General features: G+C 44.2%; 8 protein-coding genes across 9 annotated transcripts; 3 read left to right on the top strand and 5 right to left on the bottom strand.

Annotated features, from left to right (window-relative positions):
* The first annotated feature begins 28,050 nt into the window (after window positions 1-28,050).
* Window positions 28,051-31,789, top strand: PIP (proline iminopeptidase). The gene is made up of 11 exons (XM_048689764.2): window positions 28,051-28,202; window positions 28,292-28,530; window positions 28,648-28,746; window positions 28,842-28,952; window positions 29,045-29,107; window positions 29,299-29,392; window positions 29,661-29,758; window positions 29,918-30,019; window positions 30,396-30,509; window positions 31,031-31,105; window positions 31,529-31,789. The coding sequence occupies exons 1-11, from the start codon at window positions 28,106-28,108 to the stop codon at window positions 31,622-31,624; spliced, it is 1,188 nt and encodes a 395-aa protein (XP_048545721.2). The 5' UTR covers window positions 28,051-28,105; the 3' UTR covers window positions 31,625-31,789.
* Window positions 31,790-31,918: 129 nt separating this feature from the next.
* Window positions 31,919-35,506, top strand: LOC147992148 (uncharacterized). The gene is made up of 2 exons (XM_087538945.1): window positions 31,919-34,326; window positions 34,416-35,506. Exons 1-2 carry the CDS (start codon window positions 34,239-34,241, stop codon window positions 35,504-35,506), a joined length of 1,179 nt encoding a protein of 392 aa, XP_087395071.1. The 5' UTR covers window positions 31,919-34,238.
* A 322-nt stretch (window positions 35,507-35,828) lies between these two features.
* ROP9 (RHO-related protein from plants 9) lies at window positions 35,829-37,915 on the bottom strand. The gene is made up of 8 exons (XM_048700521.2): window positions 37,612-37,915; window positions 37,428-37,515; window positions 37,215-37,324; window positions 37,006-37,069; window positions 36,828-36,892; window positions 36,666-36,731; window positions 36,414-36,526; window positions 35,829-36,109 (listed from the first exon to the last, which is right to left on the bottom strand). Exons 1-8 carry the CDS (start codon window positions 37,708-37,710, stop codon window positions 36,076-36,078), a joined length of 639 nt encoding a protein of 212 aa, XP_048556478.1. The 5' UTR covers window positions 37,711-37,915; the 3' UTR covers window positions 35,829-36,075.
* A 5,435-nt stretch (window positions 37,916-43,350) lies between these two features.
* LOC125524710 (Nucleotide-diphospho-sugar transferase family protein) lies at window positions 43,351-46,255 on the top strand. The gene is made up of 4 exons (XM_048689754.2): window positions 43,351-44,101; window positions 44,212-44,952; window positions 45,060-45,306; window positions 45,523-46,255. The coding sequence occupies exons 1-4, from the start codon at window positions 43,364-43,366 to the stop codon at window positions 46,002-46,004; spliced, it is 2,208 nt and encodes a 735-aa protein (XP_048545711.2). The 5' UTR covers window positions 43,351-43,363; the 3' UTR covers window positions 46,005-46,255.
* Window positions 46,256-46,389: 134 nt separating this feature from the next.
* On the bottom strand, window positions 46,390-46,854 carry LOC125524703 (uncharacterized). The gene has a single exon (XM_048689741.2). The coding sequence runs from the start codon at window positions 46,808-46,810 to the stop codon at window positions 46,637-46,639; it is 174 nt and encodes a 57-aa protein (XP_048545698.1). The 5' UTR covers window positions 46,811-46,854; the 3' UTR covers window positions 46,390-46,636.
* A 2,364-nt stretch (window positions 46,855-49,218) lies between these two features.
* LOC125524686 (putative magnesium transporter NIPA6) lies at window positions 49,219-52,762 on the bottom strand. 2 transcript variants are annotated; one of them, XM_048689732.2, is made up of 9 exons: window positions 52,281-52,762; window positions 52,124-52,180; window positions 51,943-52,033; window positions 51,678-51,838; window positions 51,464-51,591; window positions 51,213-51,350; window positions 50,317-50,409; window positions 49,877-49,997; window positions 49,219-49,781 (listed from the first exon to the last, which is right to left on the bottom strand). In XM_048689732.2, the coding sequence occupies exons 1-9, from the start codon at window positions 52,453-52,455 to the stop codon at window positions 49,654-49,656; spliced, it is 1,092 nt and encodes a 363-aa protein (XP_048545689.1). In that variant the 5' UTR covers window positions 52,456-52,762; the 3' UTR covers window positions 49,219-49,653. The 2 variants fall into 2 exon arrangements, with proteins under 2 accessions (XP_048545689.1, XP_048545682.1); XM_048689725.2 differs by having other exon boundaries at window positions 49,219-49,784; window positions 52,281-52,761.
* A 2,330-nt stretch (window positions 52,763-55,092) lies between these two features.
* ESP1 (hydroxyproline-rich glycoprotein family protein) lies at window positions 55,093-58,903 on the bottom strand. The gene is made up of 7 exons (XM_048689714.2): window positions 58,643-58,903; window positions 58,492-58,569; window positions 57,773-57,811; window positions 57,172-57,681; window positions 56,985-57,089; window positions 55,705-55,887; window positions 55,093-55,601 (listed from the first exon to the last, which is right to left on the bottom strand). The coding sequence occupies exons 1-7, from the start codon at window positions 58,901-58,903 to the stop codon at window positions 55,476-55,478; spliced, it is 1,302 nt and encodes a 433-aa protein (XP_048545671.2). The 3' UTR covers window positions 55,093-55,475.
* A 1,259-nt stretch (window positions 58,904-60,162) lies between these two features.
* On the bottom strand, window positions 60,163-65,292 carry LOC125524668 (mitochondrial import inner membrane translocase subunit TIM50). Its single transcript, XM_048689705.2, has 10 exons — window positions 64,855-65,292; window positions 64,633-64,727; window positions 64,246-64,282; window positions 63,282-63,343; window positions 63,078-63,191; window positions 62,271-62,375; window positions 62,101-62,196; window positions 61,541-61,697; window positions 61,289-61,391; window positions 60,163-60,570 (listed from the first exon to the last, which is right to left on the bottom strand). Exons 1-10 carry the CDS (start codon window positions 65,180-65,182, stop codon window positions 60,528-60,530), a joined length of 1,140 nt encoding a protein of 379 aa, XP_048545662.1. The 5' UTR covers window positions 65,183-65,292; the 3' UTR covers window positions 60,163-60,527.
* Window positions 65,293-69,202: the final 3,910 nt, after the last annotated feature.

Below are 69,202 nucleotides of genomic sequence, written 5' to 3'. Positions count from 1 at the left end.
ACGGCCACTTCAAGTCTCCTGGATCACGTTTGTTGAGAAAATCACGTTCCCGAAGGTTTCATTCCGTTTGGACTCTGTTTGATATTCCTTTTCTTTGAAACCCTAAAATAGGCAAAAAAACAACAATTTGGGTTGGGCCTCCGGTTAGTAGGTTAGTCCCAAAAATGATATAAAAGTGTAAAATAAAGCCCATTAACATCCAAAATAGATAATATAATAGCATGGAGCAATCAAAAATTATAGATACGTTGGAGATGTATCAATAACCAATAGCGGAACCTGGATGCTCATATTGGCTCCTACATATTCTACAAAGATCTTTATCGGTCAAACCGCATAACAACATACGTTGTTCCCTTTGTCATTGGTATGTTACATGTCCGAGATTCGATCGTCGGTATCATCATACCTAGTTCAATCTCGTTACCGGCAAGTCTCTTTACTCGTTCCGTAATGCATCATCCCGCAACTAACTCATTAGTCACATTGCTTGCAAGGCTCATAGTGATGTATATTACCGAGAGGGCCCAGAGATACCTCTCCGATAGATGGAGTGACAAATCCTAATCTCGATCTATGCCAACTCAACAAACACCATCGGAGACACCTGTAGAGCATCTTTATAATCACCCAGTTACGTTGTGACGTTTGATAGCACACAAGGTGTTCCTCCGGTATTCGGTAGTTGCACTCATAGTCAGAGGAACATGTATAAGTCATGAAGAAAGCAGTAGAAATAAAACTGAACGATCATTATGCTAAGCTAAACGGATGGGTCTTGTCCATCACATCATTCTCTAATGATGTCATCCCGCAACTAACTCATTAGTCACATTGCTTGCAAGGCTTATAGTGATGTGCATTATCGAGAGGGCCCAGAGATACCTCTCCGACAATCGGAGTGACAAATCCTAATCTCGATCTATGCCAACTCAACAAACACCATCGGAGACACCTGTAGAGCACCTTTATAATCACCCAATTACGTTGTGATGTTTGGTAGCACATAAAGTGTTCCTCCGGTATTTAGGAGTTGCATGATCTCATAGTCATAGGAACATGTATAAGTTATGGAGAAAGCAATAGCAACAAACTAAACGATCATCGTGCTAAGCTAACGGAATGGGTCAAGTCAATCACATCATTCTCTAATGATGTGATCCTGTTAATCAAATGATAACTCATGTCTATGGCTAGGAAACTTAACCATCTTTGATTAACGAGCTAGTCAAGTAGAGGCATACTAGGGACACTCTGTTTGTCTATGTATCCACACATGTACTAAGTTCTCGGTTTATACAATTCTAGCATGAATAATAAACATTTATCATGATATAAGGAAATATAAATAACAACTTTATTATTGCCTCTAGGGCATATTTCCTTCAGTCTCCTACTTGCACTAGAGTCAATAATCTAGTTCACATCGTCATGTGATTTAACACCAATAGTTCACATCTTTATGTGATTAGTTCACATCTCCATGTGACTAACACCCAAAGGTTTTACTAGAGTCAATAATCTAGTTCACATCGCTATGTGATTAACACCCAAAGAGTGATCATGTTTTGCTTGTGAGAGAAATTTAGTCAACGGGTCTGCCACATTCAGAGTCGTATGTATTTTGCAAATGTTCTATGTCTACAATGCTTTGCACGGAGCTACTCTAGCTAATTGCTCCCACTTCCAATATGTATCTAGATCGAGACTTAGAGTCATCTAGATTGGTGTCAAAGCTTGCATCGACGTAACCATTTACGACGAACTCTTTGTCACCTCCATAACTGAGAAACATTTCCTTATTCACTAAGGATATTTTTGACCGCTATTCAGTGATCCACTCCTGGATCACTATTGTACCCTCTTGCCAGCTTATGGTGAGGTACACAATAGGTCTGGTACACAGCATAGCATACTTTATAGAACCTATGACTGAGGCATAGGGAATGACTTTTCATTCTCTTTCTATTTGCTGCCGTGGTCGGTTTTTGAGTCTTTACTCAACTTCACATCTTGCAACACAGGCAAGAACTCCTTTGACTGTTCCATTTTGATCTACTTCAAAATCTTGTCAAGGTATGTACTCATTGAAAATATATCAAGCGTCTTGATCTATCTCTATAGATCTTGATGCTCAATATGTAAGTAGCTTCACTGAGGTGTTTCTTTGAAAAACTCCTTTAAAACACTCCTTTATGCTTTTTAGAAAATTCTACATTATTTCCGATCAACAATATGTCATTGATAACCCACAAGTATAGGGGATCAATTGTAGCCTCTTTCGATAAGTAAGAGTGTTGAACCCAAAGAGGAGCTAAAGGTAGAACAAATATTCCCTCAAGTTCTATCGACCACCGATACAACTCTACGCACGCTTAACGTTCGCTTTACCTAGAACAAGTATGAAGCTAGAAGTACTTTGTAGGTGTTGTTGAATAGGTTTGCAATAATATAAAGAGCACGTAAATAAAAACTAGGGGCTGTTTATATAAAGACACAATAAAGTTAGTATAGCGAGTGTGGAAAAGTGGTGGTAGGATTTGCGAAATTGTTCCTAAGCAATTGACTACTTTACTAGACCGATATCAAGTTTTATGTGGGAGAGGCCACTGCTAGCATGTCATCCCTGACTTGGAATTCTATGCACTTGAGATTGGAACTATTAGCAAGCATCCACAACTACTAACGTTCATTAAGGTAAAACCCAACCATAGCATTAAGATATATTGGTCTCCCTTCAATCCCGTATGCATCAATTTATATGCTAGGTTGAAGCTTCTGTCACTCTTGCCCTCCAATACATAGTCCTATCAACATACAACTAGCCCTATGGTGTGATCCATGCGCTTGCTCATATGATGGGCACCAAAGGACAGCAACATAACCACAAGCAAATTAAACCAATCATAACAATTCACCAATTACCGATAGGACAACGAAAATCTACTCAGACATCATAGGATGGCGACACATCATTGGATAATAATATGAAGCATAAACACCATGTTCAAGTAGAGGGTACAGCGGGTTGCGGGAGAGTGGACCGCTGTAGATAGATGGGGGAAGGTGATGAAGATGTTGGTGAAGATGACGGAGGTGTTGGTGTAGATCGCCGTCACACGATGATGGCCCCGACGGTGTTCCAGCGCCACTAGGTGAGAGGGGGAGAGGGCCCCCTTCTTCTTCTTCTTCTTCCTTGACCTTCTCCCTAGATGGGACAAGGGTCTCCCCTCTGGTCCTTGGCTTCCATGGCGGCGGAGGGGCGAGAGCCCCTCCGAGATTGGATCTGTCTCTCTATCTCTCTTTGTTTCTGTGTTCCCTGATTCTGCCGTTTCACCGTTTCTTATATTCCTGGGGATCTGTAACTCCGATTGGGCTGAAATTTTAACACGGTTTCTATCCAGATATTGGCTTGCTTGCGGCGAAAGAAGGGCACCAACCGCCTTACAGGGTGGCCACGAGGGTCTGGGGTGCGCCCCCCTGCCTCGTGGCCCCCTCGGGCATCGTCTCGCGTTGATTCTTCTTCCCAAAAATCACATATATTCCAAAAAATCTCCGTAAGTTTTTAGCCCATTTGGACTCCGTTTGATATGGATTTTCTGCGAAACAAAAAACATGCAACAAACAGGAACTGACACTGGGCACTGGATCAATATGTTAGTCCCAAAGTTAGAATAAAAAGTTGCCAAAAGTATATGAAAGTTGTATAATATTGGCATGGAACAATCAAAAATTATAGATACGACGGAGACGTATCAGCATCCCCAAGCTTACTTCCTGCTCATCCTCGAGTAGGTAAATGATAAAAAAGATAATTTTTGATGTGTAATGCTACCTAGCATAATCTTGATCATGTAATCTATATTAAGACACGAGTGATTCAAAGCAATAGTCTATCATTTGACATTAAGACAATAATACTTCAAGCATACTAATAAAGCAATCATGTCTTTTCAAAATAACATGGCCAAAGAAAGTTATATCTACAAAATCATATGGTCTGGCTATGCTCCATCTTCACCACAAAAAGTATTCAAATCATGCACAACCCCGATGACAAGCCAAGCAATTGTTTCATACTTTTGATGTTCTCAAACCTTTTCAACTTTCATGCAATACATGAGCGTGAGCCATGGATATAGTACTATAGGTGGAATAGAATATGATGATGGAGGTGGTGTGGAGAAGACAAAAAGGGAGAAAGTCTCACATCGACGCGGCTAATCAACAGGCTATGGAGATGCCCATCAATTGTTGTCAATGTGAGGAGTAGGGATTTCCATGCAACGGATGCACTAAGAGCTATAAGTGTATGAAAGCTCAAACTGAAACTAAGTGGGTGTGCATCCAACTTGCTTGCTCATGAAGACCTAGGGCATTTGAGGAAGCCCATCGTTGGAATATACAAGCCAAGTTCTATAATGAAAATTCCCACTAGTATATGAAAGTGATAACTCAAGAGACTCTCTATATGAAGAACATGGTGCTACTCTGGAGCACAAGTGTGGTAAAAGGATAGTAACATTGCCCCTTCTCTATTTTTCTCTCATTTTTTTTGTTTTTTTGTTTTTTGTTTTTTTGGGCCTTCTGTTTTTTTCCCTTTTTTTCTCTTTTTTCGTCCGGAGTCTCATCCCGACTTGTGGGGGAATCATAGTCTCCATCATCCTTTCCTCACTGGGGCAATGCTCTAATAATGATGATCATCACACTTTTATTTACTTACAACTCAATATTACAACTCGGTGTCTAGAACAAAGTATGACTCTATATGAGTGCCTCCGGCGGTGTACCGGGATGTGCAATGATCTAGCGTAGCAAAGATATCAAAAAACGGACAAGCCATGAAAATATCATGCTAGCTATCTTACGATCATGCAAAGCAATATGATAATGAATGCTCAAGTCATGTATATGATGATGATGGAAGTTGCATGGCAATATATCTCGGAATGGCTATGGAAATGCCATGGTAGGTAGGTATGGTGGCTATTTTGAGGAAGATATAACGAGGCTTACGTGTGATAGAGCGTATCATATCACGGGGTTTGGATGCACCGGCGAAGTTTGCAGCAACTGTCAAGGTGAGAAAGGGCAATGCACGGTACCGAAAAGGCTAGCAATGATGGAAGGGTGAGAGTGCGTATAATCCATGGACTCAACATTACTCATAAAGAACTCACATACTTATTGCAAAAATCTATTAGTCATAGAAACAAAGTACTACGCGCATGCTCCTAGGCGGATAGATTGGTAGGAAAAGACCATCACTCGTCCTCGACCGCCACTCATAAGGAAGACAATCAATAAATACCTCATGCTTCAACTTCGTTACATAACGGTTCACCATACGTGCATGCTACGGGAATCACAAACTTCAACACAAGTATTTCTACAATCCACAACTACCCACTATCATGAATCTAATATCACCATCTTTATATCGCAAAACTATTGCAAGGAATCAAACATATCATATTTAGTGATCTACAAGTTTTATGTAGGATTTTATGACTACCCATGTGAATGACCAATTCCTATCAACTCTCTAAATAGATATAAGTGAATCAAGAGAGTTTAATTCTTTCTACAAAAGATATGCCCATGCTCTAACAAATATAAGTGAATCAAAAGAGCATTCTACAAATGGCGGTTTTCTATGTGAAGGGAAACAGGCAATCCAAACTTCAAATGATATAAATGAAGCACATGAAGCATTCTATAAAGCCATACTCAAAAGATATAAGTGAAGTGCAAACAGAATTAAATAAATAAACCATGGACTATCTCATACCAGCATGGTGCATCAAAGAAAAGTGAAAACTAAATGCAAAAGACGCTCCAAGAGTTGCACATATCACATGAACGAAACGAAACCGAGAACATGCCGATACTTGTTGAAGAAAGATGTGATGCCTTCCAGGGCATCCCCAAGCTTAGACGCTTGAGTCTCCTTGAATATTTACTTGGGGTGCCTTGGGCATCCCCAATCTTGAGCTCTTGCCTCTCCTCCTTCTCCTAATATCAAGACCTCCTCGATCTTTGATCACTTCATCCACACAAAACTCAACAGAAAACTCGGTAAGATCCGTTAGTATAATAAAGCAAATCACTACTCTAAGTACTGTTGAAAACCAATTCATATTTTGTTTTGCATTGTAGCTACTGTAATATAACTTTTCCATGGCTTAATCTACTGATAGAAATCGATAGTTTCATCAAAACTAGCAAACTATGCATCAAAAACAGAATCTGTCTTAAACAGGACAGTCTGTAGTAATCTGAGCATTCACCATACTTCTGGTACTCCAAAAATTATGAAAAAATTATGAAAAATAAAAAATTTGTATAGAAATACAGTGCAAAACGTTTCAGAACTGTTTGACGTTCCAGTAAAAAATATAAAATCGCGCACTACAGCCAAAGTTTCTGTTCTGCACCGCACAAACCAACAAGCAATGTAAACATCCTAAAGGCAAATCTTGGCACATTATTTTTATTTTTAAACTTTATAAAATCACACAACAGAAATAAATGACTCTCTAAAACTTCCGGGTTGTCTCCCTGGTAGCGCTTTCTTTAAAGCCATTAAGCTAGGCATATAGTGCTCAAGTAATGGATCCACCCGGATCCCAAGGTATATCAAAGCCAATTTCAATTAACAAGGATTTGTGATTTAGTAGTGAGCACAAAGTAACATATATCATGAAACAATGAAGTCTAACTCTCTTCCTATGCATTGGCATGTCATAAAAGAACAATTCATGCACACATAGTAAAGGCCAATGCATAGTATAAATAGTTTCTTGCAATTTTATCATATTGGAAACATGGAGAGGCGGAGATGTAGTTCTTCTCTCATAATAATTACAACTAGGAGCAGCAAGCACATGCATATTATATTCATCAAAATTACCATGTGCAACGGTAAAATGCAACCCATCAATATAATCCTTAATAAGGGCAAACTTCTCCGATATAGTGTAGTCGGGATAATTCAAAAATATAATAGGACTATCATGCGTGGGTGCAATAGCAACAATTTCATGTTTAACATAAGGAAATATAGCAAGTTCATATCCATAAGCATAATTCATATTGGCATCTTGGCCACAATCATAGCAAGCATCATCAAAAAGGGATATTTCAAAAAAATCAATGGGATCATAACAATCATCATAGCAATCATCCTTCGGTAAGAACGAAGGGAAATTAAACAATGTATGAGTTCAAGAGTTACTCTCATTATAAGGTGGGCACGGGTAGCTAATCCGCTCTTCCTCATTTTGTTCTTCGCTCTCCTCATCATCTTTTTCATCCAATGAGCCCACGGTTTCATCAATTCCTTCTTCCATAGACTCCTGCAAAATATTAGGCTCTTCTTGGACAGCGGAGGAGTCCTCAATATATGGTTTAACATGGGCATTAGAAGCATAATTATCATAACAATATTTAAGTATGCAAAAACATTCGGATCTGTAAAGAGTAGCATCGTACTTTCCAATCAAAGAAGCAATTTCATAAGCACCCTTAAAAGCAACAAATTCTTCAATTTGTTGAACATCATAGTAATTATAAACACCCTTAGCATACGAATATATGATTCCATTATCACTAAACTCATATTTGTAGGGAAGGTGTTTATTAGGGTCTTCAGAACAACAAGTAAAATCATATATTTCACATAAATTCCAAGCATAGCATTGCAAACAATGAATTTGATCCAGTAAAAATTTCCCTTTTTGAGATAAGCGGTGTCGCACATAACAAGCATGCTCATCTAAAGATTTGCCCTCCACTAAGCTAGTTGGGGTTTCAGCACGAGCACAAAGGGATCGAAGATGATCCAAGTAAAAAGCTTCAGGAGTGTGATAGATTTTGAGTGGTTCTTCAACCATTGGTTCAGTAGGTACCGCTAATTTTTTTGGGTATTTTGCGTTTCCTACCCATAACTAAAGATACAAAACAAGAGCACAAAATGAAATGTACTTAGTGATAAAGCAAACAAGCACACACGAGAATATTCACCCCACGCTATAACTCCCCGGCAACGGCGCCAGAAAAAGTTCTTGATAACCCACAAGTATAGGGGATCAATTGTAGCCTCTTTCGATAAGTAAGAGTGTCGAACCCAACGAGGATCTAAAGGTAGAACAAATATTCCCTCAAGTTCTATCGACCACCGATACAACTCTACCCACGCTTAACGTTCGCTTTACCTAGAACAAGTATGAAGCTAGAAGTACTTTGTAGGTGTTGTTGGATAGGTTTGCAAGAATATAAAGAGCACGTAAATAAAAACTAGGGGTTGTTTAGATAAAGACACAATAAAGTTAGTATAGCGAGTGTGGAAAAGTGGTGGTAGGAGTTGCGAAATTGTCCCTAAGCAATTGACTACTTTACTAGACCGATAGCAAGTTTTATGTGGGAGAGGCCACTGCTAGCATGTCATCCCTGAGTTGGAATTCTATGCACTTAAGATTGTAACTATTAGCAAGCATCCGCAACTACTAACATTAATTAAGGTAAAACCCAACCATAGCATTAAGATATATTGGTCCCCCTTCAATCCCGTATGCATCAATTTCTATGCTAGGTTGAAGCTTCTGTCACTCTTGCCCTCCAATACATAATCATATCAACATACAACTAACCCTATGGTGTGATCCACGCGCGTGCTCATATGATGGGCACCAAAGGACAACAACATAACCACAAGCAAATTAAACCAATCATAGCAATTCACCAATTACCGATAGGACAACGAAAATCTACTCAGACATCATAGGATGGCAACACATCATTGGATAATAATATGAAGCATAAAGCACCATGTTCAAGTAGAGGGTACAGCGGGTTGCGGGAGAGTGGACCGCTGTAGATAGATGGGGAAGGTGATGAAGATGTTGGTGAAGATTACAGAGGTGTTGGTGTAGATCATTGTCACGCGATGATGGCCCCGGCGGCGTTCCGGCGCCACCGGGAGAGAGGGGGAGAGGGCCCCCTTCTTCTTCTTGTTCCTTGACCTTCTCCCTAGATGGGAGAAGGGTCTCACCTCTGGTCCTTGGCTTCCATGGTGGCGGAGGGGCGAGAGCCCCTCCGAGATTGGATCTGTCTCTCTATCTCTCTCTGTTTCTGTGTTCCCTGATTCTGCCCTTTCACAGTTTCTTATATTTCCGGAGATCCGTAACTCCGATTGGGCTGAAATTTTAACACGATTTCTATCCGGATATTGGATTTCTTGCGGCGAAAGAAGGGCACCAACCACCTTATGGGGTGGCCACGAGGGTCAAGGGCGCGCCCACCCCCCTAGGGCGTGCCCCCTGCCTCGTGCCCCCCTCGGGCATCGTCTTGCGTTGATTCTTCTTCCCAAAAATCACATATATTCCAAAAAAATCTCCGTAAGTTTTTATCCCGTTTGGACTCCGTTTGATATGGATTTTCTGCGAAACAAAAAACATGCAACAAACAAGAACTGGCACTGGGCACTGGATCAATATGTTAGTCCGAAAAATAGAATAAAAAGTTGCCAAAAGTATATGAAAGTTGTATAATATTGGCATGGAACAATCAAAAATTATAGATACGATGGAGACGTATCAGTCATTCACATATACTTATCAGAAATGTTGTAGTGCTCCCACTCACTTTCTTGTAAATACAAGCTTCACCACAAGTCTGTATAAAACCATATGCTTTGATCACTTTATTAAAGCATATATTCCAACTCTGAGATGCTTGCACCAGTCCATTGATGGTTCGCTGGAGCTTGCTCACTTTGTTAGCACCTTTAGGATCGACAAAACCTTCTGGTTGCATCATATACAACTCTTCTTTAAGAAATCCATTAAGGAATGCAGTTTTGACATCCATTTGCCAGATTTCATAAAATGCGGCAACTGCTAACATGATTCGGACAGACTTTTAAGCATCGATACGAGTGAGAAAATCTCATCATAGTCAACACCTTGAACTTGTCGAAAACATTTTGCGACAATTCGAGCTTTGTAGATAGTAACACTACTATCAGCATCCGTCTTCCTCTTGAAGATCCATTTATACTCAATGACTCACCGATCATCGGGCAAGTCAATCAAAGTCCATACATTGTTCTCATACATGGATCCCATCTCAAATTTCATGGCCTCGAGCCATTTTGCGGAATCTGGGCTCATCATCACTTCCTCATAGTTCGTAGGTTCGTCATGGTCTAGTAACATGACTTCCAGAACAGGATTACCGTACTCTGGTTGACCTATGAGGTTTGGTAGTAACTTGATCTGAAGTTTCATGATCATCATCATTAGCTTCCTCACTAATTGGTGTAGGAATCACTAGAACTGATTACTGCGTTGAACTACTTTCCAATTCGGGAGAAGGTACAATTACCTCATCAAGTTCTACTTTCCTCCCACTCACTTCTTTCGAGAGAAACTCCTTCTCTAGAAAGGGTCCATTCTTAGCAACAAAATATCTTGCCTTCGGATCTGTGATAGATGGTGTACCCACCAGTTTTTTGGGGTATCCTATGAAGACGCACTACTCCGATTTGCTTATCAGTTTAAAACGTTTTTACATAAGCATCACAACCCCAAACTTTAAGAAACGACAGCTTTGGTTTCTTGCCAAACCATAGTTCATACATTGTCATCTCAACGGATTTATATGGTACCCTATTTAACGTGAATGCAGCTGTCTCTAATGCATAACCACAGAACGATAGTGGTAAGTCGGTAAGAGACATCATAGATCACACCATATCTTAATAAAGTGCGGTTACGACGTTCGGACACACCATTACACTGTGGTGTTCCAGGTGGCGTGAGCTGCGAAACTATTCCACATTGTTTCAAATGAAGACCAAACTCATAACTCAAATATTCACTTCCACGATCAGATCGTAGAAACTTTATTTTCTTGTTACGATGATTTTCTACTTCACTCTGAAATTCTTTGAACTTTTCAAATGTTTCATACTTATGTTTGATTTAGTAGATATACCTATATCTGCTCAAATCATCTGTGAAGGTCAGAAAATAATGATACCCGCCGCGAGCCTCAACACTCATCGGACCGCATACATCAGTATGTATTATTTCCAATAAGTCAGTTGCTCGCTCCATTGTTCCGGAGAATGGAGTCTTAGTCATCTTGCCCATGAGGCATGGTTCGCAAGCATCAAGTGATTCATAATCAAGTGATTTCAAAAGCCCATCAGCATGGAGTTTCTTCATGCGCTTTACACCAATATAACCTAAACGGTAGTGCCACAAATATGTTGCACTATCATTATCAACTTTGCATCTTTTGGCATCAATATTATGAATATGTGTATCATTACGATCGAGATTCAATAAACCATTTATATTAAGTGTATGACCATAGAAGGTTTTATTCATGTGGAACAACAATTATTCTTTGACTTAAATGAATAACTGTATTGCAAAAACATGATCCAATCATATTCATGCTCAACGCAAACACCAAATAACATTTGTTTTGGTCCAACACTAATCTTGAAGGTAGAGGGAGTGTGCGATGGTGATCTTATCAACCTTGGAATCATTTCCAACACACATCGTCACTTTGCCCATAACTAGTCTGTGTTCATTCTACAACTCCTGTTTTTAGTTACTACTCTTAGCAACTAAACCATTATCAAATACTGAGGGGTTGCTATAAACACTAGTAAAGTACACATCAATAACATGTATATCAAATATACTTTTGTTCACTTTGCCATCCTTCTTATCCTCCAAGTATCTAGGGTAGTTCCACTTCCAGTGACCATTTCCTTTGTAGTAGAAGCACTCAGTTTCAGGCTTGGGTCTAGCTTGGGGCTTCTTCATGGGAGTGGCAACTTGCTTGCTATTCTTCTTGAAGTTCCCTTTCTTTCCCTTGCCCTTTTACTTGAAACTAGTGGTCTTGTCAACCATCAACATTTGATGCTTTTCTTGATTTCTACCTTCGTCGATTTCAGCATCACGAAGATCTCGGGAATCGTTTTCGTCATCCCTTGCATTTTATAGTTCATCACGAAGTTCCAGTAACTTGGTGATAGTGACTAGAGAACTCTGTCAATCACTATCTTATCTAGAAGATTAACTTCCACTTGATTCAAGTGATTGTAGTACTCAGACATTCTGAGCACATGCTCACTAGCTGAGTTATTCTCCTCCATCTTGTAGGCAAAGTACTTTGTCAGAGGTCTCATACCTCTTAACATGGGCATGAGTCTGAAATACGAATTTCAACTCTTGGAACATCTCATATGCTCCATGGAGTTCAATTTTTTTTTGAAGTCCTGGTTCTAAGCCATAAAGCATGGCGCACTAAACTATCAAGTAGTTATCATACCGAGCTTGCCAAACGTTCATAACGTCTGCATCTGCTCCTGCAATAGGTCCGTCACCTAGCGATGCATCAATGACATAATTCTTCTGTGCAGCAATGAGGATAATCCTCAGATCATGGACCTAGTCCGCATCATTGCTACTATCATATTTCAACATAGTTTTTCTCTAGGAACATATCAAAAATAAACGGGGAGCTACATCACGAGCTATTGATCTACAACATAGTTATGCAAATACTATCAGGACTAAGTTCATGATAAATTAAAGTTCAATTAATCATATTACTGAAGAACTCCCACTTAGATAGACATCCCTCTAATCATCTAAGTGATCACGTGATCCATATCAACTAAACCATGTCTGGTCATCACATGAGATGAGTAGTTTTCAATGGTGAACATCACTATGTTGATCATATCTACTATATGATTCACGCTCGACCTTTCGGTCTCAGTGTTCCGAGGCCGTATCTGCATATGCTAGGCTCGTCAAGTTTAACCCGAGTATTCTGCGCGTGCAAAACTGGCTTGCACCCGTTGTATGTGAACATAGAGCTTATCACACCCGATCATCACGTGGTGTCTTGGCATGACGAACTGTAGCAACGGTGCATACTCAGGGAGAACACTTATACCTTGAAATTCAGTGAGAGATCATCTTATAATGCTACCGCCGAACTAAGCAAAATAAGATGCATAAAGTATAAATATCACATGCAATCAATATAAGTGATATGATATGGCCATCATCATCTTGTGCCTTTGATCTCCATCTCCAAACCACTGTCCTGATCACCACCGTCACCGGCTTGACACCTTGATCTCCATGAAGCATCGTTGTCGTCTCGCCAACTATTGCTGCTACGACTATCGCTGCCGCTAGTGATAAAGTAAAGCAATAACATGGCGATTGCATTTCATACAATAAATCGACAACCATATGGCTCCTGCCAGTTGCCGATAACTATGTTACAAAACATGATCATCTCATACAATAAAATTTAGCATCATGTCTTGACCATATCACATCACAACATGCCCTGCAAAAACAAGTTAGACGTCCTCTACTTTGTTGTTGCAAGTTTTACGTGGCTGCTACGGCTGAGCAAGAACCGTTCTTACCTACGCATCAAAAACCACAACGCGGTATATTGATTGCTTTTTGATCTTCAGAAAGAACCCTGTTCATTGAATCCGATTCAACTAAAGTTGGAGAAACTAACACCCACCAGTCACACGTGTGCGAAGCACGTCGATAAAACCGGTCTTGCGTAAGCGTACGCGTAATGTCGGTCTAAGCCGCTTCATCCAACAATACCGTTGAATCAAGAATCAACTAGTGACGGCAAGCAATATGTATATACCCACGCCCACAACTCCTTTGTGTTCTACTCATTCATATAACATCTACGCATAGACCTAGCTTGGATGCCACTGTTGGGGAACGCAGTAATTTCAAAAAAATTCCTACGCACACGCAAGATCTATCATGGTGATGCATCGCAACGAGAGGGAAGAGTATTGTCCACGTACCCTCGTAGACCGTAAGCGGAAGAGTTATGACAATGCGGTTGATGTAGTCGTACATCTTCACGATCCGACCGATCCTAGTAGTGAAAGTACGGCACCTCCGCGATCTGCACACGTTCAGCTCGGTGACGTCCCATGAACTCTCGATCCAGCTAAGTGTCAAGGGAGAGCTTCGTCAGCACGACGGCGTGATGACGGTGATGATGAAGCTACTGACGCAGGGCTTCGCCTAAGCACTACGACGATATGACCGAGGTGGATTATGGTGGAGGGGGCACCGCACACAGCTAAGATAATGATCAACTTGTGTGTCTATGGGGTGCCCCCTCCCCCGTATATAAAGGAGTGGAGGAGGGGGGCGGCCCTCTCTATGGCATGCCCTGGGGAGTCCTACTCCCACCGGGAGTAGCATTCCCCCTTTCCAAGTAGTAGGAGTAGGAGAGAAGGAAGGGGAAGAGAGAGGGAAGGAAAGGGGGCCCACCCAATTCGGTGGGCTAGGGGGCGCGCCCTCCACCTTTTCCCTTCCTCTCCTCTATTCCACTAAGGCCCAATAAGGCCCATATACTCCCCGGGGGTTTCTGGTAACCCCCCGGTACTCCGGTAAATGCCCGAACTCACCCGGAACCATTCCGATGTCCAAACACAGGCTTCCAATATATCGATCTTTATGTCTCGACCATTTCGAGACTCCTTGTCATGTCTGTGATCATATTTGGGACTCCGAACTACCTTCGGTACATCAAAACACATAAACTTATAATACCGAACATCACCGAACATTAAGCGTGCGGACCCTACGGGTTCGAGAACTATGTAGACATGACAGAGACTCATCTCCGGTCAATAACCAATAGCGGAACCTGGATGCTCATATTGTGTAACACCCTCGATGCGACTATATCTCCCACGTGTCGAGGCACGACTTAGAGGCATAATCGCATTGAAGGCATATGTCGCAAGTTAGGCAATCTTCACATCATCCCATGTAATATAAATCATAAAGGGGAGATAACATAGCTGGCTTACACTCTCCACGTCAATCAAGTACATAAATAACATTACATCATCCAAACACTCATGGCCCGACTACGGTGCCAAAATAAAAGAGAACCCAACATGCGACAACGGTCCCGATCACCCCCAACTGGGCACCACTACTGATCATCAGGAAAGGAAACATAGTAACGTCGAGAGTCTTCGTCGAACTCCCACTTGAGCTCAAACACGTCTCCTGGAGCGGAATCATCAGGCCCTGCATCTGGTGTAATAGTAATCTGTGAGCCACAGGGACTCAGCAATCTCGCACTCTCGCGATCAAGACTATTTAAGCTTATAGGTAAGGCAGGGTAAATGATGTGGAGCTGCAGCAAGCGACTAGCAAATATGGTGGCTAACTTATTCGCAAAAGAGAGCGAGAAGAGGAGGCGAAGCGCGAGCGAGAAACTAGAGAGCAACCTGCGCAAACATTACTCCAACACCGTGTCCGCTTCCCAGACTCCGCCGAGAAGAGGCCATCACGGTAACACACTCAGTTGATTCATTTTAATTAAGTTAAGGTTCAAGTTATCTACAACCGGACATTAACAAATTCCCATCTGCCCATAACCGTGGGCATGGCTTTCGAAAGTTCAAATCCCTGCAGGGGAGTCCCAACTTAGCCCATGACAAGCTCTCACGGTCAACGAAGGAATAGACCTCCTCCCAAGACGTTCCGATCAGACTCGGTATCTCGGTTATTCAAGACACTTCGACAGGTTAAAACAAGACCAGCAACACCGCCCGAATGTGCCGACAAATCTCGATAGGAGCTGCACATATCTCTTTCTCAGGGCACACTCAGATGAACACTATGTACAACTAAAACCAACCCTCAAGTTGCCCCGAGGTGGCGCTGCAAGTGGCTCTATTTGGACCAACACTCAGAGGAGCACTGGCTCGGGGGGGTTTAAATAAGATGACCCTCGGGCTCCGGAAACCCAAGGGAAAAAGAGGCTAGGTGGCAAATGGTAAAACCAAGGTTGGGCATTGCTGGAAAAGCTTTAATCAAGGCGAACTATCAAGGGGTTCCCATTATAACCCAACCGCGTAAGGAACGCAAAATCCGGGAACATAACACCGATATGACGGAAACTAGGGCGGCAAGAGTGGAACAAAACACTAGGCGAGAGGCCAAGCCTTCCACCCTTTGCCAAGTATATAGATGCATTAAGATAACAAGGTAATATAATGATATCCCAACAAGTAAATAAATGTTCCAACAAGGAACAGCCTTCAATATTCACCTGCAACTAGCAACGCTATAAGAGGGGCTGAGCAAAGCAGTAACATAGCCAATCAATGCTTTGCTAGGACATGGTGGGTTAGAGGTTTGACATGGCAATTTGGGAGGCTTGAAAGCAAGTGGTAGGCATCGTAGCAATGGCATAGCAAAAGAGCGAGCAATCTAGCATAGCAAAGATAGTAGTGATTTCGAGGGTATGATCATCTTGCCTGCACAGTTGTCAGAGTTGACTGGATCCTCGAAAGCAAACTCAACGGGCTCCTCGTTAGCGAACTCGTCTCCCGGCTCTACCCAAACAAGACAAACAAGCAACAAGGGCACAATCAACCACGTGCAAGGATCAAACAATATGATGCAAAGATGATATGCTATGCGGGATGCGATGCGGGATGCATATGCAAGATATGACAGGAAATGCAAGAACCTGGCCTAAACTTGGAAATCCAAGTGTGCCACTGGAAAGATGAGATGAAATCGCTTGAAAACGATATAAAGAACGTCGGGATCGGAGTTACGGTTTGGAAATGGCAAGCGATTCAAATATGGCCACGTTCTGCGATTTACAGCAAGTAGCCATCTAAATGCAATGAGATGAACATGCTACAGCACCCAAACATGGCAACAAAATACATGGCAGGGATGCATTCAAGATGCTTAACAAAAGTCTAGCACTGAGCTACGGCCAATTCATCCATTAACAGGTTCAAACAAGCATGGCAAAAATGCATATGGTAAACAGATCTCAGACTTAGTGAAATTAACACTGTCTGGAATTTCAGATCAGGTAGCACTCTTCGGAGCAACAAAACTACATGCTACAGGATCTGAACATGGCAAAGTAAAGCATGGCATGGAGCTACTCAAAGAGCTTAACAAAAGTCCCTTGGTGACCTTGAGCCAAAAGGGATCAGAAAAATACCATTGCAAGCATGTGAACATAGCAAAAACATAATCAGTTTTCAGACTTAGTGAAAACTGGCGCATGCTGAAACATAACTCAAATAGGCATGTTTACGAGCTCGATTCACTCACTACGGAGCAAATCATGGCAAGACAAGCATACATCTATCAAGAACACACAAAATGCAAGCTAGACATGGCCAGAACAAAATGCACGGATCAACTACAACATCATCGGCAAAATTGCAAACAAGTTGACAATCTGCCCAGATTCACAAAGTAGCAAAAGTAGAGCTCGATTGACTTAAGCTAGGGTGCTCCATAATTGCAAACAAAGGCATGGATGGATAGAGCACTACAAGATTAACAAAACATCCTTACTGATCATCCTCAAAAGAGGCACGGATCACTAGGAAACAACATGAACATATGGCAATATGAAATAAATAGCTCAAGGACTTAGTGGAAATGCTAAGTCCCTGAAATCAGAATTAACAAGTGCACCACTTTGCAAGCTTGTGCTAGGCACCACACACATCACAAAAATACATGGGTTGCACCTCTGGAAAGATGACAAAACCCTTAACAAAACATATGTAGAGCATCAGGGCATATCATGCACACATTAATCATGGCAAAAATGACAAAAAGCTAAATGGAGCAGCAGATCTGACAATTATCTCAAGTAGCCCTCTTCTAACAGCATTTCGGGCATCAAGATGAACTCAAATGAAAATGATGCAATGGAATGAAATGATGTACTCTCTGAGATGAACATTTTGATATGCTATATGCATGAATCGGAGCTACGGATGCAAAGTTAAGAGGCCATGAACATTGCAAAAAAATAACTAGGACGGGCAAAAAGTCAACCGGCTAGGGTTTTCCAGATCTGGATCGGGCGACACGGAAAACGAGGACGGCCGGACTCTCGCTGGAGCTGCAGGCCGCGGTGGCTGGAGAGGGGCGCCGGCGACGAGGGAGAGGAGGAGGAGGCCGGGGAGGCGCGGCCGGGCGCGGACGCCAAGGGGCGCGGGAGGCGATGCGGCGGCGGCCGGGCGGCGGGCGGCGCGCGCGCGCCGGCGGGGAGGCGGCGGCGATGGCGCGCGGTGGCGGCGATGGCGCGCGGAGGCGGCGGGGCCGGCGAGCGCGGCGGCGGCGGCTCCCTCGCGCGGGGCGCGGGCGGCGGAAGACGCGGGCCGGGGAGGGCCCGCCCTGGGCCAAGCGGGCCGGCGGCGCGGAGCGGTGATGTGGGGCGCCCCGGGGACACGTGGCAGCGGCCCGTTGGTCGGCTGTGGCGAGCGGACGTGTCCGGCCTGAATCGGACACGTCCGGCGGCGAGGGGAGCAGTTTTTTTTAGGGTTAGAGAGAGGAGATCCAAGATTTGGAATGGGGGGTGTACATATAGGCATAGAGGGAGCTAGTAGAGTCCAAATGAGGTGCGGTTTTCGGCCACGCGATCGTGATCGAACGATCTAGATGATGGAGAAGGCTTAGGTGGGTTTTGGGCCAAATTGGAGGGGTGTTGGGCTGCACCACACACGAGGCCTTTTCGGTCCCTCGCTTAACCGTTGGAGTATCAAACGAAGTCCAAATGATACGAAACTTGACAGGCGGTCTACCGGTAGTAAACCAAGGCCGCTTGACAAGTCTCGGTCCAATCCGGAAATGTTTAATCCCCACACACGAAAGAAAGGTAGAAATGACCACCAGAGAAGAACGAAGCGCCGGAATGCAAAACGGACAACGGGGAAAATGCTCGAATGCATGAGATGAACACGTATGCAAATGTAATGCACATGATGACATGATATGAGATGCATGACAACAATAACAACACACGGAGACAAAAAAACCCGAACCCGAGAAAATAAAATAACTTAACGCCAGAAACGGCAAGAGTTGGAGTACAAATTGGGAAAGTTACATCCGGGGTGTTACATATTGGCTCCTACATATTCTACGAAGATCTTTATCGGTCAAACCGCATAACAACATATGTTGTTCCCTTTGTCATTGGTATGTTACATGCCCGAGATTCGATCGTCGGTATCATCATACCTAGTTCAATCTCGTTACCAGGAAGTCTCTTTACTCGTTCCATAATGCATCATACCATAACTAACTCATTATTCACATTGCTTGCAAGGCTCATAGTGATGTATATTACCGAGAGGGCCCAGAGATACCTCTCCGATAGACGGAGTGACAAATCCTAATCTTGATCTATGCCAACTCAACAAACACCATCAGAGACACCTGTAGAGCATCTTTATAATCACCCAGTTATGTTGTGACGTTTGATAGCACACAAGGTGTTCCTCAGGTATTCGGGAGTTGCATAATCTCATAGTCAGAGGAACATGTATAAGTCATGAAGAAAGCAGTAGCAATAAAACTGAACAATCATTATGCTAAGCTAACGGATGGGTCTTGTCCATCACATCATTCTGTAATGATGTGATCCCGTTCATCAAATGAAAACATATGTCCATGGCTAGGAAACTTAACCATCTTTGATTAACGAGCTAGTCAAGTAGAGGCATACTAGGGACACTCTGTTTGTCTATGTATTCACACATGTACTAAGTTTCCGGTTAATACAATTCTAGCATGAATAATAAACATTTATCATGATATAAGGAAATATAAATAACAACTTTATTATTGCCTCTAGGGCATATTTCCTTCAGTCTCCCACTTGCATAATGATGTGAACGGGATCACATCATTAGAGAATGATGTGATGGACAACACCCATCTGTTATCTTAGCATAATGATCGTTTAGTTTATTGCTATTGCTTTCTTCATGACTTATACATGTTCCTATGACTATGAGATTATGCAACTCCCGAATACCGGAGGAACACTTAGTGTGCTATCAAACGTCACAACGTAACTGGGTGATTATAAAGATGCTCTATAGGTGTCTCCGATGGTGTTTGTTGAGTTGGCATAGATCGAGATTAGGATTTGTCACTCCGATTATCGGAGAGGTATCTCTAGGCCCTCTCGGTAATGCACATCACTATAAGCCTTGCAAGCAATGTGACTAATGAGTTAGTTGCGGGATGATGCATTACGGAACGAGTAAAGAGAATTGCCGGTAACGAGATTGAACTAGGTATGGTGATACCGACGATCGAATCTCGGGCAAGTAACATACCGATGACAAAGGGAACATCGTATGTTGTTGTGTGGTTTGACCGATAAAGATCTTCGTAGAATATGTAGGAGCCAATATGAGCATCCAGGTTCCACTATTGGTTATTGACCGAAGATGTGTCTCGGTCGTGTCTACATAGTTCTCAAACTCGTAGGGTCCGCACACTTAACGTTCGAGGACGATTTGTATTATGAGTTATGTGATTTGATGACCGAAGTTTGTTCGGAGTCCCGGATGAGATCTTGGACATGATGAGGGGTCTCGAAATGGTCGAGACATAAAGATCGATATATTGGAAGGCTACATTTGGACATCGGAAATGTTCTGAGTGGTTCGGGTATTTTTCGGAGTACCGTAGAGTTACGGGAATTCGTCGGGGGAAGTATTGGGCCTTCATGGGCCTATTAGTGGAAGAGAGGAGGCAGGCCAAGGTGGGGTGCGTGCTCCCTAGCCCAAACCAAATTGAACTAGGGGGCGGCCCCCCTTTCCTTCTCTTCTTCCTCTCCTTCCTTTCTCTCCTAGTTGGACTAGGAAAGGGGGAAAACCTACTCCTAGTAGGAGTAGGAATCCCCCTTGGGGCGCGCCATAGGAGGCCGGCCCTCCCCCTCCTCCACTCCTTTATATACAGGGGAGGGGACACCCCATAGACACACAAGTTGATCTTAGCCGTGTGCGGTGCCCCCCTCCACATATTTCCACCTCGGTTATATCGTCGTAGAGCTTAGGCGAAGCCCTGCGTCGGTAACTTCATCATCACCGTCAACACACCATCGTGCTGAAGAAACTCTCCCTCGACCTCAGCTGGATCTAGAAGTTCGAGGGACGTCATCGAGCTAAACATGTACAGATCGCGGAGGTGCCGTGCATTCGGTACTTGATCGGTTGGATCGCGAAGATGTTCGACTACATCAACCATGTTACTAAACGCTTCCGCTTTCGGTCGACGAGGGTACGTAGACACACTCTCCCCTCTCGTTGTTATGCATCTGCTAGAAAAATCTTGCGTGATCGTAGGTTTTTTTTGAAATACTGCGTTCCCCAACACTTGGCCCTTCGGCTGCCGCTCTGGCGGCCCGACGGGCTAGGGACCCCGGCACTTCACTTCGGCTACTAGATAGGACAGGCTTAGTTTTTTTCACAGGTGTTGCATTGGTGGTGGAATCAACGCCGTGTTAAAATAAATTCGTGGTGCTTCTTCCCCATCCTGGTGATGCTTCAAACGACAACGCTAGGAAGTAGGTAGCCTCCGTGTCTCGTCAGACTTTGGCTTTGACTGATGGTAGGTTGTGATGGCTGGTGCTTGATGTCTTCTCGGGCGACAACGTCTGCTAGTGCAGAGTATGCGTGTGCCTTGAAGTGTGGTTTGCGGATGGCCGCTTGCGGCGGCGTTCTTCTTCTCCGATCAGTGCGGATGAAGTCCGGAAGACTTAGGGATGATCCCTGGCCGGCCGACGTGCCACAGAGACTCGGTTCTGCCGTCTTCGGCGGGCCGTTTAATCAGTTCATAAAGCAGTGTGGTCTGCAATGGAGTTCTTCTAGATCTTGGTGTGAAGGTGGCCCACGCCTTTCTCCGGCGGCGGCGACGGTGATCGACGATGGGCGATGGTTAGATTGGTCATATGGTTCTCCAAGACATTAGGCCCTCTGTGTTGGAAATATGAACAATTTACCGAATGATTTTATTAATAGAAATACTAGATAATCATGACTAATATAGTAGAGATAAAACAAGTCATGTGTTCTGACAGAGAGAAGGAAAATAGCTTCTGCATATATGAACCGTAGCTTATCATATCTATAGAAGACAGTAGAACTAGTTGCATATATGAGGTAGAACCTAACATATTTAGGGCAAGTACTAGTACGAGAAACTGTGGCAGGATATCTAACAGAAAGAAGAACACATACGGGACAGCAGCAGCAGTAGCACTGGACTTGGGGTCGGTGTCCTCGCCAGCCATGTCGTCGAGGAGGATGTCGACGTCGGGGAAGAAGTCGTCGTCAGGGAAGTAGTCGTCGGAGTCCGGGGCGTCCGTGACGAAGGAGTCAGTCAGTAGTCACGCAAAGCGCTCCCCAAAAACCTTATCACCCTTCTCCTGTAGAGGACTCAAAGAGGTGCGGTTTCAGAGGCCTACTGTCCCGACCTGCGGTGCACGCCGCAAGACGGGATGAGGAAGACAGCAGCAGCTCAGAGATTGGAACCGGTGGCGAGAGGAAGGAGAAGTTCTGGTGCCACTCTCTGAGAGGAGCGACCTCCCTTTTATAGGCGCAAGAGAAGGAGGTGAGAGGCTGCACCGGGAGCTGAAGGGAACGCGGGAGATGAAACGAACAGACAGTAGCCGAAGGGTGCAGCGTTCATATTCAATATCCACTACGGCAAAAACTTTCCAGCTCCCGAGTGACCTTTCGTATACCCGTAGTGCGTGGCAAAAATTTAGACATCGGCTTGGCTCATTCCCGCAACCCGCGGCGCGTCGTGATGAGGCGTGACGAGGCGTGGCGAGGCGGGCGGCGGAGGAGGAGCGCGCGTGGATATCCCTCTTGTTCTCATGCTCGTACAAGTGGGGAAAGAACCTCCCTTATAAGGAGGTCCAACTCCCACTAAACTAGCAATGTGGGACTAAACTTTAGTAGTATCCCTTGCCTTGCACAAATGGGCTAAGTGGGCCTCTAGGATTTATTAGGAATTTCTGAAATAGTTATTGGGCTGCCCAAAATGGACTAAATTCCAGCAATCCCCCACCAGATCCCAGAGGCACACAGAAATTTGCCTTTGGTTCCAAAACACTGTTTTATATACCGGTACTGCAATGAAGACTGTTAAGTTGAACTTCCACCTAGAACTCTATGCTACACTAGTAAGCAACTTGAACAGTGGACTGGGCCTTGAACTGCAAGTTTTCTGCGAATCTAGCTTCACATAAAGCCTTGACCGATACGTGGCTACCGTAGGTCTTCCCCACGGTGGAGCTTATGCGTCATACTCCGAGACCTTTCATGAGTTTACTAGAGAGAACCCTACTCTCATAGATTGCGACGTTTAACAATCAGACTCATAAAGGTGCGTTCTTCAAAAGATGTTCTGCAGGACAACATCTCTGCTTCAAAGGGCCACTTAGAACACATTAAGATATACATCAACCTGTCATGCAGATTAGGAGAGTATTGCATCTTTATGGAGTGGTATTTTAACAGTAAGGGTACTCTCCTCCCAGTTGACCAACAGCTTGTCTTCCACATCTAATTCACGAGATCTCCGATCACAAAGAATAGGTTACCACTATGAACAACTCATATTGTGGGTCTCATACCCATCTCCCTCGATGCATTATCTATCACATTACATGATAGACCCTTAGTAAAAGGATCTACCAGATTTTTAGACGTTTGGATATAATCCAATGCAATAACTCCGGAGTTTCTCATTTTTCTGACAGACTTTAACCTTCTCTGAACGTGTCTTGATGACTTCATGTTATCCTTTGAGCTGCTCACTTTCGTGATCACAGTTTGATTGTCGCAGTTCATAAGAATACCCGGTACAGGTTTCTCAACAACCGGCAAGTCATTCAAGAGCCGGTGAAGCCAATCTGCTTCGACCGTAGCTGTATCTAGTGCTGTGAGTTCTGCTTCCATTGTTGACCTCGCTAAGATGGTCTGCTTGCAAGACTTCCAAGAAACAGCGTCACCTCCATGAGTGAATACATAACCGCTCGTGGCCTTTATCTCATCAGCATCTGAGATTCAGTTTGAGTCACTATACCCTTCAAGCACCTTTGGGTGCCCAGTGTAGTGAATTTCATAATTTGCAGTGCCTTTCAAATAACGCAAAACTCTCTCTAGAGCTTTCCAATGCACATCTCCTGGTTTTGAGACAAACCGACTCAGTTTGCTAACAGCAAAAGAGATGTCAGGTCTTGTAGCACTTGCTAAGTACATAAGCGAGCCAATAATCTGAGAATATTTCAATTGATCTCTAGCAATTCTTCGATTCTTTCGAAGTAACACACTCGCATCATATGGTGTTGGAGAGGGCTTGCAGTCACTATAGCCAAAGCGACTCAAGATCTTTTCCACATAGTGAGATTGAAGCAATGTAATCCCACCATCATCGTCTCTCAACAACTTGATGTTCAGAATGACATCAGCCACTCCTAAATCCTTCATCTCAAAACAACGAGATAGGAAATCCTTGACCTCCTTAATAACATTCAGATTTGTTCCGAAAATCAGTATGTCATCAACATACAAGCACAGGATAACTCCCTCGCCCCCACCATGGCGATAGTACACACATTTGTCAGCTTCATTCACAACAGAGCCTGCAGCTGTTAAAGTTCTTTCAAACTTCTCATGCCACTATTTGGGTGCTTGCTTAAGTCCGTACAAAGACTTCAGCAACTTGCACACTTTCCCTTCCTGACCATCTAGTACAAACCCATCTGGTTGTTCCATATAAATTTCCTCGTCCAACTCTCCATTTAGGAAAGCAGTCTTAACATCCATTTGATGAATGAGAAGGCCATGCGAGGCAGCTAGTGAAAGTAGAACTCGAATAGTGGTCAGTCGAGCCACAGGTGAGTAAGTATCAAAGAAGTCTTCACCTTCCTTTTGGGTATAACCCTTAGCCACGAGTCGAGCCTTGTACTTCTCAATAGTACCATCAGGCCTAAGCTTCTTCTTAAATACCCATTTGCATCCTATAGGTTTGCACCCATAAGGACGATCAGTTATCTCCCAGGTTTCATTCGCCAAGATGGAATCCATCTCGCTACGAACCGCTTCCTTCCAGTAGTCAGCATCTTCAGATGCATAGGCCTCTGAAATAGAACTGGGAGTGTCATCTATGAGATACACAAGAAAATCATCACCAAAGGACTTTGCAATCCTTTGTCTCTTGCTCCTAGTAGGAACTTCATTGTTCTCCTCCACAGGACTTTCAAAGTGTTCTATCGAAATGGCAGGTTTGGTAATTGTAACTGGTTCCTAATTCGATGAACTAGGCATCTCCTGATTAGATGAGGTAGCCATATCCTTCATGGGAAAGATATCTTCAAAGAAAGTCGCATCATTCGACTCCATGATCGTACCGACATGCATGTCAAGTACCTCAGATTTTACAACCAAGAATCTATAGCCAATGCTATGGAAAGCATATCCCAGGAAAACACAATCCACAGTCTTTGGTCCAAGCTTCCGCTTCTTTGAAATTGGAGCATTGACTTTCGCCAAACAACCCCGTGTTCGCAGATAAGAGAGTTTTAACCTTTTCTTCTCCCATTCCTCGAATGGAGTTATCTCTTTGTTCTTTGTGGGGACTCGGTTCGGGACATGACATGCTGTCAATATCGCCTCCCCCCACCATGCCTTGGAGAGACCCGATGTATCTAACATGGCGTTAACCAAATCAGTTAAAGTACGGTTCTTTCTTTCGGCCACCCCATTTGACTGAGGTGAGTACGGAGGAGTCCTCTCATGGATTATACCATGTTCCGCACAAAAAGCATCAAACTCATTGGAAAAATACTCTCCACCACGGTCGGACCTAAGCCTCTTGATTTTTCGATCAAGTTGGTTTTCCACTTCAGCTTTATAGATCTTGAAAAAGTTCAAAGCCTCATCCTTAGATTTCAGAAGATACACACGGCAGTATCTAGTGGAGTCATCAATTAACGTCATGAAATATTTCTTTCCACCTTTTGTCAACACACCATTCATTTCACATAGATCTAAATGTATGAGCTCTAGTGGTGCAAGGTTTCTTATTTCCGCAGTCGTGTGAGACTTACGAGGTTGCTTAGCTTGCACACACACTTGACACTTAGATCCCTTGACGGTGGTGAAACTAGGGATTAAGTTCAACTTCGCTAGTCGCGACATGCAACCAAAGTTAACATGACAAAGACATGAATGCCACATATTGGATTCACTATTGTTGCAAATATAATTAACAACTTTATTGCAAACGTCTGATAAGGATAAATGAAACAAGCCTCCTGACTCATAGCCTTTACCAACAAAGGTTCCATACTTGGATATTACAAATTTATTCGACTCAAAGACAAGCTTGTAGCCATCTCTACATAGAAGAGATCCGCTAACAAGATTTTTATTGACAGAGGGGATATAATGCACGTTCTTCAGCCGCACGATCTTCCCCGAAGTAAACTTCAGATCGACCGTGCCAACACCATGAACAGAAGCACTTGAACTGTTGCCCATCAGCACGGTTGAAGTCCCTGCGGTCTGATAAGACGAAAACATGGAAATATCACCGCATACATGCACATTAGCACCCGTGTCAATCAACCAGTCAGGAGAATGACATACTGAAAGAATAGTGGGAAATATACCATACCCAGCATCCTTCATGTCAGTGTCTCCAATGACAACATTAGCGGTCTTGCCGCCTTTCCCAGGATGACGCTTGTCAAAGCGATTAGGGCAACTAGGAGCCCAATGATCAGGATCCCCACACACATGACAAGCACCTTTCTTCTTGCCATTCTTCTTCTTGAAGTTCGTGTGTTGCACAGCCTTGTTCTTCCCATCAAACTTTGCTTTTCCATCAAACTTGCCCTTGTTCTTTAACTTGTGGGGCTGGAAGTTCTGCTTCTGTACCACATTGGCACTAGATCCTTCCTCAATACCTCGAGCACGTGTGTCCTTTGCTCTTGCCTTTTCTTCCACATCAAGAGTGCCATTGAGATCCGGGACGGAAAACTCCTGCCTCTTATGCTTCAGCAAGGTAGCAAAGTTCCTCCATGAAGGAGGAAGCTTAGTGATGATACCTCCGGCAACAAACTTGTCCGGTAGCATACAACTGAAGTGCTCAAGTTCTCTAGCAAATGACTGTATCTCATGAGCTTGCTCAACCACAGAGCGCTCTTCAGTCATCCTGTAATCATAGAATTGCTCCATGATGTACAACTTAGTGCCAGCATCCGAGACCCCAAACTTGGCCTCGAGTGCATCCCACATATCTTTTCCATTATCAATTGACGCATAAGCATCAACTATGTTCTCACCAAGAACACTCAAGAGAGCAGCCTTAAACAGAGTATCCATTTTCTGAAAAGCTTGTGCCTGTTGAGCATCAAGCTCTCCTTCAGGTTTGCCGCTCTCACGCGCCACCTCTTATAATGGATACCCTCAAACATAGGAGGTCTCATGGAAGCAGCAAAATCACTCGGGGTAAATTGACAGAGAGAAGGAAAACAGTTTCTGGCTCGGCTCATTCCCGCAACCCGCGGCGCGGCGCGTCGTGACGAGGCGGCGGCAAAGGAGCGCGCGTGGATATCCCTCTTATTCTCATGCTCGTACAAGTGGGGAAAGAACCTCCCTTATAAGGAGGTCCAACTCTCATTAAACTAGCAATGTGGGACTAAACTTTAATAGTATCCCTTGCCTTGCACAAATGGGCTAAGTGGGCCTCTAGGATTTATTAGGAATTTCTGAAATAGTTATTGGGCTGCCCAAAATGGACTAAATTCCAGCACTCTGTTTGTCCAATGGAGTGACCAGACCACCACGTGTGTACACATTGTAATCTGTTTGTTTAATAATAATGGACATGTGGTAGTAATTCCTCTAGAAAAACCAACAAGTATAGACACGGAGACATGGAAGAAAGTGATGATTAATTCCAACTCCGTGCTCCTCCGGCCGCCCGCAGCCGACGTCGACCGGCCGCCGGCCGCGGTGTCAGGCCGTCCGTCGCAAGCGCCAAAAAGTGCACACACACGCGCGCGAGCACTTTTTACCACCCGCCACCCGGCCGGCCGTGGAGTGGATGGATCGACCGGCGGGCGCCACTCCACACCCCACTCGCCAGAACGGAAACGGAAACGGAAAAGGAAACGGAAAACCACCCAAATGATCCGCCCACTCTCTCTTCCCCTCCTCCTCCTCCGCTGTCCCGCCCCCGCACGCCTCTCGCGCCCGCCGCCTCCTCCCCCACCCCCTCCCCAAGGTAACCGCCATCATCTCCTCGATCCCCACGATCCCAGCCTTATCTCCATGACCTTCTTCTACAACTAGATCTCCCTCTCCCTCTTCCAGGAGCACAGGCCCCAGGGAACTGCCGTCTTCTCCGCGCCCACGGCAGGCCGCAGAGGCACCGCCGCCGACCCCGCTCCTCCTCCGGCGCCAGCGCCAGCCTCTCCGTCTCCGGCCCGGAGATGGATCCCGCCGCGCGGAAGGATCTGTACCCGCACGTCGAGCCCTTCGACACCGGCCGCCTCAGGGTCTCCGACGTCCACACCATCTACTACGAGCAGTCCGGGAACCCCGGGGGCCACGTGAGCGCCACCACCAACCCCCCTGCCCCGGCGCCAATGCGCCCCTCCCCCTCCCCCTCCTCCTCCACTGTTCCTTGTTGTCTGACAAAACCAGGCTGAGTTTTGTTCTATCCGCAGCCCGTCGTCTTCCTCCACGGGGGTCCTGGGGCCGGCACGTCGCCGGGCAACCGCAGGTTCTTCGACCCGGAGTTCTACAGGATCGTGCTGTTCGACCAGGTTAGTGTCGATCCCCTCTTATCTCTGTTTACCCGTGTTCTGGGGAGATCCGACTGCGGTGCCGGTGCTTAATTTGCGTTTGTGTTTGACTGCAGAGAGGCGCCGGCAAGAGCACTCCCCATGCTTGTCTAGAGGAGAACACCACCTGGGACCTGGTGGCTGACATCGAGAAGCTCAGGCAGCACCTCGACATTCCAGAGTGGCAGGCAATTGCAATTACATCTTCTTCTCAGGAATTTGTTTGCTTGTATGGCTATCATTCAGTAAATAAATTCACTAGTTATGGGGGATAATGTAGGTGTTCGGCGGTTCATGGGGAAGCACCTTGGCCCTCGCCTACAGCCAGACTCACCCTGATAAGGTCAGTAATTTACTGTCTGCCGCATTCTCGTGTGAGCCTGAATTTAGGAGCAAAAAGAGTTAGTATACTGTAGGCTCTGCTAATACTATCCCTGATGGTTTACAGGTCACTGGCATTGTTTTAAGAGGCATTTTCTTGCTTAGGAAAAAGGAGCTTGAGGCTCTGCTAATACTATCCCTGATGGTTTACAGGTCACTGGCATTGTTTTAAGAGGCATTTTCTTGCTTAGGAAAAAGGAGCTTGATTGGTTCTACGAGGGCGGTGCAGCAGCTGTTTTCCCAGATGGTATGTTGTGCTATGATAATGATTATGAAGAAAACTTGGTTAAATGTTAGCAGGCAATTGAAAAATTACATGTAGTTCTGTTCATTATGTCCATTAGAGCAATTCCACTCAAAGAGTTGAAGTTGTCCAAAATGTACTGAAAGAATTGAAGAGCAGGCAGCCTTTTTAGCCAAAGCCACTCATGTTTTCTTCTGAAACACAAACATTGTATTTTGCAGTATGCAGTTGTTGTGCGAATAGATTTGCTTACTTTAATTTTAATATGCAGCATGGGAACCATTTAGAGATTTTATTCCTGAGGACGAAAGGAATTGTTTCATAGCTGCTTACAGCAAAAGGCTAACTTCCTCTGATGCTGATGTCCAGGTAGACTCATCTATCTATGTTATGCTATATATTTGATGGGTTCCTTTTTGTAGCTTCCACATACTTCCTCCTTTTCATTGCTTATGGTTGAAACATATACCGGTGCCTACATTGGTTTCCTGATGAACAGAAGTTAATTGTGACTGTTTGACCATTTAGATTGAAGCTGCTAAAAGATGGACAACGTGGGAGATGATGACTGCACATCTTCTTCAAAATCACGAGAACATTAAACGAGGGGAGGATGAAAAATTTTCATTGGCAAGTACTTCCACAAGCATCAAGTTTTCCTTTTGGGATCACAGTTGCTTCATATGTTCATCAGATTACATTATTTTATTTTTACTGTTGGCCAACTAGTATCATTATCATAAAAAAAATATTTACAGTTGTTAGCATTTTTTAGGGAATAATACAATAGTGCCTTTGAAGGGCTCTTTTGGAACTGAAATCCTTGTTCCAATGCTAGTACACTGATAAGTGTCGAATGTTTCTTTAGATGTCTGCAATGACTTCTTTTGCTTTTAAGGTTACACACCACAAGATGTTTGTCTATACACACTTTGGATGTTGTAGTACTTCACTGTCTTGATACTTTCTATTGTATATTTGGTAACACATGATTAACTTTCTTCAGGCATTTGCAAGGATTGAAAACCATTACTTTATTAACAAGGGATTCTTAGACTCGGACTCACACTTATTGGACAACGTCGACAAGATTCGTCACATTAAAACTTTCATTGTACAGGTACATGTCTACTCAAGCTTTCTTGGTTTGCCATTACGTGTGTCCATGTGTTTTTTTAATGCATTTAGCTAGACATAGTGTCTAGCTCCCCTAGTCTGTTAATCTTTCCCAGTTACCAAGTTCACATACAGCATGTAGCAGTAGGGTGCCAGTATCATATGCTCAGTTGGCGGCTAAAGTGTTCAAACTTCAAAGTGATGTTTGCTACCCTTCCTGCCTTTCTTAGCTGAGATATGATCTTCATGGTAGAAGTTAATTTGTAGAAGCTTCATTCTTAAACAATGATTCGTCAGTTGTATGAATGAAAAATTGTCACAATTCATTTACGACTCAGTATTTTTCATATCTGTATGGGCTCTAATAAGGTGGCTACCTATTCCTTTACTATACCGCTCTGCAAACATAACTAGTTTACACTTTAAATGAGTTTAATGTTACTACTGTTTTTAAGGTTCCATATAGAACAAAAAAAGGGTTTTCCAAACAAGGTACATTTGTACATTATAGTGATTATGTTGCAGGGGCGGTATGATATGTGCTGTCCTATGATGTCTGCTTGGGATCTTCATAAAGCTTGGCCTGAAGCTGAGTTTAAGGTAAACATCATCAATCATTTCCGTATTTTTCAAAATCTTCTCCGCCAAAAACTACATGCTTTTCCTGTTCCATTGCCATCATTTCCTGCTTACTTTGTTCTGAAGCATTAAGCAACTGTCATATTTGGTAGTTCAGGCCATCTTGTTTGACTTCAGACTGGCATTATTTGACTCATGCTTCTGATAAGTTTTCTAAGAGAAAGCAATCAGGCTCACGTGTTTCGACAACTTTGCTTCTGATAAGTTTGCTAAGTTTCACACATTCCAGTGTTTCGACAACTTTGCTTCTGATAAGTTTGCTAAGTTTCACGCATTCCAAACATCGTTGCCATGCATACCGGTCAATCAGGCATCACTTTCTGGGTATCTTGCTATCTCTGAACTGCTCGATATAAAATATTGACCTAGGACATATAACTGCAGGTGGTTCCAGATGCAGGACACTCGGCCAATGAAGTTGGCGTTGCAGCTGAACTGGTATCAGCTAACGAAAAGCTTAAAAGCATGTTGAAAAAATGAGCAGCCTGACTCCATAGCGGCACACAGCCTCTGGCAAAGAATTTCAGCTGAATTTTACTGGGGTTACATTGCAAAATAAGAACTGGTATTACCACTTTAGCATTTAGCACAGCCTGATTGTACGTGTCAAACAGTTCCCTATTCAATCAAAGTTGGCTGTCTTAATTTTGTCCCTTAGGCTTGTTTCCAGATGTATTTCTTTTCTTATGGAAAGGCTCGGGCCGAGCCCGAGAAAATGCTCAAGCGTAGCCCGACTTCGAATTAACAAAGCCATCGACCGGGTAGGATTACAACGAACAGCTTGCAAAGGAAAGAAAACAAGAAACAGCAAGACATGGAGTTTCTGCTCCTGAACTTGAACATTAAAACCCAAAATGGTAACAAACATTGTTGAATGTTCTACATCTGTGCAAGTTTTTGTGAAGAAAAAAACTGTTCTGATGCTCAGGAAAAAAAATTGTTTTTTAAAGTATTGTGGAATGCTGATTTTGTTATTTTCTCCAAGACCTCAATGAATGTGATTTAATCATGAAAAAATGCACGTGGGAAGAAAACTAAGCAATGTTTGTTGTAAAAAAATCAGCATTTTTTTCTTTTTATATTTTTATTCTACTATTCATAGAGGAACATTTTAGCTTGGGATTGGAAAGACATTTTTGTGAACGGCAAAGACACAGAGTACTAGAACAGTTTACTCCTCTATAGCATATAAGGGATTGGCTAGGTGCGTTTTAAAGGAATAAAATAAACTTTATTCCTCTATAGCCTTATAGGGGATCGGTTAGAAATGCTCTAAGTCTTGTTGTCATTTACTCTCTTTGTGTAGTGTAAAAAAAAATCTTGCATTATTATGAGACGGAGGGAGTAGCTTCCAAACGATTTTGTCCGGTTCAGAGGTGAGTTGGACCGAGAGGGAGCAGCCTCGGCAAGAGAAAAGGTCATCGAGCCAGCGCTCCTTCCAGAAGGAAATCTTGCATCCATTTCCAACATAGATCTTGGAACACGCTGCAACCAGATTCCGGTCAATGGCGTCACAAGGCGCCGGCATTCCCTTCCAAGGTCCATCCACTGCGTCCCAATCAAACCATCTTAGTCTCAAACACGCAGAAGTTTCTTAAGTTGGTTTAACCATGCAGGAAACAGGTGGCGAGAACAACATCATTTATATTCCCAGTTTCTTTCTTTTTTTTTTGAAAAACACCCCATATATTAATTAATCCAAAAGAAATGATTTTACAATCATTCGTTACAGCATACGCCACTCAGGACGGAACAAAATAAAAAGAAAGCCCATCGGACCTAGTATCGAAGCTAAACTTAGCATTCTCATGTGCCACCCCATTGGCAATCCGATTTATCTTTGAAATATTAAAATTTTGGATCATCCTGGATATACTCAGAGCCTCATTCATTAGATCAGCCACAGGGACCTGTCAATCTTCTCATTTGCAAGAAACGAATGTACAAAAGCACAGACAGTCACTAAGATAATAGATTAGTGAAGTGTGATACCTATATAAAGTCCTGCGAGGCAGGCGCAGAGTTCAGCTTCATTTACACTGGTACACTGATCAATAAAATCCCACGAAAAAACAATAATTTCTCCGGAAGAATTACGAGCCACAACCCCCACACTGGCTGCATTAAGACTCTCCACAAAACTGACGTCAACATTGGTCTTAATATGGTCATTAAGGGGGGGGGGGTCCACATCACATTATCTTTAAACAGTGTAAAATCAGCTACAACACCGCTCACTTTCTCCTTACCTTTGTTGTTAGCATCCATTTGAATAGTGTCGTTATTGGATGTGAAGGTGGCCCAATAGTTGCCCCAAAAAAGTGCAGAGGCATTAACAGATTCTTTCCCCTTCCCAAAAATTAAATCATTTCTCAGTTTCTATCTTGGTTCTGTTGCTATTTGGGAGACACTGTTCTGTTTGTGTATGAGTTGTGACATTGCAGTTACAGTTTCAAACACCTGGTCCATCCAGCTGTTGGAAAATGTCTTCTTATGATCGGGCATATGTGGTTGTTTTTCCAGGAGATGAGTTGTTATTTGGTGGTGCAGAAATTGTACTAGTATTAGTTTGGCCCATGGAGTGTTTACAATCACTGCAGCCAGAGCCCCCATGGCGGTCCATTTTGACACATGTGGGGATTGAAGTTGAGGAAAGAGGTCTGCATTTGGATGTTGGACTGATATTACAAGCTTGGTACTACCATCTGTGAACTCACTGCTACTCGTGCTTTTAATTTGCAATTGAATATACAACGTGGTTTGTTCAGATTGTGCAGCAACTAGGTAATACTGAACTGAAGGTGAGAAGTGGCCTGGTCAGCTAGAGTTCAAATTCAGGGCATCTAAACCTGAATGCAGGCTTGGAAAATCACCATAAATGCTCCAATTGTTGCCAGAATGCATGTTTCAGAAATTGCAGCAGCATATTTGAGGTGGTAAAATCTATGGACTACACACTCCATAGAATCCTGGTGGCCACATGTATGTCATGGTGGGCTATTGGATTGCAACTTGTGAAGCCAACAAGACATCCTCCTTGAGCAAGTATATGATGTAATGTACACAACTCTTGGAGTGCAGAATTTGCTTGCACATGACAGTATGGACATTGTTGATCCATGCTGCTACGAGCGAGTCACAGCCTAGTCGGCTTCAGGAGTTATTCCAATGCAAAGGACAAGGTGACATTTTCAGGGAAACGTCTCTTCCTCCAATTTTCATGTTGCTACTTTGTTCTGGAGATGTCATTGTGGACTTTTGGTGCCACCAGGATTTGGCAAGTACTTCATGCAGACCGAAGCTAAAGGAGGGAGAATCAACAAGTCCACAGCCTGCATCGACCGGTTTTTCTGCTACAACCTCACTTGCTCCTTCCAGCAAGTCCCGGTCGACCACAGGTTATACCTCCACTGTGACGACGACTACTACTTGACGATGCCCCCTTCTTCGACATTGCTCGAGTCTACTTCACCTAAAGGAGGGAGAATCAACAAGTCCACAGCCTGCATCGACCGGTTTTTCTGCTACAACCTCACTTGCTCCTTCCAGCAAGTCCCGGTCGACCACAGGTTATACCTCCACTGTGACGACGACTACTACTTGACGATGCCCCCTTCTTCGACATTGCTCGAGTCTACTTCACCTAAAGGAGGGAGAATCAACAAGTCCACAGCCTGCATCGACCGGTTTTTCTGCTACAACCTCACTTGCTCCTTCCAGCAAGTCCCGGTCGACCACAGGTTATACCTCCACTGTGACGACGACTACTACTTGACGATGCCCCCTTCTTCGACATTGCTCGAGTCTACTTCACCTAAAGGAGGGAGAATCAACAAGTCCACAGCCTGCATCGACCGGTTTTTCTGCTACAACCTCACTTGCTCCTTCCAGCAAGTCCCGGTCGACCACAGGTTATACCTCCACTGTGACGACGACTACTACTTGACGATGCCCCCTTCTTCGACATTGCTCGAGTCTACTTCACCTAAAGGAGGGAGAATCAACAAGTCCACAGCCTGCATCGACCGGTTTTTCTGCTACAACCTCACTTGCTCCTTCCAGCAAGTCCCGGTCGACCACAGGTTATACCTCCACCGTGACGACGACTACTACTTGACGATGCCCCCTTCTTCGACATTGCTCGAGTCTACTTCACCTAAAGGAGGGAGAATCAACAAGTCCACAGCCTGCATCGACCGGTTTTTCTGCTACAACCTCACTTGCTCCTTCCAGCAAGTCCCGGTCGACCACAGGTTATACCTCCACTGTGACGACGACTACTACTTGACGATGCCCCCTTCTTCGACATTGCTCAAGTCTACTTCACCCCCTGTTCAAGAATTCATCCGATTAACCAGTTAACATGCCGATTAGTCCCTACTCATAGAGTCCCCGAGTAGCCGATTACCCGATAAATCATCCGATTAATTGATTAAATGGCCGATTAGCCTATTAATTCCCTACTCACCAGCCGACCGAGCAGCTACCAGTTAATGATTTCCTCAACAATGACTTCACCAATGGCTACAAACACAGAAACGAGGCAGCTAGCAAAGACATCCAGCAGGAACAGCCACCGGCTGCATTCCCTCTGCCTTCTTGTTGTTTAATTTTCAGCACAGTTATGTTTGTACTTTTCAATCTGCACCCAAATTGCTGCGAATCAAAGCGAATCCCTACGAGATGCTAACCATAAACTTATAGCTTGCCTGTATCTAGTTGTTACACAACCTTGCTTACATAACATTACACCTACAATCCGAATAGTCGATCCTAGACAGCTCCAGGATTGGGAAGTAGAAACCGAAACACGCAACATATAGTAGTAGCTAAACAGAACCAGAAGCATTAGAAAGATGCCCGCGCTATGTCAGCAAATCGACTTGCCACTACACCATGCTTCGTCTCCAGAGTCAGTCCAGGGTGCTAATTCAGGCAGCACACGTGCTGCCACACATCAAGTGCCTGTGGATTCAAAAAGAGAATGACATGATCAGGACTCCTGTGTTGAGCAAAAAACACTGCAATCAACGCGAATTTGAAATTTTGGAAAATCAGCTGTTTGCATCGGTTATAGTTAACCTCTAAAATCTGATCTAAGCAGCAGCAGCATTTCATAGGTCATAATCGAACTGAACGTGCCAATTTTGAGGTAAGGTGACCGGTGAGCAAGATTTTTCATGGAGCAAATCTGGGGAATAGTTTGCTCACACCATTACAATTTACAGTACCAATGAAGCGAGTGAATGACAAGAGGTGGAGTGCTTACATGATGGAGCATCCAGAGCTTCGCCTAGTTTTCTTCCTGGCCGCCATCACCTCCCTCCTCCTCGGCGGCTGAAGGACCACCTTGATGGCGGTGTCGAAGACAGCCTTGACGTTCTGGCACGGCCAACAGAATCACCAAGTCATTTAAGATAGAAATGAATGATGCAGTGTGTGCGTGTGACTATCTGAAATAGAGCAGACAACAACAAATTCTTCTTAATTCCAACGCGGCCTCTGGTCTCGGTTGCACTACCTGCTGTGTCTTTGAGCTACACTCGATGTACGCTGCGGCGCCGATCTGCTTCCTGAGTTCTTCACCCTGAACAACAACAACAATGGGGAAGAAGATGGCACATTAGCCATCCGTCTACGCTCCTGGTTGTTGAAAAGAAGTTCAGAAAGTGGGGGAGCAAACCTGTGCGGTTGTGATTGCCGAGGCACCGGGATGGTCGGCGAGGTAGGCTCTGTGGTCACGCAGATCTGGACAACGGAAACGCCATTATTAACTATCGGGACAAAAATGCAGAGCAACCCGTGGCGTTGCAGAAACTTCATGGAAAGGAGTAATGCCATGTTGGGTGCAGGTTCCTCACCTAGCTTGGTCCCAACTAGAACAATGGGGACGTTGGGCGCGAACCGGCGGAGCTCTGGCATCCACTGCTTGACCAGAGAGGCAGAGACCCAATTATCATCAGTTGGGAACATTCAGGTGAAATCTCAAGCACACTCAAATCTGGAACAAGTAATTTCTGAACTAATGTGCCAGTAACTTTTGCTAGAAACGTAGTATGTATGTATATACCTTCTTGAGGACATTCTCGTAGCTTGCGCTGCTGATGAGGGAGAAGGCGAGCACGAAGACGTCGGCGCCTCTGTAGCTCAGCGGCCTCAGCCTGCTGTAGTCCTCTTGCCCTGAACGAAGCAAACACAGCACAAACCTTCAGGTTCAGAACTTGCGGCTCTGAACACCGGTAGCAGTAGCAGTGGTGGAAATGAAGAGGGATGGGGCAAGTACCGGCGGTGTCCCACAGGCCGAGGTTGACGATGTTGCCGTCGACGGAGACGTTGGCGCTGAAGTTGTCGAACACGGTGGGGATGTAATCCTGCCAAGAAAGAAACAGATCGGCGACCGAGTGAGCAGCAAGCAGGCCGAGAGGAGGAAGAAGAAGAGGAAGGGGAGGGTTGGGGGAGGGACGTACGCTGGGGAACCTGTTGCTGGTGTAGCAGATGAGCATGCAGGTCTTGCCGACGGCGCCGTCCCCCACCGTGACGCACTTGATGAACTTGGTCACGCTCATCTCTCCTCCGCCGCTATCGGCTGCTCGCTTGAGTTCCACCGCACAGCAAGAGCGGCTGGAGCTCACGGGGGGAGAAGAACAAGCGCGGGGAAGAAGGGGAAGGAGCCACGAGCCAGAGACAAGGATACTTGTCTTCCGTGGGAGGCCAAAGCGAGGGGAGCCGTGCCGCAGCTCTGCTCCGGTCTGCCTCCTTAAAAGCAAAAGCAAGAAACAACCGGCCTCTGGCTGCGTTTACTGCTGCTGCTCTCTCTCTCTCTCTCTCTCTCGGGGAGCGTGGCGTGAATGCGGGGCCTCGCCTCGCCTGGGACGGGGCGCGACGCACGCCGCTACTACTACGAGGGGTTTTGTTTTGTTTTGGACGTGCAGCTGATCTGCAACGGCATGCTCTGCTGGTGCTGGCTGCTGCCACTGTCAAGTCATCAGCAAAGCCACCGTGGGCAGACCATCAAGGCGGTGGATGGACGGCCATGAATGAAAGCACTTCGTGCGCAGGTCTCTCTCTCTCTCGCTCTCTCATGAGAAGCTGGGGCAGCAGACCAGGAGCCGCATCTAGCGGCTCGTTTGAAGCCGTCTTTTCTTTTTCTTTGTCCCCACTTTTTTCCCGTGTCGTAATGTAATTTTTTTTAAAAGAAGAGAGCTGTCCGGTTAATCAAAGAAAAGCCGGGCGAAAACCCAGATTACAAACCCCACAGGGCATACACGGACGGATGACCTGGCCACAAACGCCAAACAGACAGTCGGCCGAAACGTCGGGGACATGGCATAATGTAATGATTCTCTAGTAGAGCAACGGGTTAAACGAGACCGGCCTTGTTTGCAGTCCCAACGGGGGCAATGCGCTGACAGTAAATGTAGTACAGCTTCCAATCAACTCAACACGAGCACGAGTAGCACTAGCACCTCGTAGTACATGCTTGCTGGTGGTAGTACGGCGGCCCTCGTGGTTGTACACTTTGATTTCGAATTCGAGCAAGCAATGAGGACTTTGGCTTACGCTCTCCAAGAAGCATATATCTATCTATCAGGAAAAAGAAACGATCTCCTGGCATGTACCATTACTAGTACGTGCCCGCTTTACCACTGCTAGTGCTCTCCAGGAGGCAAACAGCAGCAGTACAGTCCTAAACGGTTACTATTAGCAGGTGTGGGTACTACTAGTACACTCGTACGTATACTACTACACTGCACTACAATAGCAATAGTCTTTATACACACACAAAAAGTTTTTAAAGTTTAGGCCTCTTTCGGTTCATAGGATAGAATTATCATAGGAATAGAAATCTTGTAGGAAATGAGATGACATGTATCTCAAATCCTATGAGTAGGAATAGGAAACAAGATGTCATTTGGTTGACACCAAAGTAATTTTTTCATTGAGTCTAGGCTCTTTTTTATTTTCCTATGAAATGTGGAGGATAGGAGCCAATCCTATATACGAATAGGAATCCATTTCTATGAACCAAAAAACTCTAAAGAAAAAAATTCTATAAGAATCCTATCCTCTGAAATTTCCTCTAAACCAATAAACCAAAGGAGGCCTTAAACCCTCGCGATCAGCCTAAACCACAAGATTCAAACCGGGCAACGTTCCTGGGAGAGAGAGAGAGAGCGCGGAAAGGATTTTTCAAAGAAAATTAGAGCCTCGTGGGAGCCGGCGTAGCCTTTGCGCCTTTGCATGCACACACAACGCGATATTCAAATCCAACATGCGGCGAGGGGGAGGCGGCGGGTCCCACACGCCCGGCCCGCGGACCCGTCGACGTCGCTCCACACGGGGTGATTTGGGTCAGAGCGCAGTCACGCTGACCCGTGGGGCCAGCCCGCGCCCTAACGACGCTTTGGTTTTCGTTTAGTAAGATTAGCTTTTGAACACGCTCCTCCTCCTCTTTGGAGCCGGGCCGGGCCGGGCAGCTGGCGACGACGCCTCGGACTCGTCGCGGCGTCCTTTTTTTTCGAACCCCTCGCTAGACCTTGACCGCTCCCCTCTCCTCTCTCCGACGCAGCGCTCGGTCGCCTCGTCGTCCCTGATCGCCGCGCGCCTGCGTCTGCGCGTCCTTTCTCGTACCCTCGCCTGCGCGGTTGGGGAGAAATGAATGGGGCGATTCCAAATCCGACCTGCCCACCTGCCCTGTTGGTGCCGCAGCCACACAGATACCCCGTGACGGGCCCGCCCGCCGGATGCCCGCGGGGTGCCTCTGCTCGCCGTGCGGGCGGGCGGTTGGGGGGAATTCAATGGCGGTTTGGTTCCGAGTTGGGAGAACCAAACTGCTTTGTTTTCGAGCTCTTGCTGCCCGGCCTCTTTGTTTCTTTTTCGATCAGCAAAGGCAAACTGTGTTCGTGGAGACCGTTGGCCCGCTTCCCGGCCGAGGAAATTTCGAACGCCGTGCGAGCTGTATGGTACTAGTACACTGCTGTGGTGTGCCTCAGGCCCAGTCGGATGATGACCAGCCCTAAGAAAACAAAAAGGTTCCAATAATGATCAAGCTTACGATAAACTAAGATTTTTTTACTACTCCTAAACCATTTTGTCACGCACTATAATGCAGACATGGTGTTTCTAACCCGTAGCCGACCTACTGTGACATGAATAGTAGATTTTTTTTAAAAAAATATACTCCTTATTACATCAAAGATGATCGGGCGTTCACGACGCATGCAAAATTTTCATGGTGAAAGGACATCCAAAGAGCTCTAGGCAAAAGAAAAACCGGTGCTCCGAAATATCCATTTTTTTCAAAGCTTGCAAGAGTCTATTCGTTTGTTTTGTCTAGGACTCATTGAATGTCATCTCATCATGAAAGTTCGGACGCACATAAGAGCCACGAGCATCTTTGATGTAAAAGCAATCATGTTTTTGAATATACGATTCATAGGAGGAGCATACGGTTGCAAGAATATAATGTTGTTGTGTCATTCTAAGGGGGCACTTGGTGAGGTCATGGACAGGCTATAGACCTGATTTGTTGTTATAGGAGCTTTCGAAGTAAGGGCAAGTTTCTTCCACTCGATTGGAGTGGCGAAAGTTCGAGCAGAAATTTTATATGTTTTTAGAAGGATCAATGAGAATGAAGACTCTTTTACTACTCCCTCCGTCCCACATGTAAGACGTTTTTGCAAGATATATTAGCTTGTAAAAACGTCTTACACTGTGGGACGGAGGGAGTATATTTCAGTTTGTTTTCTGATTGTAATTTGGTCTATCAAGGATTCACTCATTAATGTTTGCTGATGATTTACTGATTTGTGGACAAGCTACAGTTGAAGAAGCTACTCATATGCTTCAAATTCTTCAAAGATTTTGCAACCTTTCAGGTCAAATGCCAAACTGGAGCAAGTCTTCTATTATTTTCAGCAGGAATGTCAATGCCATCAATAAGGAGGGTATTAAAAGAATTTTTCCGGTGCAGGATATTAGCGATAGTTCTATCTATTTAGGACATCCTTTAATCCTCCCTGACAAAGATAGATCCAGCGCTTATGATTTTGTTGCCGACAAATTTAAAGTTAAATTGACTGGCTATAAGGCCAACAAACTTTCACATGCAGCTAGATTAACTCTGATCAATTCAGTTTTCGCTTCCATCCCTGTCTACTATATGTCAAATATCCTTTTCTCTAGGAAACTTATTGCCAAACTTACTTCTATCTTTAGGAATTTTTGGTGGACAGGAATAAAAGAAGACCCATCAAAGAAAGCTCTTTGCCTTAGGGCATGGAAGGACATTTGCACCCCAAAAGTTGAAGGGGGGCTAGGAATCAAGAACATCCAAGCAGTAAATAGAGGACTAATCCTATCAGCAGCTTGGAGAATTGCAGAGGAACCACAAAGTTTTTTGTCACAGGTACTTAAATCTAAATATTTTCCTGATACTTCTATATGGAGAGCAAAAAACAACATTCCAAAATCAGGTTTCTGGGCTTCAATTCTCAAGGTAAAGCACATTCTTTATGCAAATTCAATTTATCAAATTCTTGATGGTAATTCCTCTGTTTGGAGCACTCCCTGGTTTCCTCATTGGCAATCGATTTATGAGCATTTACAAATTCGTCCGGGGCATTATGTATATCCTTCCAAAATCAATGATTTATGGAATCAAAATCAAAAAACATGGAATGCCAATCTTATTTATAATCTTTTTGACTATGAAGTGGCTAACAACATCATGAAGGTGCCAATTATTCAACATCAGGGAGCTGATATCCTCTGTTGAAAATTACATCCTTCAGGAAAATGTACTTCAAAATCTGCTTACAAAGCATGCCTCCAAGACTTACAACAGCAGGGATCTCCATTACCTAGACAGGTATCTCAAGAAATCAAGCAGTTGCTCAAGCAGGTGTGGAAAGATAAGACCATGGTTCCAAGAGTACAGACTTTTGCATGGAGGCTCTTGAGGAAAGCTCTTCCAACAGGCATGAGAGCAGGGAAATATTCCAAGCATATTAAGAAAGGCTGCATTAGGTGTGATCAGGACGAAAATGACATGCATCTTTTCTTTACTTGTCCCTTTGCAAAAGCAGCCTGGGTTGCTCATCCCTGGTTTATTAAATCTGAAATCCTTTGTGACAACTATACTAGCATTGCAGAAATTATTCATGCTCTTCTTAACTCAGGGCACCCCAGGCCTCTCTTATAAATATAATGACTTTTCTTTGGTGCATATGGAAGGTGAGGAATGATGCACTCTTTGGCAGGAAAGAAACAAAACCAACACAGGTGTACCAAACAATGCAGGCCATCTTAGAGAATCAGGAGCTAGCTTTTCAGATTGATCCTGCGAAGCAGTGCAATGATCAAAATTCGCAAACAAATGCATCTCTAAATTCTCAGAAGCATGCCAATACAGGTCCAATTCAAATTATGAGATCAAGGTGCAAGATATATACAGATGCCGCATGGAAAGCAGGAAAGCAAAACATTGTGGGAATTGGCGTACTCATCTACTTCGAAGATGAACAACAGCAAATTGAGGTGTGTGCACTTGCTCTAGAAAATCAGGTTGACTCCCCGCTTCAGGCGGAAGCGAGAGCACTTCAGGTAGCAGGTCAGATAGTAGCTAAATTGGCTATAACTGAGGCTACATTTCTTACAGACAACCAGACTTTGGCGCATGCCGCAGCATCGAGAGATATTCGTAACAAGCCTGGCCATTGGGAAATCAGGAATTACTTAGCTAGCTTCTTTGCTACCACTAATCAGATTCGAACCGATGTTCGATACATTCCCAGGGAGCTTAACAGGAAAGCGCATGTCAATGCAGCCAATGCATACTCTTCAGCTCCCAATGGTTACTCCATTTTAGTTTGTAATAGCAGATCTCATGCAGCTGATCACTGTCCTATGCTTCATAAGCTAGGAAATCTTGATTTGGAACACTGTAAAATCTCAGTTGTAACTTGCGCTTGAGATCAATGAAAGGTGCCAGTGGCACCACCCCCTTGTTCAAAAAAAACTAACAGGTGAACCCACCAAGAGACTGGCCTGGTCCCACCTGCTAGACGTTTGCAGTTTCCGCGGCACCTTTGCTTCCCGTTGAAGCCAGTCTCGCTCCCCGGCCCCCAATGACTGGTAGACCCCACCCAAGCTGCCAAACGAAGCTAGTGCCTGACTTCTCCCGCCCCGCCAGGCCGCCACTCGCCTGCGCTCGCCCAGATGCTTCTCCCTTCGCACGGCCACCGCCGTCCTCTTCTTCCGCGCCGCCGGGGAGCGTCGTCGCGCCGCGGCGTCCATGGCCTTATTACTACATCGCCGCGCCGAGCAGGATGCCTCGTCGTCCTCCTCCTCGCCCTCGCCTTCGTCGTACTCGCGGCGGCCGTGCTCCACCGCGCCTCCGCCACAGCGCGCGCCGGCCACCACCATCGCGAGGAAGGCCACCTCCGGACCGCCGCTCGGAGGGTCACGATCTTCTCATCCCCGCTCCACCCGCCCGACGGCTCGCCCGCGCGGCAGGAGCTGGCGGTGCGGTCGTGGCTGACGCTCCCGTGGGATGTCACCGTCGTGCTCCTCGGCTCCCACCCGTCGGCGCTCGCCCTCTCCGAACGTCTCGGACGCCGGGTCACCGTCGAGGCCGCCGTCGATTCCTCGTGCGGGCGCCCTCGCAAATTCAACTCGTACAGTTCGTTCGGTCCGCCATGTAAGCTGCTCGAACTGAGCTGCACCTACTCTCCTGGTTTCAGGTTCACGGGGACGCCATTCTTCCACTCCATGATCGCAAGAGCGCAAGCCGCCGCCGACTCCGACGTCTGCGTCCTCGTCGACGCCGAAGTCGTTCTGCTCCCCGAAGCCGTCACATTACTGGCAGATCTCAGCAGAGTCGACCGTGATTGGCTCCTCGTTTCAATGGCACGCAACGTTTCCAGCTTACCCTACAATCTCGCCCACAGCGCGATGGTACTTTTTCTTCCATCCTTCTATCAACGGCAATCTTAGATTCGTAGAAAACTCCAAGTTGTTCTTCTACGTACATGATAATGAAGTATTCATTTGATGAATTCCATTAGCTAGAGGAGATTCAAGCTGAGAAATGGGCAGCAGATGGCAGCGACAGGGGGCTCGTTTTCGCGTGGAACAATCCGGGCCGTCCATTGCTTGCAGGAGTTGTGCCTTCTTTTCTGTATGGAAGAGGGGCGCACAGCAGGTGGCTGATCCATGAAGTTCTGTCATCTGAAACGAGGCTCGTCTTCGATGCAAGCAGTCTAGTTCTTGGGCTATACCCCGAAGATTCCACCGCAAAGCGCGGCGCTGGTTCGAGTAGCAGCGGCAGATTACCTGGTGGATCATGGGAGCACGGTGTCAACCGGCATCTCGCTTCGGTTTACGGGTCGTATTGCCGTCGTCCGCCAGGAGGACATCATCATTCTTTCTCCATGCTGTATGAAGTGGTAAAGCATTCTGAAGATTACATGTTGAGCAAAGTTGAAGAGCCTACATTCTCAAGATTTGTCACAGGTAAAGAACAGGATGCCCATGAAGAGGTTGGTGGTAACCCATGGAACAAAGAGAACAATTGCTTGCCTGATCATCTGCCAAGCTATTCTTCAGAAGCCTCTGACGTTCCATATTCATTAGAAATGCTCCTTCGGTCCGTAGCCGATGATAATAAGTCTGTTGTTCTTGGTGTGGCTGGGGCAAGTTACAGGGACATGCTTATGAGCTGGGTGTGCCGCTTGCGCCGTCTCGGAGTCACAAACTTTGTAGTCTGTGCTCTAGATCAAGAGACATACGAATTCTCCGCCTTGCAGGTAATGATGTACTTGAATTCACTCCATTGTTTTTCTTGTTTTCTGTCAGTTATTTTCTTTCTGCAAAACTGTCAATTTATGCACAAGTTTTCAATTCCTGATTCTAGGGTTTGCCAGTTTTCAGAGATCCTACGTCACCAAAGAACGTCAGTTTCGATGACTGCCACTTTGGAACCCAGTGTTTTAAGCGAGTGACGAAGGTTAAATCGCGCATTGTTCTGGAGATTTTGAGGATGGGGTACAACGTGCTGCTGAGTGATGTTGATGTCTACTGGTTTCACAATCCAGTGCAGTTCCTGCACTCTCTTGGACCTGCTACATTCGCAGCCCAATCAGATGAATACAATGAGACAGGTGACTTTTACATCTTAGTGGTTATGGTTACAAATTTGGCTTTGCTAATGCTTCTTCTTCTGGTGGATAATAACAGTGTTCTTATATTTAACTCAACGTGTTAGATTTTCTTGCACATTTCACACCTTATGGCATGGTGCCAGTCTGCATTCAAGAAATAGAATACCTACAAAGAACATTGTGTTTGAGAATTCTCTCACTGTTCTTTGTTCACAGGGCCAATCAACCTGCCACGCCGGCTAAATTCGGGTTTCTACTACGCCCGATCAGACAGCGCCACCATCACTGCGATGGAGATGGTAGTGAAGCACGCGGCCAAATCAAACTCATCAGAGCAGCCAAGCTTCTATGACGTCCTGTGTGGGAAGGAAGGTGTGAACCGACTCCGCAATGACAGATGCCTAGAGCCTAGCACGAACCTCACCGTCATGTTTCTGGACCGGGACTTGTTCCCCAACGGAGCTTACAAGGGGCTCTGGGGGAGGCGCGACATGCGCTCGGCTTGCAGGAAGCTCGGGTGCTTCATCATTCACAATAACTGGGTAAACGGGAGGAAGAAGAAACTCCAGCGACAGATGGAATCCGGGCTGTGGGACTATGATCCTGGCTTCAGGATGTGCTTGCAGAGCTGGGGTGAAGCAAGTAGTAGCTTCACAGTGGCCGAGCAGTTTCACGCGTCTGACGACATGGAAAGTTAGTACCTGACCTTATTGTAGACAGTTAGCTACTTGCCAATGCTAATTCTGAAAATGTTCAAGGATCGACAGCCTGCTTGTTTTGACAAAATGTATAATGTATTGTTTGTTAGTTAATATATGATGTCATGCACACAAAACAAACAAAAGAACATTGTTCAGAGTTCAAACATGAATCACGAAACATAATCAGTAATAGCAATTCATGCCTCTCAGCTATCTTATAATCGGTTGCGGAGACAGCATATATGTTTCAGGTGTTAAACAGGAAAGGAAAATAAAAGGGAAGGGAAGGAAAAACTTACATTTATCTTGGTGGTTCAGACCCTCTACCCCTTCATCTGTGGGTGCTGTAAGTTTCAGAAGCAGGCATTCACTGACAAAAATCACAACACCAAAATGGGACAGTACATTTGCAGGCTTGCAGCTCATTTCAGTTACAATACAAATAAACAGGCAAGGCAGAGCAAGTGAAAATCCATGCTGATTCGGTGCTGACGAGATCAAAACGTGCTCATTAGAGTTGTTTACATGAAACTAAATTATCTAGAGCCCGCTAAATAAAGGTAGCATCATCGTCTTCGACCAAAATGAACGGTAGAGGTCTTATGGTAAGAAAGAAAGGCTGCAGCGTCTCACTTCATCTTGGCTTCCGTAAATAGAACATGCTTGTTTACACGCGGATCATACTTCCTGAACTCAAGCTTCTCTGTGATCCGCCGAGGATTCTTGCGCTTCACGTAGAAAAATCCAGTTCCGGCTGCTGAGACGAGCCTGATAAATATAGATGCACGCTTTGCCTTCCCCATCTAGTGGGTATGAACTTGCACAGCAGAGGAAACTGAAAATGGGGCTGACAAACACAACATCAGAGTGGTAATATTCAAGCTTCTGCGACGCCAAAGGCAGACACAAGGAGCATAAAGAGAATATCAGAGCAAGAGAAATCTCATACAAGAGTTAAGAAAGAGACACATCGGGTGAATAGAAGTAAAATAAGAAATTCTCCACACAAAAAAGGGTTCACATTGGTCATACCAAGTTGCATATCACTTGTTACCTGATACACCTACTACAGTTTTGGACATATCTACATACATATCACCTTGTTTGGGCATGATAACGCAACTACCATCCAGTAGTACATTATATCGTACCTTGATCCTTACATACACATATTTAGATTGGTCATTCAGTGCTCATAGGTAGATTGAATGAACCAGTACTGATGCAATTAACGCTTATATGATATACTACGCCTTGAGTAAACCGAATGGTTAATAAGCAGTTGTGTCTACTCCTAATGGACCCATTAGCTGTACTGCATCCTAACGATACAAACCGCATCAACGATATATCTGCTCCCAGGAAGATTGCCCGCCACAACAACAATCAAACTTCTCAGAATCCACAAAGAAAGCTGATGGGATCGACCCTCCCCGCAAAGAAATTTCGGTTCCACGCGACGACGGCGAGGTCGGGCGGCGTGGACTAGGGCTCTCTATACAAGGATCCCTGGTTCGGATCTACGTACAAGGCTACAACATCCTCCAAGACTTGTCCAAAATTACTCAACGGATCCTGCCCAGAGATTTACCGTGGAAAGCCGCCGCCGCCGCCGCCGCAGATCCCACGAGCGCAGGGGACGGAAATGAAGAAGAACACGAAGCTTGTGCCGTAGTGCGGCTGGCGGGTGGGACCGGGAAGAGAGAGTAGGGTTTACTAGTATGTCACGCTCACGCGGTTGCCTGGAGATGCGTGCGAAAGTAGATGGGCGGACCATAGTCCCAGACTCCCAGCAGAAAAACGAACCGAATGTGCTACTTTTTTTGTTGTTGACTAGAATTATGAACAATGCCCGTGCGGTGTAACAAGATATAAAAATTCTAGTACGTTAGCTTGTGATTTACATGTCAATAATAATGCGATTTATGTAAATAAATGTTCAGCAAATTCTGTCCGTGATTACCTTATATTTTGATTAGAACTTTGATAAATAAATTAAAGTGTAATTGGTTCAGAAGGTAAGTAAATTAAAATGATTGATTATCATATACATGGAATGTTGGACGAAGAGGTGATGGGAAGACAGATGAAATGGGAATTTTACGTTCTTTCTTTAAGTAGTAGAGATTGACGAGAAAACATTTGCAACTAGATGAAATGCGAATTTTACGTTCTTTTTTTAAGTAATAGAGATTGACGAGAAAACATTTGCAGCTAAAATGGTCGGCATGTTCAGCATAGTCCTGAAGCACAATACAAGTTGTATAAATTACTCTACCCAAATCATTATGATTCCGTAGCAAATAGCACAGAAATTTCAGTTGAATTGCACACTGAATAGATCAATCCCCGGCACCAATGGCGGAGCTAGCCAAAAATTTGAAGGGGACAGATGCTAAAAATATATAATCTAAGCCTTCCTAAAAAAATCCTTTATGAGTTGATCCAAGGTTGGGGCGGTTGCCCCCCCCCCCCCCCCCCCTTCTTTTGTTTAAGGGGGGCCTTAAGCTAGCCTGCTGTCCAGAGGATGCAAGGCGTCCGCCGCTTCCTTGCTCGACACATGCCTACTGAACCACACACGCTTCTCTTGTCTTCTTTCTGCAACAACGGTGTTGTTGCAGAACCAAAAAAAAGTAAGCGACGATTGCGCAAGTGCACGAGCGGCTGAAGATGTTGTAGCAATTTTTACAAACATGGGCCTTGTTGCAAAATATTAGATGCGGCGGAGATGCCTTCGCAACAACAATGGTCTTGTTGCAAAAAATTAGAGAAAAGGAGGTTGTGCAACACAGGTCTTATTGCAGGAAATTAAAAAGAGGAGGTTTTGCAACATGGGTTTTGTTGCAAAAAATATTAGAAAAGAAGATTAGAAAAGAAAAAGAGGAGGTTGTGCAACATGACTTTTGTTGCAGAAAATTAGAGACGAGGGGATTTTGCAACAAGGACCTTGTTGCAAAAATTAGATAGAATGTTTTGTCACAAATATTTTTGTTGCAGAAATATAAAATTCCGCAACAAAAGTCTTATTGCGAAAATAAAAAAAGAACAATACGGACAGCTCCATCAACGAATTGGACGGCTCACGAGGCGGCGGATCTTTTTACGCGTAGCACGCCCCTTTTGATAACCCACATCCCACATAAATCAGGAAACATAATTCCATCTTGCAAAGTCTCAAACGAGACTGTAAAAAAAGATCCATGTTCCAAACTGATCATAAATCTTTTTCTTGGACAAATTATTGGTTATCCTCAAACAAGGGTGACGGTGAAACAAAAGCCGAAAATCGGAATTCTACAAGAACGGCGCTAACAGGATGTACAAGATTCACAGTTCAGATACATGAAAGCTCTGCCTGATCGCTCCGAACAAGTCAACAAACTCAAACAGTACAAGAAGAAGAGGAGGAAAAATGCCGTGGACAAAACTCAAAAAAACAAAAACAAAAAGTTGCTGATGAGGAAAAGAAAACTTGGCAACAATCTGTGCACAGATCCTATCTGGTGAAACTCCGCCGTCTCCCGGATACCGTATCTCCCAGCTTCTGCAATATCAAATTATGTACAAGGCAACACAACACAATGGAGTGGCCGGCAATGTGTTGATCACAGCTGCTCCGTCATCCATCGCTGCCATCCTCCAATGCCTAGTACATCTCCTGCCGTCTCAAGACTTTCTCTTCGTTGTCGGTTCTCCTCGCATCCTCCTCGACGTGCCTTAGTAGTTCTCCATTCAATCTTGTTGCCGACGTGGGAGACAACGGTGCGTAAAGGCCTACTTCACGACGAAACAATAGAGTCATGATCATGGATCAAAGCAAATCTGAATATATGACTGGAAAGGGTGGAAGTTCAGTCAGGGTTACATACTTCTCGATTGAGGGATCCTTTCGTAATCCTTGGTGACATGCAACAAAATGGTACCAGACAACACGACAATCAGGCCACATATTTCAGAAGTAATGCTTCCAAGGCTCTGACCGGACCAATCCTGCGTTTATCATTATGATACAGTAAGAAGTTCGGTTAGCTCATATGCTTTTTTCACAAAATTGTGCCGACATAGTGGTGCTTAGCAGAGCATGACATTGTGTTGAAGGTTGCTCTTGGCATTACTAAACTGTTGCAGGATAGAGCTACGGAGTAAGCCAAAATTTATGCTAAGCTGTAGTCCCAGTAGCTTAGGATACTATATTTCACGTGTGGACGAGATACAATGGCAACAAGTGTCTCCAAGTGGTGCCAATAATTACCTAATAAACAATTCACACCTTTTGTGGGATGAACGGCAGAACAGAACAAAATTTTACCTTAAACATTATGATGCTTGCGAGTATTGTCAATGATGTAAACATCACATAATAAATTGGTGATACAACTGCCGTGTTAAATGTATCAAGTGCCTGCAAACAAGGAACAATTACTACACTGGAGGCTGCCAATACGGTAGAACTTGCGAATGAACATGGTTACTGAAGAGGCCATAACAATATAATACAGATATGAAATTAGAAATTAAGGCTGGTACAGAATTCTTAAGAAAAACATGTTTAAGTAGGTTCCTACATGCACAAACAAAATACCCCTAAGCAATTATCATAATCCTCCGATTCTTCTCTTTTGATATCTATGGTTGCTGAGAAGAATGACAAAATGAAGATACGGAGCAATTATTTGAATACAGTATGACACTCCCTAGTCATTATCCTAGTGAACAAATATATTGGCATAACTTGAGCTGAAGAGCAACAACACTTTCAACTTATCATGAAAGAAGTTAAAATATAGTGCGGTTATCTCTATTGCTTCAGGGATAGTTCAAGCATTCAAATTTGATGTTCATACTCCCAGTTCTGCAAAACGTCTTGCTTTGAACATACAACAGAGCTCTGAAACTTTGACTGCCGACGATCTTCTAAAATATGTTGATGGGGCATGAAAATCATATGAGTAGATTTGTTTTGCAAGGTACTAGCATAATAATAGTATATCATAATAATGTCGGGTTGTATTAATATACTGCAATAAAAGTTAGTGGTCGAAATTGACTTTTGGAGACACTTTTGATGTCCAAAGCAAGTTGTAAAGAACTGGAGGGGGTACTAATGAATCAATCTTCGGAAAGCTGTTGCTTCATGGCATTTACCATAAGGATACAAATTATAATTAATTGATTACTGAATATACATAGTGCACTCAAACAAACCTTGTTGAGGTAATTCATCTGTGTCAGCACACAAATAGCCACGACAAGCATAAAGAACCACGTCTCAGGATATGCTAACTGATTCGTCCCCTCAAAAGTCAACTTTAAGGATGTACCAAGAGCTTTAACACTCATAACCTGCGTAAGGAGAACGGGTCAGAACCTTCGACACGAAGGTTAAAATAAAAACTCGGTGATTGCATATAAACTGTTATACATCAGAAACTGGTGTTAAAAGCGAGCTACATTACCGAAAGAGAACCCATCAAAGAGCAAATGGCGGTGTAGATCAAGACGTTCGACTGCCCCCATAGAGGGGAGAAATGGAACACCAGCACAGAGACCAGGACTATAACCGAAGCAACATATAGCAAGAAAGCTGCAGAGGAGCATGAAGAAAACAATACATTTTAGATCGCACTTCCTAAAACATGGCACCCATGATAACAAGTTAACAACTCTCACACGGTTGCGTTGCCATGTGCCATATCTCCTTGACCGACGTGATCTCTTGCTCCAGCGGCGCGTGGATGACGATCACCATCGACCCCGCGATGCACATCACGCAGCCGAGGACCCCCAGCGCGTGCAGCCTCTCGTTCAGGATGAAATGGGCCAGCACTGCACTGGACAAGGAAGAACACCAGCAGAACAAAGACACGTTCAACATCACATATGAATCTCAGGATTGCAGATTAAAACCACGGCTTGTGGTGTATGTGGTGCACACCTGACGATTATGCTCAGTGCTCCCAGAGGAGTAACCAGCACCGCGGGGGCGAAGGCGTAGGCCACGAAATTGGCGATCTCTCCCACGATCACTGAGAAGAGAAGAACATATAATTTGGTTTGACCAAGCTAAGAATTGAGCTCGGTTTTGGTACACTGGGACTTGTAGAAAGGGAGCTTACTGGTGATCATGCCGACCCACCATAGGGGCTCCAGGAGGTAGGAGTGCCCACCCACCCCTGCACGTTGTAAAAAACAGAGGACATTTTAGAGGATTAAACAAACTGAAGAAAGAAAAGAAGGTTGCGCTGGGAGAAAGTGAAGGAAGGAGGGAGGGACCTGCGCTGATGCCGGAGGAGACGGCGGCGCGGCGGAGGCCCTTCTTCTTGATGATGAAGCTGGAGCCAATGAAGCCGCTGGAGAGGAGCGCGAGCACTATCCCGCGCACGTTGTCCGCCGACAGCTCCTGCGGCCCGCCCCCGCCTCCGCCTGCGCCCCCCATCCTTCCCTCCATGGCCGCGATCGCGTGCTCCTCAGATTGGTTCCGGCGCGGGCGGCCGGATCGGATGGCCCCGCCACCGCGCAGCTCCTGCGAACTTCCTCTTCGCCTGTACACTGATCTCGACGGGCGGGCGGGGGATGGGAATGGGATGCGGGTTCTTGGACGGCTCCGGCGCGTAGGATTTTGTTTCTGCGTGCGGGTTCTTGGATGAGGGGGCGGAGCTGATTGGCCAATGGCACAGGACAGGGTGGAGGCCGACGGGATGGGACGGACGGACTTGGAAACGAGACGAAACGGCAGTAGACACGCTGATCCGGGCGTCGCTCTCCGAAATATTTATTTCCCTAAGCGGAGATCGCACCGGTGGCAATGGCTGGCTGGCTTGCTGACTGGGAACCTGACGGCGACAGCTGATGAGATGAGACCCGCACGTGGTGATTTTCGACCTACAACGTGTGCGCCATTGATTTGCATGTGGCAATTCTGTTTTCCCCCCTGTTTTTCTAGCATCATTTTTTCCCTGTTGACAACGATCAATATGTCGAGCGGTTCCATCGAAAAGTGAAACGTAGTACAATCGAAGTCGCTCACATACGGGAGCGTACATTCGTCCATATGAACGCACGGATATCTTATCCCGTTGAGCATCACTGACAGACTGAGCCGGCACATCATGCTGATTGTAGTCAACGGGAACGCCTACTCCAACTGAATACACATTGTCGAAAGGCCTAGAATAAATCTAAGAAAATGCGAGCACCAATGTAGAGTATGAGGCTTAAACTCTGACGGGAAAGGTTAGTGCCGTCCTCCTGACCATCCAACCATAGATTGATTCGCGGTTCGGTTCATTATAAGCCGATGAACAGCACGGATTCTCTTTTCGGCTCACTGAGAAGCCGAAGCTTCTGGTGGTTTACAGATGAACATATTTTCAGCTAAGGCTCTCTCAGATGGAGCTTGTATTTGACGTGTGAATGTGAATTTTATCTTAGATGGAGTTTCCTTCATCATTAGTGAAACGGATCAATCGGATGATAGTGTTCTTCTCCTTCCTCACACAAACTATGTTAGGGCATCTCTAATGTTGACCCCTGAAATGGACATTGTATTTTGTCCGCGGACTGATCTGGACCAGCTCGCGGACACTGATGCGGGGACGGCCATCCAACTCTGACACTCAAAACAGTTACAGAAAATAACACAATTCATCCATAAATAACATGCAAATATCCCTGGTACAACAATAGTTCAAATGTAAATATTACAACCGAGATAACAAGATATTGAACAAGTTTTTCGTATTCATTGATTTCAAATTCAACGATACTAGAGTCAGAACCGGCACATGTTGTCCCACACATAGTTCCACTTGAGCTTCCTCAACAATGTAAAAGCATAAAATGGTCTGCCCTCGGTCCTTTGGTACAACATGATATTGCGTCCAGACTATACAACGTGATGATTATCAAGTTGCAACATTGAGTGAGTCAATGAATTGACCAACATGCAAAGCAACAAGAAGCAAAACTTACTATCTCCATGGTCGAGGGGCTTGATGGCCACATTGTCTTCACTTGTGCAATTGCACCGCAAAACTTCATATGGCATTGGAGATGGTGCACTACCAATGCGTTAGCGACTCGCATTGCGTTCATGGATGGCGTGCATGTCGTAGGGCGCAAAGTTCTTTTGCTCATGAAATGAAGCATGCATGTTTTGCCAAAAGGCCGAGCCCTCTTGCCTCATGCCTACAAAGTCCGCAGATACGGCCAACCACGACTCGCACAACAACTCATTCTCAATCACCGAGTCCCCCACCATCGTGTTTACCCTAGAAAACAACAAGAAGTTCAACAAAAAAAAACTCAATAACATTTAACCGAACACATGACGAGCATGGTGTCCACCATGGACGGTGTCGTCAAGGGAGCGGAGGGTACCTGGTTGCAGAAGGATCCTAGGTGGACGGCAACGTAGTCCAAGGCGGGCAGGCGCATGGGTAGGGGTTGCATATGTCTGAGGATGGCTGGGTGGCGAACGAAGAGGTACAAAGGTGGCGCGGACGAGGAAGGTGTGGATGAAAGCAAGGGAGAGCAGGGAAGAGTGCAAGAAAAGCGAACCAGAAGGAGGATTTAAGTAGGCAAGGGGTGTCAGAGTCGTACACCAGTTTGCGGGAAAACAAATAGCAGGTCACATTGGCAGGACTGCGTTGGATGACAAATTGTGTTCAGACAGCTCGGTCGATTGTGGTAGATTTGAGGGTCAGCTTTGGAGATGTGAGATGCCCTTATGCGCCTGATTTGTGAACTTTTATTACACATTCCCATGTAGTTGTACAGTCCATTTGGTATTTATCTTTTCTTCTATACATACTCTTGCGTTCTTGGAACCTTCAAACCTTATATACTCTTGCATTCTTGGAACCTTCAAACCTTACATAGTTACATAGGGCCCCAAATTTGCAACAACCATGAAAAGCTTTTAATGCTTGGACTAGTGTAGTAGTTCTGATAACTGAATGCCAAAAGTTTCAAAGAAAATATTCCCTTTGTCCCATAATGTAAGACATTTTCTGACGTTCTACATCATAGCACGTAGACAACACAAAATTGAGAAAAGAAAGATCCGAAAGAAAGAAAAAAGGAGTACAAACAAGAACGTTTACCACCACTCTCATATTATATCAACCAGTCATCTCAAGAGCTAGACCCGTCATCAGACAAGGACCGGAATTCAATCACAACACGGCATAAAACTGTGGCGGCAGCAGCAGAGTACCACATCATGCCGCGACATTTGTCAATCAGTTGAAATGTATATATCCAAAGAGCTGCCTATAAATAACGAAATGGGCTAAGCGTTCATTCTACAACCACACTCCCAGGCACGCGGCAGGCTAGCAGGGATGTCAGCTTGAACAATGAAGATGTCACAGTGACAGCGTAAGTCGAGCATGGAGCACTTGATCTGATCTGCGCGGCTCTATTGAACTGTCATTCTTCTGCTCGGGCAGCTGCTCGTCGCGTACATCATTGACGCAGCATGTCTCGCAGTTGAAGCACCTGCTGACGTTGCTCCGGGGGCAGCACGTTGATCTGCTCAGGCGACATGCTCATGACTTGCTGTACTAGCATCTTTTCCATGTCGGCTGTCAACTGCTCAAATAAATAACACGTGAGTGGTTCAATTTTTAGGAAAAGGGGTAAAACATAGCACACATGACCACTTGTTCTAAAATGCAGTTGCAGGGACACTTACAGGTGCTTCTGGGCGGGCCTGGATGCCGCCAATCCCTTGGGTCATCTGTCCAGGTAGACCTTGGAATTGTCCAGGGAAATGGGATCCGGCCGACGATGCTTCTTGGTTGCCACGCCCCCATGGAGCTGATCTATCGACTTGCATACTTTGGGAATTGTAGTGCGAGGTCACATGTGAATTAGCCTGTTAAACAGACAAATTACAAGAGTTAACTGTTGATTGTTGAGTCCATGATCGACACATCACAGATAAGGTGGGACTGTTAGAATCTGGCGAACAACAATAATCTAGTATCTAAGAAGTGATGTGTGGTTTGCATAGACCAAATTTTAGGTTGTGCTTGATGTCCTTAAGACTAAATTTCAGGTTGTGCTTGATGTCCAAAAAGTCAGCAATAATCTGGCGATCCATAAGTCAACAAAACCCAAGACATGAATTAAACCTCAAACTGGCTTGTTAAGGGTTTCCTATTCAATCTTTGCAAGAGAACATGGAATGACCAGCTTGCGGAGGAGTTTATGCGCGAAAAATGTTGAAGAGATGCTTAAAACTGTCCATGGATTAGATATTATATATGAGCCCTCAATTTTTGTGATGTCCTAACAAGAATAACTAGAATATGCGGTCCTTGCTGAGAAAACAAAAACATTTTAAGCATGCTATATTTGGCATTTGGTTCAACTGTCCGAGCAAGAACCCTATGAGCAATTACAAATAATGAAAGGGAGAATAAATAATGACATAGTGGTAAAGAATTTGGAGCACAGCAGCAAGAAAAAATAGTAATGTTTGAACTGCATGTGCACTGATTTTTTTTATAATGTCAAGTGTCAATCAGATCAGAACAACGAAAAGAACTGTAGAACCTAGCCAAGTAAAACATGTAGAAGGCAATGCTAACTGTCATGTAGGCCAACATGTGTGAAATATTAGTCTATTGGATTATACATGATAAGAATCAGTTCACCCGCTACTTCATAATGCTGATAATATGTCATCTAATACAGATAATTTAACAGCAGTCGGGACTACTACCCTATGATAGCAAGAGGTTAGTTAACAATTACTCATTGCATGCATGGTTCTTCGAGATCTAAAACTCCTGAGATAATAGCAGATCAACAATACTCCATCATTTCATTTACATCCTAAAACTGATTTTGCATAGCAAATGGTGCGGAAAGGCAGAAACATTCAGGAATATACTTGCAATTTTCTTTACACGAGGAAAAAGCCAACTTCAAGACAGCATAATCAAATTAACCATATCGATATCACACCTGGTATAGCTGTGGTGGTGGCTGATTCGGCAATGGTGGTGGCTGGTTGGGTAATTGCTGCTGTTGTTGACCTGTAAAGAAAGAATTTTGTGGATTCCCGCCTGGCTGAGAAATTCCAAATATCATGGTTAGTTTGCAGACGAGTATCTAGTTATTAGGACCACATAAATTTAGTATAGAACCTTACATGAAACATTGGTTGTTGCAACATGTGCTGACCATATGAATTGGGTATTTGCTGATGCATCTGATGTGTATATGCCTGCATGGAAGGTGGCCTGGGCAACTGGGGCAGGGGTGGCTGTAATTGCTGGTTAAACATTCCAGGATTTTGCAATGGTTGCTGTGGTTGACTGTTCACTGTTGGCATATGAGATGGAACATTTGAATACTGTGGAGGAGCATGAGGAGGCATGGTAGCATTTGGATACTGAGATGACTGTGGTGCTGATGCAGAATGCATCTGATGAATAGGGTATCCTTTTGATTGTGGTGGATTTGCTGGCATGGGTGGAAGGTCCAAAGATGATGTCAGATTAGAAGTGCCCGATGGAAATTGGCCAGAAGGTTTCAAATTCTGTTGATTGGTAGGCACGGGAGGCTGGGGCAAGTTAACATGATCTTGTACTGTAGCTTTAACTGATGCAGGAGGAGTTGTCTGAGCAACTGCTGGCTGGGGCATGTCCGAAGATTGTGCCTGTGGAACAACAAGCATTTGATGACAAAAAATATTCAATTTCAACATTAATAATCCAAATATTAAACGTCAAAGAACTTATGTTACATACAGCTTTAGGTGTTTTGACCATTCCGAGAACCACTTGGGCCTGCAAGGAGAAAAAAAATACTATATGAGAAATTCATCCAGCGCAAATGCATGTAACAGATTCCATCACTGTGAGCAAAACAATCAAGTTGAAACTTGAAAGTTCACATATGTAGGCAGATACCACAACAAATAATCCTATATTGACTGCAAGATAACAAGGCAAGTTTTCCATGAGAACAAAAGCAAAACATTAATGATGCATATTCGAATGCTTATAACAATTGAACAAACCATTGGAAACAGGCGTATTAGAACAAGTGGTGGATTCGGTTTTAGTCTTTTATACAAGTTTGCTAGAAAAACATAAGCGTGTGACACACATTCTTCTTCTTCGTCCATTTTCTTTCCATATAGAAACAACAGGTGTGAACGCCCTCTGGTGACACTATCAACATTAACACGACTATACAGCATGTTCTTATGACTGGATTTTCCATCAAAATCATGTACAGAGCAACCTATAATGTTTTTACAACATAAATGGCCCTCGATTTCCACTCCCTATGCAAACATGAGCCAGGTTTAACCGGGTAGCCAGCAATTCACACCAGATGCTTAGAGACTACCATTTGTGACAGGCATGGGGTTTTATCCTACCCCTTCCTGCATAGACACACGGAATCTGTACCGGGAAACCCACAAACCCTAGCAAGCAGCGCAGGCCGCGAGAGGACTCACCCGGAAGAGCGCGCGGGTGACGTCGGGGTTCTCGACGAGCATTCGGCGCACCCTCTCCTGGTCGTGGTCGAGCATGGCCTGCGGGACGAGGCGAAACGGGTGAGGACGCCGGGAGGGGGAGGTCGTAGGGTTTGGGGATTGGGGGGCGCACCTTCATCTGGGACATGAGGTCGTACATCTCGGGGCGGGACATGCCGGAGATGTGGGTCGCGAGGGCCTCGCCCGCCGGCTGATTCGCCGTCATGGCGCCCGCGGGAGCAGGGGAGCGGCCGGAGCCGGTGCGGCGGCGATTTGGGCGGAGTCCGGAGAGCGCTATCCGTGCTGCGAGCTTCAAGCCTGTGTTTGTCTGTGGCCCGGTCGGTCGACTCCTTGATGTGGGCCAGGCCTTTTTTCTGCGGAGAAAAGGGGCCATGCTCTAAAACCAGAAAAAAAAAAGTACCATGTCTTTTTCAAAAATTTGTGACGAATTTTTTTTCTGTGATGGCCTGCTTTATTAAAAAAATCAAAGTTTTTTTTGTAAATAAGAATTTTAACTGTTGAAAAACTTATATGCGTGTTGTATGCTTTTCTTTCCCTTCCAATGGCATCTTTTGGGTTCGATTTATTAGGGTTTCTTCATTTACTTGTGCCTCTTGAAAAAGAAATCATATGGTTCTATTGCGAGTCAATTAGACCTACACGATTCAAGTTGGATGACGATGGAATCCTTTCCGTGTATCTTTCTTTCGCCCCGCAAGTCAAAACAACCCTAAGAACCTCGGGAATTTGGGAATTTATAAGACGGAGAATTTATAAAAGAGATTCATGCAAGACACAGATTATCGAAGTTCTTATAATTACAAATAAAAACGTTGGATGCAAGGGAGGCGTGTAAAATCAAATGATAGGATTATGAGAAAAACAGTCTGGTCACCGAGGCGTGTAACATCATTTGAATGCCATTCTTTCGTCAATGGATATCATCGAGTGTACAAAAACATTGCCTTTCCACAAAGAAAGAATGGCATGACCATTTTGGCTCTGGGGTGTATATGTTTTCGGATGAACAGTAAATTCAAAATATGTACTAGTAAATAAAATTTTAAAAAGTGGATTTCGTGTGTAGATGTTCTTGTTAGTGTAACAAGCGTGCTTGACAATTTTGAATGGAAAAGGGATAATAGTGCTTCGTCGATAAAAAAGAAGCGTAACATTTGGCATTCAAAATTGTTTTTTGGACACATAAAAATGATTAAGTTTTTAGCATTCGAGTGTGACATGAACCCAACATTTTTTTTAAAAAGAGTTGGCATTTAAAAAGCATTTTTGATGCGCAGAAGCATATGCTCCCAAGCAGCGGCTGAGCCAAGGGGTGGCCAGCAGGGGCATGGCCCGCCCCATGATCTTGCTTTTCCATGTATAATTACAATGAGCAATATTTTTTTCCCCTTTTTCATTAAGCCCCCCCACCCCCAACCTCGATTTTCTGGAGTTCCTGCCTCCGCCACTGCTTCTATGCTAGAAACGCATAAGATTTGGGGAAGAAGTGGGAGGGAGTACCCTGATTAAAGAAAAATTTAACCCGAGAATGCCACTAAATAAGAGAATTTGGTGCAGATGAGACGATTCACAGTCACAAAACCACTGTTAAATTATTTCTCACCAAGTCGATAATGTCTGCACGATGACAGAGAATGCAATGACCACGGACCATTAAGAAAAACCGCCTCATCTCAACGCATGTTCTGACAACCAAGCATAAGGCAAACTTGGTGGCGTGGTCTCAAACTCTTAACAGAGACCGTGTGCTATACATATAGCCTATTCTTCACATGGGAATGAGATGCCCAAGAAATGGAGATCGTTATAAGAAGATGGGATGAGTGCTGATATCAGTCGTAATGTTTGGCAACCTAAACTGCCCAAAACTACCAAGCCATTTGACTAGAAATGCAATGCATAGGAGTCTCAGTATGCTCTCCTTCCAACAAAAAACAAGCGCAGCTAGGATTAGGTAGGTCAATTTGGAGCTTTGTCCTTCCAGAAGATCAGATCCATCACCGCCGCCATATGCTCTTACGTTGCTTCTGTTGCTTGTGCCTGTAAGATGGTGAAGTAATGGCCATTCAATTCACAGAAGCAAAAAATAATAATAATAGCAGGTTTGTGTAACAAACAAATAGCTGATCCTAGATAAGCCGATTTTCAAAAATCCAGACACGCATTCTAAGCTTGAAATCTGATACACTCAAGGTCAATGTCCTAATTTTGCACTACTGGGATTGGTGTGGTTCTCAAGGAAGCATGATTCTACTACATAATTGCCAAGTCCGGCACAACACCTAAAAAAATCTGTACTTCGAAATTCAGATCAACTTGTGCATAAGGCGTACCAACTAAACAACATACACAACCGCCATGACAGTCCACAACAAATGCCATACAAAAGAGAGGTCCACTCGTGTAGTTACACTGATGACATCTATACCAATATTTTTTTTTTTGAAACGGAACATCTATACCAATATATCACGTTCATAATAATGTAAAGACAGCAAACCTAAATGACAGGCATCCTGCAGTAGAATGTAACCATGATAGTCCACAACAAATGCCACACAAAGAGAGTTTCACTGGTCAATGTAAAGACGGCAAACCTAAAATATTCTAAATGACAGGCATCCTGCAGTAGAATGCAACCATGACAGTCCACAACAAATGCCACACAAAGAGAGTTTCACTGGTAAATGTAAAGACGGCAAACCTAAAGTATTCTAAATGACAGGCATCCTGTAGTAGAATGTAACCATGTGCTTACCTCTCCAGTTCTTTGCTACGCTTGCGAAACTCTTTAGCAACGTCATGACCTTGATAGGAAGCAAGCACTGCCCGAATATCAGAAGGCCTTGCTATGGCAAGATCTGTAATATAAAAGTTAGCATCATTAACACTTAGCACTTTGAGGTCACAGACTCAGAAGACAACAACGAAGATACCAAGAACCACATGGTAATGCCGTAATACAGGAGATGTTTTTTTAGGGATACAGGAGACGTGTTGGTAAACTTACACTCAAGAAATGGAATCAGATCCAGCAACTCAGTGTCATCAGTTTCAAGTTTCCAGGGTTTGACTGTAACACAATTTTCAGGTTGCAGGCAAGATTCAAGAGCATGTGCGCTGACGTAAAGAACTTGCGCAGGATTTCTGTTCAACTTTGACAAATCCTGGTAAAGCATGACAAAAAATATTAAAAGGAGAAATATCATACAGTAACAAAACGGAAGGCTTGGTGATGGCTCACATATCAGATAATTGACCCAATAAACAAATAAACAGATAAATACACAATTGAATGGTTCACTTCTCTTGAAATTCCCAACAATACAAGCATCGATCTTAATTTACAATAGAAAGAATACTATAATACTGTATTAGTGTCCATATTGATTTACATGCATCCTTGGGTATAGGCTCACATACTTATTTACGAGCACATACCGTGAATGATTGAAAGGCGATTATTAGTATAAAACAGCAAAATGGATGATATTCACTATTACTGACAATGTTTTATTCTTTATGGAGTGTGCTTATTGCTCAAATAGTAAAGCCAGGCAGTCTTCATACCCGATAATGTTTACCATCTTGGTACTTAGTTGCAGGCCTTGATAATTTGCGTATCTGACCCGTTGAGTCCAACCTTTCAACTACAGGGTCCACATACTACAAGTGAAACATGTAGACATTAGGGTATTAACATAACAGTCTACCTGAAGGATAAGTTAAAAACAACTTACCATTTGCAGTTGATCAGAATATACAACAACTTCATACATGTTTGCCATATGTTGCAGAAAAGCTTCAACTCCTGGTCTCTTGAATGTCTTCCAACCTCTCTCACGCTTTACATAGAGAGAAAACATTACATTGATATTCCTGAATTGCGCAAGTAGGAAAATAAAAAGAGGATAAAAAATGAAAGACAATTTATGAATTATCCCATGCAATGGAACTAATAGCAACATAGGTAAGATGAGTTGAGTTCAACCCTCATCCTGCTATGTTACCGTAAGGCAATGGAAATCTCATGAGCATGTTACATGCCTAGATACAACCAAGCAAACGAGCACTGGATGTGGCAATGGAAAATCTCATGAGCATGTTACATGCCTAGGCACAAATATCTGCTTCGTTTGGGAGTGTACCAAGCCCCTAGCGCAAATTATGGGAAGACCTACTGTTCCCGCGTACTGTAGCACAACAGGGACTAGTCTCGTCCAATCAAATGAAGAGATATGAATCCTATTTATAAAATTGTGCATAAATATTTAGGAAAATAAGAGATGAAAATAAAATTAGTTTTCCTTCAGTTAGAGATGGTTTCATTTAAGTTATATATTGTGCTGCACTTGTTAGCACATTATCTGACAGCATGGAAAACAAGCTGCACATTGCCACTCACATGGACTTGGAAGTCTTTTTTTTATAACGTAAATATCAGTCCATGTATCATAGTAACTCATTCCCATCAAATCCTAAGATTGGGTTATAGTACTGGAAAAAATCAACAATCAAAACAGGACTAAATATTTCATTCACTCTACCTGCCAATCATTGCATACAAGAGTGTCAGTCAGATCAACAACTAGGGTGAAGATATTCTGGTCGTCCGGATGTAAATCTGGTAGCAGTTTGTCTGATGCGGGTTCAGTAAAGCCCTGTCAAACAAATATTTGGTGTGATTATTAACATTTACTAGAAATACAACTGTTAGATAAAAAATGGAAATACTATAATTCGTAACTAACCACAACATGATCTTCAATTCTGGCCCTAATTTCCAGGTAAAGCTCTATCGCTGCAACAGGAACTGCAGTACCAAAACGTACACGACTAGTATTAAGTATTAAAAAGGTGGCAAACAAAAAGGTATACTGGAGCTCAAGGAATAATTTTGACTATATTTATGTATTCAGAAGACACCATCCGCTGCACAAGCATGCCATTCTAAGATTTTACAACCCCATCCCACCAAGGCCCCCTTAGTTACCTCACTTATCACTACTGGATGGGTGGGTACTACTCTAGTCATAGTAGCGAACCTTGTGAATAATAATTTTTTGGGGTATGCAAAGGAAAGGATGGCAAGAATTGCCTCGAATGACATGTATTTAGGAAGAAAATGTGAAAGCTAGAACAGCATCTATTGTGGAACAGAGGGAGTAGCAGCATAACTGTATTCAATTCCAATCTTCATTGCACTCACTGAGGAGAATTCTTTTAATTTATTACTCCCTCCATTCCATAATGTAGTGCTTCCTCTATCCACGTGCTTCAACTTTGACCGTAAATTTAACTACCGAGACCGATTGCGGCGGGAGCAAAAATTATATCAGTGAATTCGTATTCGAAAGAAGTTTTCAATTATATAATTTTTTCTCCCGCCGCAGTTGGTCTCGTTGGTTAAATTTATGGTCAAAGCTGGACCTCAGAAAGCGTGGGCGCACTATATTTTGGAATGGAGGGAGTACTTACTATAATGATCGTCAGATCACTGTTCAATCAAGTGTTTGGAACGTGTACAAAAGCATCAAGTGAGGAAAGAAGTGAGAGGAGGTAGAAAACAAACAGCAAGAGAGTAAAAACTGTAATATAGCAATCTTGCGGTCCAAAAGGAAAAAAATATTTCAGGTAGTAGAAAAAAAGGAAGGCAAGTATAATAATAATAATAATATAACAATAATAAAAGAAGGAAGCTGCCATAGCCTGTACCTTTCATAGCTGTTTCGTAAGCCCTAGCCCGAAATTTCTGCACAGACAAAGCACAGGCACTCTAGTGTTAGACATAGTTTGACACACAACAAAGCTGCTAGCTGCAGTTTATTTCCACAACCTCCATTTGTTTCTGCATCACATACATGTATATTGATGATTTTGGATACCATGGACCTTGTGACAGAACATAGTGATAGTTTAACAATATGTTGCATGTTTCTGTATCGCTAGAGAGGCTCTCCCTTACAAGCTTATTACAATAAACAGAGCTGCCAATAGGCCAATCAGGTACACTATATATTGCCCCTAGCGAAATTACTACTCCAGCAAGCAACGAAGCAAAGGCAATGACGGGAAGATGGCGCGGCATTGGTTAATTATTACCTCTAATTCTGAAGCGTCCTCCGCGACGGGGATCGGGGTGGTCATCTCCTTCCTGAACTCGAGGGTCTTCTTGTCAATCTCGGACAGCGAGTAGGCTGCAGCAAACGGGAAGGAACAAACAAACAAGGCAAGGTCAAACAAAAGTGAGAAGGCGGAGCAAACGCGGAACCCCAAACGGGGAGGAAGCGCCCGAGCAGAGAGATCAGGGCGGCGGGGTCGCACCGTGGGTGGCGTAGCCGGCGCCGCCGATGGCTCCGACGAGGGTTGTGAAGACGCCGAACTTGAGCAGGCCCCTGACCCACCCCTTGCGGGCCGCGGGGGGAGGCGCCGCCGCCGCGGCCGCTTCCGCGCCAGCGCCAGTTGCCGCCCCGGCCGCAGCGGCCGCGGCCTCCTCCGCGGCGGCCGCGGAGGAGGCCGCGCGGTAGGCGTAGGAGGAGGGGGAGGGGGCGCCGCGGGCGTAGGAGGAGTAGGAGGAGGAGGAGGGGAGGGCGGCGGCGGCGGGCCGGGGCAGGAGGAGGGCCCGCGATCTCGCGGCGGCGAGGCGGAGCATGGCTGGCGGTGGGCGGGCTGGCTTGGGGGGAAAGAAAGAAAAGGGAGGAAGGGGAGAAGAAGGGGATTGTTCCGTGGGGTTTGCGTTTGGTTTGTAGCGGAGGGGGGAGGGTTTAAGCGAGCAAATGCCAAACACGAACTCGATCTCAACTGCGGCGGAGGGCAGCGACGAAGCCGGAACTCTGCGCGTCCCTGCGGCGCTGTCGGGGCTCCGCCGTGGGCTTCTGGGCCAGCCAGATGGGCCTTACCTAGCTTCTCAACAGAGGGTTCTTACAACGCAGTTCACAGGGACTCCACTGGCAACTATCTAGGTTCCTCGGCAATAAAATGTCCTGGAATGACCGACCCGGCATCTTTGGAGGCATGCCTGTCGCGAAACGCTCTCATTTGCTCTCGATTTATCGCTTACAGACGTGCAGGTAGCTTGAGACTGTCAAGGTGTAATCAACGACATTCACAGAAATACGGGTGGGCTACACTCTAGTATTATCAAGGAGATCAACCTTACATCACGATAGTTTTCTCGATGTTCCTTCATCTTCGAAGGAAGGAGGAATCAATACTGAGGCACATAGTCTCACTAAACATACTTTAGGCCTTTCTTTAGGGCTCCATGTGTGTCTCCTTAATACTCCATATCTACATTCTATCCCTATGGACTTGTTCAATAACCAATAAAGTGGACTGTGTTTAGACTGAAAAAAATGTATTGTAGTACGTTTCATTTGTAACGTATGTACCATCTATATATAAGAATTTTTTCCGGTAAAAATGTTTGAAAAATTCATTTTGAATTCTTTTATTAATTTGTAGAACATGCATCATGTATTAAAAATGTTCATCGGGTATTTCCGAAGATGTCCACCAGGTTGGTAAATATGATTAGTTGTGTTTTATTTTTTGTTAATGAAAAATAAATTATCCGCAAAATTTTAATAAAATTTTCATGAGATATACAAAGATGTTTGTACCATTCAAAAAATGGTTCACACGTTAAAAAACTTGTTCATGAGAGTTTAAATGAATGTTCTGTAATGTAAAAGGTTGTCCACACAATTTTTCCAAATTATTCATAGGATGTAAAAAATCTTTATACCATTTCAAAAATGTTCTTCAAACTTAAAAATCTTTATTAATTTTTAAAAAGTTCATGTAAATGTCAAATTTTGTTCGCTCAATATTTAAAGAATGGTCATGACAAGTAAAAAAACGTTTATGCATTAAAATTGGGAGGATTAAAATGCTTCATGAACTTGGAAGAGAAAAAAAGAAATGAAAACGAATAGAAAAGTGGAAAAAAATACAATGCCTGTTCCAAAATATAAGACATCAAAAGGAAACCTTCCAAAACCGTGTGAAGGTTTCCGAAACCGGCGCTCTTTGGAAAGTCGAAATCACTAATTAAGGAGTACTCGTTGCAAAAAACACTTTACTTTCCCAGGTCACTACAAATGGCGCAGATGCAGCGCACCACTTGTCGCAACCGAGAGTTTTCCCTTTTTTCATAGATTCGTTTATTCAAAACGTTTTATCTTTTAAACCATGCGTCCAAATCTTGAACCGTTTTCATCATTGGATTCCTCGCGTCGAGATGTTCAAAACTAGATCTCATGTTGATAGGTTTTGACGAACTTTTTTTTTCACGAAAAAACCGGCCGAAAAACCGAACCGGGAGCATGGTTTTTTCCCTTTCCGAAAGAGGCACGCCCGTGCCTCTCGTGGAAGCAAAATCGTGACTCTCGTAGAAGGAAAAAAAATAGAAAACACGTTTTTTTGTTTCAGAGAGGCACGCCCGTGACTCTCGTGAAAGCACAACCGTGCTTCTCGCGGAAGCAAAACCGTGACTCTCGCGAAAGAAAAAAAAATAGAAAACGCGTATTTTTCCCTTTCTGAGAGGCACGTCCGTGACTCTCGCGAAAGCACAACCGTGCCTCTCGTGGAAGCAAAACCGCGACTCGCAAAAAAAAAACAGAAAACGCGTTTTGTTTTTCCCTTTCCGAGAGGCACGGCCGTGACTCTCGCGAAAGCACAACCGTGCCTCTCGTGGAAGCAAAACCGTGACTCTCGCGAAAGAAAAAAAAACAGAAAACATGTTTTTTTTCCGTTTCCGAAAGACACGGCCGTGACTATCGCTAAAGCACAACCGTGACTCTCGTGGAAGCAAAACCGTGACTCTCGCGAAAGAAAAAAAAACAGAAAACGTGTTTTTTCCCGTTTCCGAAAGGCACGGCCGTGACTATCACTAAAGCACAACCATGCCTCTCGCAAAAAAAACCTTCACTTTCGCGAAAAAAAAGAAAACGCGTTTTTTTCGCAGAAATTTTTTTTGATCGAAAAGCTAAGTAAGATCGGGGGAAAACCAAAACATCGAAAAAATCCGGAAAAAAACCGTTTAAAAAGCTGAAAATGCGCGCGGAAAAATAGAAAAAAAATCCGAAGACAGCGTTCAGAGCACGACACGTGACGAATGGCTGAGAGCGCGCCAGGTGGCGCTGATCGTTGCGAGGCTCCTGAAGAAGCGCTCGTTAACTAGTTGCTCCCTTAAAAGGTTCCCCAAAATGCAAGAAGCAACGTTATTGGGCCGGGCCACTTTGCGCCAGATATAGCTCGTCTATGTGACTCGTTATCAGTCTCGCAATTGTTTAAAAAAAATCAGTCTGGCAATAAGCAAGATATAGATTAGAGTCGAGTGTGGTTTACTGCTAAAAATAACACTTGCGATTAGATGTCGGGTAAACGCACACGCCCAGTACTTGCTCGACCCGATTAGTGGTAAGCCAATTATTTATTATTTTTGGTTTCCAGTCTTGGGAAGGTCATGAGTCCAGTTTTTCCAGTTTTAGGAAGGTTCTCATCTGGTTTCTATTATTTTTCGCTATGGCTTATTGGTTTTGTTTTCTATTTTTCGTTTTTATTTTTTATTATTGGTTTTAAAAATTCCAGAAATTTCAAATTGTTCACTTTTCTATCAAGAAATCTTGAGGTTCATTGGGAATCTTCACAATTGTTTTACATAAAAATAGTAAAAATTTAAAAATGTTCAGAATTTGTGTAAAACAAATCAGAAAAAAATAAAAAATGTTCGTCACTTTTAGAAATGTTCACAAATATCATAATATTTCTTTTTGATAGAGATTCATAAAGTTTAAAACTGTTCGCTTTATAGAAATGTACTATTTTTGTGTGTGTTTATGCAAACTAAAATTGATTGAAAACCTGTAAAAACCAAAGAAACATAGATACAACCGATACACACGAAGGAACCACTTGACGACACAAAATGGAACTGCCCATCCATGTCATTATGTGTGTTTGCTCGTCAGTTTGGCACACATAGTGACTAATAGGAGGACCCCTAAAATATCATAAAAATGGAGCAAATAGCCGGAGTACCCTCTAGATGAGCTTCCCAAGGGGGCTCGTGAGGTGCAGGGGCAAGCCGCGTGGCATGCTCGGAGATAGCTAGCGAGCGCCGAGAGCTTGGTGATATTTTTCTCTGCATGGGTATGATAAGAGAGTCACACACACACACACACACACATAAATCAGTGCAAATTGATGATTTGTGTGGAGGGGGGGCAAATTTCTGGACCGTGTGAAAAAAATAGAAACAAAGCCTATTTTGAAAACACATTCCCTTATGACCCTATCGTGGAAATATTCAAAATGTGTTATAACTTGAATGATGAAGGCATATTGTAGGAAAGCCGAGCACAGGAAAACTTTAAGGCGTTGAGAAGATTAAGGAGGTGATGCGTGAGGCGTATGCAAGACGCCATGGATGGAATCCGATGATGCTCAGGATTGTGATGTGACCTTCGATGCGGTGATAGTTGTTCGCCCTCCTCTCATCTGTCAACGGCTTCTGAAAGAAGACGCATTTAAATTATTTACCAAACCTAGAATTAAAATACCACTGGACTCCTTCTGACCAACCTGCTGGGTAATGACAAGATGGATGCTTCCAGGGAAGATAGGAGGGAACTGATGCGCTGCAACATTGTCAAAAGTTTGATTATGG

This window comes from Triticum urartu, chromosome 1A (genome assembly GCF_056163025.1).
Source record: "Triticum urartu cultivar PI428250 chromosome 1A, HENAU_Tu73, whole genome shotgun sequence".
NCBI lineage: Eukaryota > Viridiplantae > Streptophyta > Magnoliopsida > Poales > Poaceae > Triticum > Triticum urartu.
Note: the sequence above shows the minus strand (reverse complement) of the source record. Positions and strands in the feature narration are given on the sequence as shown.

Bases quoted from the DNA above. Each gene is read 5' to 3' on its own strand.
- LOC125524703 (XM_048689741.2), bottom strand. From the start codon at position 46,810: ATGGGGAAGGCAAAGCGTGCATCTATATTTATCAGGCTCGTCTCAGCA.
- LOC125524686 (XM_048689725.2), bottom strand. From the start codon at position 52,455: ATGGAGGGAAGGATGGGGGGCGCAGGCGGAGGCGGGGGCGGGCCGCAG. The intron at 52,181-52,280 runs GTCCCTCCCTCC...TACAACGTGCAG, and splicing joins CTCCTCCGGCATCAGCGCAG to GGGTGGGTGGGCACTCCTAC. The intron at 51,351-51,463 runs GTAATGTAGCTC...CTCCTTACGCAG, and splicing joins CTTTGATGGGTTCTCTTTCG to GTTATGAGTGTTAAAGCTCT.
- LOC125524710 (XM_048689754.2), top strand. From the start codon at position 43,364: ATGCTTCTCCCTTCGCACGGCCACCGCCGTCCTCTTCTTCCGCGCCGC. The intron at 44,102-44,211 runs GTACTTTTTCTT...GAATTCCATTAG, and splicing joins ATCTCGCCCACAGCGCGATG to CTAGAGGAGATTCAAGCTGA. The intron at 44,953-45,059 runs GTAATGATGTAC...TCCTGATTCTAG, and splicing joins ACGAATTCTCCGCCTTGCAG to GGTTTGCCAGTTTTCAGAGA.
- ROP9 (XM_048700521.2), bottom strand. From the start codon at position 37,710: ATGAGCGTGACCAAGTTCATCAAGTGCGTCACGGTGGGGGACGGCGCC. The intron at 37,070-37,214 runs GTATATACATAC...CTGGTCAAGCAG, and splicing joins ACGAGAATGTCCTCAAGAAG to TGGATGCCAGAGCTCCGCCG. The intron at 36,527-36,665 runs GTAGTGCAACCG...TGGCCGTGCCAG, and splicing joins GTAGCTCAAAGACACAGCAG to AACGTCAAGGCTGTCTTCGA.
- PIP (XM_048689764.2), top strand. From the start codon at position 28,106: ATGATCCGCCCACTCTCTCTTCCCCTCCTCCTCCTCCGCTGTCCCGCC. The intron at 29,108-29,298 runs GTCAGTAATTTA...GATGGTTTACAG, and splicing joins GCCAGACTCACCCTGATAAG to GTCACTGGCATTGTTTTAAG. The intron at 29,759-29,917 runs GTAGACTCATCT...TTGACCATTTAG, and splicing joins CCTCTGATGCTGATGTCCAG to ATTGAAGCTGCTAAAAGATG.
- LOC147992148 (XM_087538945.1), top strand. From the start codon at position 34,239: ATGACAGTATGGACATTGTTGATCCATGCTGCTACGAGCGAGTCACAG. The intron at 34,327-34,415 runs GTGACATTTTCA...TGGTGCCACCAG, and splicing joins ATTCCAATGCAAAGGACAAG to GATTTGGCAAGTACTTCATG.
- LOC125524668 (XM_048689705.2), bottom strand. From the start codon at position 65,182: ATGCTCCGCCTCGCCGCCGCGAGATCGCGGGCCCTCCTCCTGCCCCGG. The intron at 62,197-62,270 runs GTAAGTTGTTTT...TTTCACTTGTAG, and splicing joins ATTCTGATCAACTGCAAATG to TATGTGGACCCTGTAGTTGA. The intron at 60,571-61,288 runs GTAAGCACATGG...ACCATCTTACAG, and splicing joins CGTAGCAAAGAACTGGAGAG to GCACAAGCAACAGAAGCAAC.
- ESP1 (XM_048689714.2), bottom strand. From the start codon at position 58,903: ATGGCCCCTTTTCTCCGCAGAAAAAAGGCCTGGCCCACATCAAGGAGT. The intron at 57,812-58,491 runs GTGAGTCCTCTC...TTCTCCTTGCAG, and splicing joins TCACCCGCGCGCTCTTCCGG to GCCCAAGTGGTTCTCGGAAT. The intron at 57,090-57,171 runs GTAAGGTTCTAT...GGAATTTCTCAG, and splicing joins TGCAACAACCAATGTTTCAT to CCAGGCGGGAATCCACAAAA.